This window comes from Arachis stenosperma, chromosome 9 (assembly GCF_014773155.1).
Source record: "Arachis stenosperma cultivar V10309 chromosome 9, arast.V10309.gnm1.PFL2, whole genome shotgun sequence".
In the NCBI taxonomy this organism is placed as follows: Eukaryota; Viridiplantae; Streptophyta; class Magnoliopsida; order Fabales; family Fabaceae; genus Arachis; species Arachis stenosperma.
Window position 1 is genome coordinate 164,230,578 of NC_080385.1, and position 72,089 is coordinate 164,302,666.

Below are 72,089 nucleotides of genomic sequence, written 5' to 3' on the forward strand. Positions count from 1 at the left end.
ATGCCATATATTAATAATAAAAATAAATAGCTTTCTAAATATGCTATCTTAAAAAGAAATTAATTTTACTTAAACTGATTTGAAAAAAAGAGAATAAAATTAAAAAATAAAAATTAAATTAAATTTTTATACTGTATTTAATGTGAAATATACATAATTGAATTATATCAGTATTTTGTTTAATTTAGTTTAAAATAAGAAAAATTATTAAGAGCCCACCAATTTTTAGTATTTGTTGTCTTGGTCAATAAAAATATTAAATTATCTTTAACAAATAAATTTTATTAATTTATATATATAAATTCTAAAAACATAGATGTAATTTGTATTAATTTATGTTTACAAAATTTTGATAAATATAAATATAAATTATATATTTTTATGTGTAAAATATCTGTAAATATTGGTATAAATTATTACTAGTAAAAAATAATAATATTTATATAACATTGCTCTTAAAATAAAATTATTTAAATATTTTTATTAATTAAAAAATGAAAACAAAATAAATCTTAATCCCTCTACTTATCATTATCAAAAGAGAAAAGGACAAATAAGTCCCTAACCTTTTAACCCACGGACATTTTGGTCTCTGACCATTGGAAAATACTTTTAAATCTCTGACCTTCAAACAAATTAGACGGATGAGTCCCTCCTTCCAAATGCCTCCGTCAGATTCAACGAAAAAGTCTGACGTGACTCCGTTCTGATGACTTGGCATCATAGATACACACGTGGACTGATGAGTCAACAGGATAGTTTCAAAAATTGGACAAATAAGTCCCTCAACCCTAAAACTACGTCGTTTTCTGTTTGGCCCTAAATGGCCCATTCTTCTTCCTCCTCCTCTTCTATAAGGACCCGCTTCGAGAAGATGATTAGAGAAGCTCAGGACCCCGTCTGCACCGCCCTTGAGGCCGCCGATGGCGGGGCCAACTTCAAGGAGGATGTTTGGTCCAGGCCCAGCGGCGGTGGCAACATCAGCAGGGTTCTCCAGGACGGGGGCCATTTGGGAGAAGGCTGGAGTTAATGTCTCCGTTGTTTACGGCATCATTCCGCCAGGAGCTTACCGCGCTGCAAAAGCTGTCGCTTCTCCTGACCAGAAGCCTGGTCCAATCCCATTCTTCATCGCTGGAATCAGCTCCGTAAGTGTTTCCCCCATTCAATTCTTTTCAATTTCAGATGGAATGGGAAATGACATCAACCTTTTTCAGGTTTTGCATCCAAAGAACCCATTTGCCCTAATCTTGCAGATTATGATTTTCCATCCTTATTTTGGAGCTGTTTCTCATACCATTATTACTACTTTTGTCTGTCATATAGCTCAAAATCTTACTTATGCCAATTTCTAGATTTTGGCTTTGTAGGATATGCTTAAACTTGGTCTAACAATCAGGTTGGGGAAGCAAATATTCAAGAAAGGCTAGATAGAGCAGTGGCAATAATAAATTAGAAGGAAGCATTCCTAGAAGGAGTGATAAAGCATTTTCAAAGATACAGATCAGACCATTGTCCAATCCTAATCGATGTTCATGGGGAGAGCTTAAAAAGGAAGAGGCCATATATTTGGGGAGCAAAGCATTGCAAGAATGGAGAAAAGAGAAATTTGGGGAGCTTCCGAAACAAATAAAGGAAAACAAGAAGTCATATGACAACTTACATCTCACTCACAAATTGAAGAAACAATTCTGAATTTGAAAAGGGCACAGGCAGGCTTAGACGAACTCTTCTATCAAGAAGAGATTAAATGGGCCCAAAGATCTCGTGCGAACTTGTTGAAAGTGGAGAACAAGAACACTCGATTTTTTCATCAGCATGCATCTCAATAAAGAAGGAATAAAACTGAAAGAAAATCACTGACGACGAAGGAAATCTCTATAAAAAAGACGAGAAACAGAGTATATGGTTCTCCCTCTTCCACATCGAATGCACACCGGAACCTTCTCAGTCTGGATGGTGGTTTTTTTAGAGGGAGAAACAGAGTATTCTTGCGTTTGATCTTTGGTCTTCCTTAGGGTTTAATGTAATTCTGTAAAAGCTCTATAGGTGTAATAGGCATTGTACACAAGGAAAGGGATGAGAGTGTATATAAGAGGTAGCACACAAAATGACGTCGTTTTGAGTGACAGGGACTTATGTGTCCCTTTTTCAAAAGCTCCATCCCACTAACGTGCCACGTGGGAATGCCGTTAAGCCAGGTAAGCGGAGGGATTGATCCGTCTAATTTTTAGGGATGTCCGGGACTTAAAAGTATTTTCCAATGGTCAGGGACGAAAATGTCCGCGGATTAAAAGGTCAGGAACTAATTTGTCCTTTTCTCTTATCAAAATTATCATCATCAGAAAGTTTTAAACAATCTCCAATAAAGTCAACTTAATTAGCAATCATGCACAAACTCTATTCTCTTTTTTCACAACTAGAAATTCAATGCATATTAATGAATCAAATATCCAAATGTTGAACCAAAAATAAAAAAAATTCATAAACTTCCAAGCCATTGTAATCCATGAGAAGGCAAGAACAAATACGATATAGAAGAGATTCCAATACTAACATTAAGGAGCTTGGGATAAAAAACAACAACTACTTCCAGCAATAATATGACAGCACATGCACAATCAAGGAACATGAAATAACCATTAGAAATTACAGTTTCATAAATTTCGGTAATACCCAATAAAAATCACAATGGTCACGCATAAGATTAATAATTAAGCACACAAAGCAAGAAGCATAAGAGGGCGAAAAACTTAAGAAGCTGGGAAGGAAAGAAAGAAAACAGAGAGAGAGAGAACCAAGGAAGAAGAAGGAGGAGGAAGAGGAAAGAGATTAAACGGGAAGGGACGGGGAGATGTCGGCAGTGACAGAGGGATGAGACATTACCACTACACCTAAGTTCTGGAGAAGAGAGAGAGAGAGAGAGAGAGAGAGAGAGAGAGAGAGAGAACAAAAGAGGGCATTGCGGTTGGAGGAAGGAGGAGAAGAAGGAAGCGGTAACGGTCGTTGCTGAACGTAGAAACTAGGAAGGGAATATGGGAAAAAGGGTAGAATGAAAATTTAAAAAGTTTAATAAGGGTATTTTAAAAAAAATATTATTAAAATTTTGGTATTTGTTTTTAGAAATTTTAATTTTTAATTTTTTTATTTTTTAAAAATATTGAAAGAATTAAAATTTTAAATTTTTAGATTAAAATTTTAGTTTTAATTTATCACCACCAAATATAATACTAAATCTTAACTTTTCTGTTCTAGTTGATCTTTAGAAATAAACATTGCTTTTGTAACAACTAACTAAATATCATTTTCTTTTATTATATGATGAATGTACAAATTAAACTCATATTTTAATTATATAATATAGTAGTATTTTGAGACAAAAGTGTCATGTTAATAGGATTTTGGTGCTCTGTTAGAGTTTGGGTGCTCTGTTTCCGGATTTTGGTGGCTATTAAGAATTTTTTTTTAGATTTGATCGTTGTTCAGTACTCATCAATCGGCTCTCTCTCTTTGATTGCATTGTGTTGTCAATATGCAAAATAGAAGGGATAACCGGCAATAGAGAAACGAGGATAGTGGTGAAGAGAATGATGGACCTATCTGTTTGGAGGAGGGAGATATCTCTAAGAGAGTCAACGCCTGTTCTAAAAGCCTTGTTGAAGGATTTTTTACTGACAAAACCTTCTTGGTAGGGACGCTAGACAGTGCCCTTAAAACCATATGAGGGGATTCGACTGGATTCAGGGTAGCTAACAATGGGAGATCATCAATACCACTTTTCTTCGATCATGAAGGGGAGGCTGCGAGAATAGAAGGGGATCTCCATAGTTGTTTAAGGACTATGTTCTGCATTTTAAAAAAATTGACTGACTGGGAGAGTGCCACAGAGAGCCGAATTAGACTCATTCCAATGCAGGTGCAGTTTTGGAGTTTGCCCAAAAAATGTAAGACATTAGAAGTGGATAACTGACTAAGTGGAAAGCTCAGAAGACTCTAGACATTAGTTTCTTCAATGTCAGGGGGAAGGAATAAAGAATCATCAAGACAAGGGTAGAAATTAATAGCGACAGAAAATTCAAAGACAATCTACGAGTCATTAGACCGGATCAAAGGAACACTGGAAGTAGGGCAGATGTATGAACACCTTGGAAAATTCTGCACTTATTGTGCTCATATAGGGCACGAGGCAAAGACATGTAATAAGTTGTTTAAAGACTCAGCCAATGAATGTGTGCATCAAGACCAGATTGAAGAGTGGTTGAGGGTAGATCAGATAGAAAAGATGGTGGATACATTTAGGACTCATGATGGTGAAACCCCTGCTAGGTCCGCAGCAAAATCAATAAGGAATAGAAAGAAACTAACCCCAACATAGCTGATTAATAGTTTTTCTAGTCTCAACATGAAAGAAAATGACAGTAGAAGAAATGATAAAGTAGAGGACAAGAAAAACAAGGTAAAAGACACTAGTAGAATCATTCCTGAGGAGGAGTGGAGGTCTATGGAGTATCATGGTAACCGTGTTATTCTAGGGGAACTAAATTTGCAATTAAATACTGAATAACCGGTGAGCGTATTATAGTACCGATGAAGATCTTTGCGAGAGGTTCATGCCTAAAGAGTATGGCTAGACAGGGGAGAGAGAACTATAGCCTTGTTAGTGGAACCAAGAGAAGATCTGAAGGGAAGGAGATGGAAGAAGGCTGGAAGAGAATCTGCCTAGATGAAATGCAAAACTGAGACACTGAGGTGGAGGGTGTTAGCCATCAATTGGCACCCACAAGCCCATAAAGATACTTACATGAAATTGTCGGGATTTGGGAAGACCCATAACAATCCATAACCTTAAAGGGATCAACAAATTCCACTCCCCCGAGATTGGTTTTCTTTGTGAGATCAAAACTCAATCTCGAATGGTGGAAAGAAAGTTAAAGTCGTGTGGTTTCTCTAAATTTTTCCTGGTTGACCCGACAGGAAGAGTTGGTGGACTAGCATTATGTTGAATGAGACTTTGACATTGATGGGGTTCATATGAGCTGTAATGATCAGGTGGGGCAGCGACAATTTAAGGACATTACAACCATTATACAACAATTGGGAGGTAAAGTGGTGATTTTTTGCGATTTTAATTCCATCACTAACCAATCTGAAATAGTTGGAGGTGGACTTAAATCTTCCCAATCAATCTCAACTTTCAATTACTTCATTGGGAATAACAGGTTAGCGGATTTGGGCATGCAAGGTAAACAATTTACATGGAGTAATAAAAGAAGAGCGGAAGAGCTATTGATAGAGAGGTTGGACAGATTTATGGCCATTGAACAGTGGCTAGCCAGCTGCCCACACGTAACTATGTTGACATTATTAGAAGTTGGATCAGACCATGCACCACTTATTCTCGAAACTAATCCAACTAATGAACAATCGAAAAGGAGATTTCAGTTTCAAGAAAGATGGTGTGTTGTGGAAGATGTTCGAAAAATAGTTCAAAAATCTTGGAGGATTGAGATTGAAGGGTCTCCCATGTATAAGCTGGCCTAGAAGCTAAAGTACTGTAGACACCAAATTGTGGCATGGCAACGTTCAAGAAAATCCAATTCCAGGAAAGTTATGGCAGAAATTGAAGGCCAATTGGAGGAGCTAAGAGCTGCAGGCATAACTGGCAAGGAGGAGATCTCAGAATTCGAGAATCGATTAGAAGTGGCTTACTTGCAAGAAGAACATTATTGGAAGGAGAAATCTGGAGTTAAATGGCTAAAAGAAGGCAATAAAAACACTCATTTCTTCCACCAAAAAGTCAAGACTAGAAGCTAGAGAAATAAGATTTGGAGCCTAATTGGAAGGAATGGAGAGACGGTAACAACTAATTCGGCCATTGCATCCGTGGCTGAGGATTACTACAGAGACATCTTTGCTTCCTCCTTTCAGGCCAACCCAGAACCATTCCTAACTGATTTTGAGCCAAAGGTTACAGCTACCACGAACCGGAGACTACAAAGATCAGTCTCTATGGAAGAAGTTAGGTGAGCGGCTTTCAGCATCCACCCCTAGAGTGCTCTAGGGGAACATAGAATGACAGCAAAGTTTTATCAACTCTTTTGGAAAATAGTAGGAAGTAATGTGTTCAAAGCAGTTAATAGCTTCTTTGGCGGAGGGCGCATACTGAAAGGTTTCAACCACACAAATATTTGCCTCATTCCAAAAATCCCTGATGCGAATATCATGAATCAGGTGAGACCTATTAGCTTGTCTATAGTGTTTTATAAAATTATTTCAAAAATCCTAGTGCACCGGCTACAAGGTTGTATGAATGGCTTAATTATCCCTAATCATAGTGCCTTTCTTAAGGGAAAACTTATCTCTGATAATATCTTGATTCCACACGAATGCATGCACTATTTAAAAAACAAAAAAGATTGGTCTTCAGGCTGAAATGGCTATCAAGTTAGATATGAGTAAAGCTTATGATCGAGTGGAATGACACTTTCTATGGTTCATCTTGGAGAAGCTTGGTTTTCGAGCTAGATGGACTAATTGGATCCGAGAACTAGTCACAACTATTTTTTATTCAGCTGTTGTGGAAGGTCAACCTTATGATTTTTTTAAACCAACTAGAGAAAGGAGATCCTCTATCCTCGTATCTATTTCTTTTTTGTGCAAAGGGTCTTGCCTTTTTGCTACACAAAGCGGAACAAAACAGGTAGATTCAAGGACTACAAATTAGTAGGCGATGCCCCACTATCAACCACCTCCACTTTGCTGATGACTCCATTCTTTTCTGCAAAGCCTCGGATGAATCTTTTGATAGCATTCTAGGCATATTAACTGACTACGAGAGCTTTAGTGGAAAAAATGTTAACATGGATAAATAATTAATTTTCTTCAGCAATAGCACCCCTGAAACAGTCAGAAATTCTCTGGCAACTTGGCTAAATATAACTCATATTGGTGCACAAGATAAGTACTTGGGGCTTCCTTCTATTATCAATAAATCTAAAAAAGCTACTTTCAACTCAATCAAAGAAAGGGTACAAAAGAATCTTATGGAATGGAAACTTAACGTGCTATCTAACGCAGGAAAACATATTCTCATCAAAGCAGTAAGTGAAGTTGTTCCTATCTATACACTTTCCTGTTTTCGTCTTCCAGACACTCTACTATCAAAAATTCATAGTATATTCTCTCAATTTTGGTGGAGTCAAAAGGGGACAGAAAAGCGTATGAATTGGGTGAGCTGGGACAAGATGACACAGAGTAAAAAAGAGGGTGGCCTTGGGGTGAAGGACTTATGTGTCAAGAACCTAGCTCTATTGAGAAAATAATTTTGGAGATTAGCTACGCAACCTAATTCCCTACTGAGCAGAATGTTAAAGGACATATATTTCAAATATGGAAACGCATTAACTACAGAGGTTGGAATTTTACCTTCATGGGGCTGGCACAGTATCCTGGAAGGGCGCAGAGTTGTAGAGAAAGACTTGAACTGGAAAGTAGGATCTGGGAGCAGAATTAAAGTTTTTGGGACCCCTGGCTACCACCTTCTTTTCCTTTCTGGGTGAAGAAGATAAATTGCAATGGTGTCTCAACAAGACAAACAGCTATGATGTCGCATCAAACTATAACGTTGCTTACCAATTTTACCATGTTGTAATTGACCATTACCCAGACGTAATGCGGAACCCCTATCTCTGGTCTCAAATCTAGAAACTTGCAATCCCCAAAAAATCTAATTGTTTCTCTGGAAGGTGTGCCATGAAGCCCTCCCATTAATGCTGAACCTCAATGCCAGGTTTACTTCTTTAAACCCAGAATGTGTCCGTTGCTGCAATGACCGTGAATCAATTAATAATTGTCTGCTTACTTGTGCAGAGGCGAGAAGCGTTTGGGAGAAAAGCTCTTTGGCCAAATTCCTCCCTTTTCAACCATACAGTCATTTCCATCAATAGTGACTGAGATTGAAGGTAAACGTTGCGCAATAGAGCGACAAAGAGGACAAGCTCAACTTCACAGCTATTATCTGCTGGCATAATTAAATTGCTAAATTTTTGGGTGTTTGAGAGAATGAAGGTGACACCAGAAAAAGCTTGGAGGCAGCTTCGAGATCTTCCACTCCTTCAAACAAAATAGCAGAACCTTACAACCCTAATTTATCGGCTCTTTCTTTTTTGTCTAAAAAGTTTATGTTTAATTATTCATCACTTAGTTGATTTTATTGGATATCCCATTTTCTTTGTTGCTTTCGCCTGAATTTTGGTCTGCTTGTATTCCTTTCATTGTTGGAATAAAATAAATGTCTTTGGTAAAAAAGATAATAAGTATTTTGAGGAAAGAATATATTTTTTTCATATAATTTTTAAAATTTTAAATATATTTTAATTATAGGGTAAAGTATTAAATTGGTCCTCTACGTTTGGACGTAATCCTGTTTTAGTCCTTAAGGTTTAAAGTGTTCTATTTGAATCCAAAAAAGTTTTATTTAACTTTAATGTAGTCCTACCGTGATGTCAAAGTTAAATAATTAACGAAATGTTCTACATGACAGCAGTACAAGAACAAGGTCGATAATTTGGAGAACAAGTATAAGCTCTAAAGGCACAAAATCAACCGTGGATGCATCAATACATTTATTTATCATTCTTCTTAATTTTATAGAAAATATTTCAATTAAATTATAAGAAAAATGATAAATAAATGTTGATGCATCCACGGTTGATTTTGTGCCTCTGGAGCTTGTACTTGTTCTCTAAATTATCGACCTTGTTCTTCAAATTATCAACCTTGTTCTTGTATTGCTGTCATGTAGGACATTCCGTTAATTATTTAACTTTGATCTCACAGTGGGACTACATTGAAACTAAATAAAATATTTTTGGATTCAAATATACCACTTTAAATTTTAAAGACTAAAACAGAATTATGCCCAAATGTAGAGAACCAATTTACTACTTTACCTTTAATTATATTCTTAGAAGTTAATATCATTATTGGAGATGCTAATTAACATGGTAATTATACGTTAAAGTATCACTTACCCTCGACAACTTAGACTAACATATTAATGACACATTAGTATAGAATTGATATGTAATTTATTGTTCATATTTAGGGTATAAACAAAAATGAGTTAATAGTCAAAATCGTCAATGAAAGATATTTTGATATTTATTTTCGTCTTCAAAAGATAAAATTAATCAAATTCGTTTTCGAAAGATAACCACCCTAGTCGCGTTAGTCCTTCTGTCATCTCCTGCGCTGAGGTGGCTAACGCTCGCTGACATGGCCTGTTAACTGCTAGCGTGGCACTCGCTTAGTGTACCTTCTTGTTGCTGATAAGATAAGTTTATTAGATCAATTTAAATCAGTCTCGGAGTCCATAAACTCTAATTCCAAATTCAAAAGAATCGAACCTCACCTCCATAACAAATCCCATATTCCCAGGTAAGAGATTCATAAATTTAAGTAAGAAACTAAGCAATGACGAAGCATATGTAGGCATGAATGGGAATGCCAAGAAAGAGATGGCTGCTAATGTTAGTGGTATTTTTGTCTCTTACGACTACTATGGTTTTCTTTATCAGACCCAACAACTCCGTTTCCTGCACCACTACTATCGCCGCCGACAACAACCACTTCGTAGACCAAGACAATCAAATTCGCTCCTCTCTCCAACTCGGAAACGCTCCCTCTCCCCTTGATTTCATGAAGTCCAAGCTCGTTCTTATGGTTTCCCACAAACTCTCCCTTTTAGATATGTTCTTCGTCTCTTTCATTTTTTCTCTTACGCCATTAAATTCAAGAAAGAAAAGAATGTTATTATTTTTGTCTGTGTTATTATAGATAAAAATAAATTGTCATATAGCCAGAAAAAAATATAAAATACGAGTAAATCACATACTGCCGATTAAAACAGAAAATAATATAGCAGATTTGTACACTAAATTTTTATCAACAAAGACCTTCCTCTGTCTCAACTTTAAGCTGGACATGATTGACATCCATGTTCCAACCTGAAAGGGGTATTAGAATATATAGATATAAAAGTAGTCATAGTGTGAACTCTATCTCATCATTATACATAAATAGGCTCATGTATATTTAAGTGGGTAAGTTTTGAGTTTTCAATTTCATGTGTTTTTTTTTTTCTCTTCATGAAAAAGTCTAATACATAATAAACGAGATATTTATCTTGTTTATACTCTAAAAGAGACATGTAAAATGATATAAAAACATAAATATTTTTTAAATTATACATATTGATTTATATATATAAAAAATATATCCCTTCACATGAGGGCGGATTTACTAATTAAAAGTTCACATGTTTAGTTAAAAACGAAGTTAGAATTATACAAGTAGTGTAGTATCTAAAACCAAAATGTACAGCATAATAAGAATATAAGATCTACTACCATTTCTTCAACTTTTTCACATAAATTAATCTCTTCAAATTTTGAGTGCTCTAAAAGGGTTTAACATTATGAAATGAATGCTTTCCATAATTATATTTCATTTAAGAGGAAAGACGTTATAACGTTGAATTTTCAATATTCAGTCGGTTTCGTGCACATTACCACAAGTCATAGTTGGCATAATAATTGTCATGAATTGCCTCCAACTTAAAAGCTTCAGCCTTGTACTAAGACTAGAGAGCCTTCCTCACCCCCTTCTTTAAATACACCCCTTTTTCCGGTTTAATACAAATTGCTCAAGAGTATATAATTTTCTCTTTTTAAAACGATATGTTTTAACGTCTTCATTGCAATAAGTGCTAAATACAAAAAGAGAAGTTGAAATTAAATGAGAAAACATAATACATATAGACTATAGGTAGGGTTCCCTCCAATCTATATTTCTTCTCTTATTTAATTGCCATGTTACTACTATAAAAAATTGTACACATACAATATGAAAATAATCCATATAGATAGCAGGTCCCCTATTCTGAATGCTTGTTCATTATAAACTAACAAATATTCAATTTAACCTTACCATGCTTAGCTTTCTCTCTACAAATGAAATTTAATGAGAATAAATGATAAGGGAAAGAAGATCATAATGGAATTAATTATATATTGAGGAACATAAGAGAAAAGAGAAAGATCCAAAAGAAAAAGGACCACACTCAAATATGAAATATGAAGTAAATAATAGGGGATGGGAAGGGTAATGAAATCGATCATAAAAAGCTAAGAAGGTGTAGCCAAAGGTAACACAGTCTAGTTGCTTTTCATAGCGGGCCTAACATAGCTTCATAGGTCTTTTTCTTACCTATATTTAATAATATAATTTTTCTCCTTCATTCTCCTTCTTCTCTTTTGAGGATATATATCATATCTACTCACATATACTATGTTTCATTTTTCAACCTCAAAATTAAATTAATGGGAAATAAAAAGATTGAGCGGCACAAGAAGGAACCAGTTAGTTTGTGCTGTTGGAATGTCAAATCTTAGGATGTCATTCACATTCAGTTCTTGTTCATTTTGTTTTATATTTTTATTTTCTGTCTAGTTTTATTATTTTATGAAAAAATATTAATGCAACTCAGATGAGCTCAATTAAAAATTATTATTTTACATTTTATGCATGTACTTCAATTAATTTAAAAATATTTTTCTGGAAAAAAATATTTAAATATAAACTATAAAAAATATCCTTGAATTATTAAATAACAGATAAAAATACATTTTAAATTTATTACCAACAAAAATATAATTAAAATATTTTAAAATATGACAAAAATTCTCAACCATTAAATATATATTCTCAAAAATAATTTTAAAAATCTTCCTTTTATGATTTTTTTAAATATGTTTAGAATAATGAGAAATTTTTATCCTTAAAGTTTAGTAATTTTATACCAATTGAATATATTTTTGTAATTATTTTTGTCAATAACTAAAAATATTTTTTAAAAAATTATAAAAATAATTTTTGCCTATTTTTACATATACTTTTCTAATAGATATCCAAACATTCTCATAAAACTGAGTCAAATCTCAAATGTACAAGGGATTTATTAAATAAAAAAGTTTTTTATCATATGAATTATTTTTTATTTTTATATGTAAAATATTTTGAAATTATTTTTAGTATCAACAAATTAAAAATATTTTTATTTATAATTTGATCTTGAAAGGCATATTCAGTGAGTTATTCAAACTTAAACTGACAAGTTAATGAGTTCATGACTTTCTCTTTGCTTTCTTTCGAAGAAAATTTTAATTTCTAGTACGAGCTAATTGGTTCTGTGAAAAAGAGATTAAAGAATGATCACATACATGTGAAGCTTAAACTTTAGCAATAATAGTTGTATTAATCAAGTAGAATTATTAGCATAATTAATTTTACGCTATCTTCGTTATTATTTCGGTGAAGGCTATATTTATGTTTGTATGTTTATGTATATTGGATCGATAGTTTCATACTGTTTTTGCAAAACTGACCTGAGTTGATGAGTTGATTGAGTAATTAGTTTATTGGTTGTTAAATAAGTATTAGAGTTTGAATTATATTTTATACATGCATTAATTAATCAGCTAATAATAAACTTTTAAAAAATTTAAATTTGCGATACATTAATTGTTAGTCAATTGGATTAGAAAACATTGTGAGCAAGAAAAAAATTATGTTTTTGCAATCATTAAAACTTAAAAGCAAATCTAAATGCTAACCCTTCTGTTTGGTGTTCTGGAAAATATTCTATGCTCAAACATTTTAATTTTTTGAAAAATTAAGACTACTGAATTTTTTTTAACGTAACATGGAAATTAAATGAATTGAATTGAGACTACTCCATCTATATATACGTTTTTGTATATAGCCCTTGTTTTGCCTCTCAAAAAGTTAAAATTAAACTTATATTTAATAATTAGACCTCAACATATATATATATATATATATATATATATATATATATATATATATATAGCTCCTCTTTCATCTTCCTAGGATGCTACAATCCGCAATGATAATTATTCCTTAGCCCCAATACGATTTTAATTTCCCAACAGCTAAAAAGTTCAAAGCATCAAATAAAAACATCACAAGTTCCAACAAAAAATATTAAACAAAAGCATAGAATAGAGATGATTAACAATTTGGCATCCGAAAATTTCAAGTGCTGATAAGAAGGATATTAAGAGATGTTATTCACACAAAAAAACTCTTAAATAAACTTAAAATTTAACAAAAATATCAAATTTTAACTGCTCCTATTTTTGTTAACAAAAAACGCTTAGCTGACTAATTAACTAGATGACATGGCGGTTCGAATCTCGCCTTATGTATGTATCAACTTATTGGCCAGCGGCAAACCCTTAAATGAAGTTCAGTACCGCGACGGATTAGCCCTTAACCTGCTGGACTGGGAGATACCGTGGGAAACAAAAAAAAAATAGATAACATAGCACAATAAAATATTATTTGACATTTTTAATTAATTTAAAATTATATAAACTCTAATTTTTTAAATCAATTTTTCTCCTCCCTCACTCGTAGAGGCGAGCTAGTGAGTTTCAGCGTGGACCTAGTCGAACTCAACGGACATATTGGCTTTGACGTAAGAATTGACGTTGAGCTCAGAGTTAAATTCAACCTTGAGTTCTGCGGCGATGATAATGATTATATATGACCTTGCTCATTGCCGGCGCCTTCTTCTTTTTCTTTTTCTTCTTATGTCGATGCTGGCATCTTCTTCCTTAGTCTCTCTCTCTCTCTCTCTCTCTCTCTCTCTCTCTCTCTCTCTCTCTCTCTCTCTCTCTTTGTGTCTTCTTCTTCGTCTTCCACTCTCTCTTTTATTATGTTCACTCTTCTACTGTCTATCTTTTCTTTTCTGTCTTTACTCTTCAGATCTTTTTTTTAATTGCACTATGTTGTTATCATTGAACTGTGTGAATATTGTTGTTGTTATTATTGAACTGTTATTGGTAATCTTCGTCACCGTCGGTTCCTACAACCAAGCTTTGTTTATTTCTCTCTAAAGGGCTTGTAGTTCATTATACCAAAGACTTAAAATGAACTATTGAAATTGTCGAGAGAGTACCAAATGCTGACGAAGGTTACCGACTTTCGGTGGACAGCATAACGAGTCTTTAAGTAAGTGGATGAACAGCGTAATGAGTCTAAGGCTATAGAAGCATTCACCAACGTTGATAGGTAAATGCATTGCAAGCAAATAGAGCAGAGAGCTTACCGTCTATTTCTATTAGATTAAAGTTGCGAGCCTGTTGTAGTCGGTCCGTGAGTACTTGCTATATTCCTACGTTCTTGCACGGCTAGTTCTTCGAGCCCTACTTCTCCCTTCCCTCTCTTCCTGTTCATTCTACCGTCCAAAAAAAGGCTGTATGGAGTATAGCCAAGTGGTAAGGCATCAATTTTTGGTACCTGCATGCAAAGGTTCGAATCCTTTACTTCAGATTATGAACACCCGATCGAATTTTTCAAGAACGAGCTGATGACTACAGGGGAAGCTGCTGATTGCTGTCCTTGAACCCAGCCCAGGAGGAACGCATGGTTCCCTGGCGCTTCATGGGACGGGCGTTCACAGTCCTCCTCCCTCTTATCTAAACCTCCCCCGCTCCCCATATGAATTTGAACTACAATTCTCTAGATAGTTTCACTCAATTATCCTTCCTGCCTAAGCTATAGAGATGGAGGACTCCCCCACTTAAGATAAATAATAGCTCAATCTAGTGATTTCCTTCTATTTGGCCTTAAAGGCCTACAACTGCTCATTCTGTGGAATTTCATCACTAAGTAATTTATCCAATTTCATAAGTAGCTATTTTTATTTAAGGCATTAGTAAGATTTCTAGAACTAGAGAATAGGCTATGAGCTACATCGAAAGTGGAAGGGAATCCCACCTACTACTAATAGAGGTAGGCACAGAGACGGATGTACTCAGCAGGTAGTGGGGGCAACTACCCCCAGTGAGATTGAAAAATTAGTGAGTAATTCTTAGTGAAATATTTAATTTGCCCCCATTATCCAATTAATTTTGACCCCACCCTCCAAATCTCTAACCTTTCTCTTTCTCCCTTTTTTTAATTTTGTTTCTCTGCTCCAGCCTCCAACCTCCAACCTCCGCTTCTAGACTACAGCAGTCCAGCCCTCCAGAGTTACTGCCTTCTGCTGCCACTCTCCCACTCCGCCAGTTTCTCTATCGCTGTCTCATTCAGCCTTTCACCCGCGTTGGCTCCGTCTCTGCTGATTTCTCCTTGCATCGCCGCGTGCCCGCGTTTGGTTCTGCCGCTGCGTTCCCTCGGCGTCTGGTTTTGTCTTCTTCTTCTTCTTCTTCTTCTTCTTCTTCTTCTTCTTCTTCTTCCTCTTCCTCCTCCTCCTCCTCTTCCTCTTCCTCTTCCTCTTCCTCTTCCTCCTAGTCTTGGGTGCCACATCGCTGTTGGGTTCTGCCTCGTGGAGTTCAGGGTTCTGCAGTTTAGTCTGGACTCTTCACTCTTGCCTCTTGGTACATACATTCGTGATTTATGAATGATGATTGTTAATTGCTTTTTGTTAATTGCCTCTTGGGTTCTGTAGTTTAGTTATGTGATTCTATCTATGTAATTGTTACTGTTGGAATTTAGAAATCAATTTTGTTGCTGTTGGAATTGAGTTCATTAGTTGTTGCTGTTGGAATTTAGAAATCAAATTGTTGTTGTTGTTGGAATTTTGTTGCAGTTTAGTTCATTAGTTGTTGCTGTTGGAATTTAGAAATCAATTTGAATGATGCATGATTATCAATTTTGTATATATAATTTTATACTGTATTTTTTAATTTGTGTAAAATTGTAAATTATTTATATTAGTCAATCAACTTAGGTTTATAATTTTATTCTATTAGTAATGGAGAAATATTTCAAAAGAACTTCATCGTTGGAGGTTGGATCCCAAAACAATTCGTCGACTTCTTCTAATAAAAGGAGGTTTTAGAATTCAAAGTAGAGAGTCTTATAGCAGATCCAGGACAATGATCAAAGATTTTAAGTTATCATCCAAATGACAGAGACAAAGATAGGTGTGCATATTTGCAAAAAGGTCCTTATGGAAAATAAATTTTTAAATGAGTGTTTAGTCACATATATAGAAAGAGAGATATTTGATTGTATTGACAATGAAAAGATTATTCAATATTTTTAAGAAAAAGATGAACTCCAGAAGAATAGAATTTTAAATTATTTGTTACTATTTTAAATTATTATTTTACTGTTTTAATTTATTAGTTAAATAATTTGAGGAATAATCATATTTTATAATATTATAATACAATTATAAAAATTATTATTATATTATATATATTTTGTCCCCATGGACAAAATTTTCTGGATCCGTCATTGGGTAGGCATATAAGAAAAGTCCTTGAGCTATTGTCGGAAGAGCAAATGACAAGCACAATGGACCCGACCCCTTAGCCTCTTAAGGTGAATAGAATACCTTCATTCTTGAATGCCATTCTGCTACAATGTCGGTGAAGACGCTTTTCTCTGAGTCGTGTAGGGCCTGCTCAAGTTCCACACACTACAAAAAAAGGGGGTTAAAACGGCGGTTATTTTTTGCCATTATTACCAAAAATGGTGCCTCCAAAAAACGTCGTTATTCTTGGCGCCATTCTGGTTATTATGGCGATTTTCAGAAAATCGCCGTAACAACCAGTGGATAATACGGCTGCCTTTTTAGGGTTAAAATGGCGGTTTGTAACCGCCATTATTTTCACATAAAATGACGGTTTTTGAATTGTTTAAAATGGCGGCTATAACCGCCGTTTTTACCAGGATGTTATGGCATCATTTCTGTTTAAAATGGCGGTAAAAAATCGCCATTTTTACCATTATAACCGCCATTTTTACTAGGTTATAATGGAATCTTTTGTACTTAAAATGGCATTTTCAAACCGCCATTTTTACCAGGTTATAATGGCATCATTTTCGTTTAAAATGACAGTTTTTAACTGCCATTTTTACCAGCGTATAATGACATCATTTTCATTTAAAATGGGAGTTTCTAACCGTCGTTTGTACCTAATTATGATGACAATTTTATGCTTTTTAAAATAAGATTGAAACCACCAATTTAAAGTGATATTTTCGAAACTCACTTAAAAATCTCATAATAACCAAAAGGCATACCCATAAATCAAACATCATAAGATGATTTTTAATTCATACATGATCCAAAAGTCATAATCCAAGTCATAATTGAAATGTCATAATCCAAAGACAAAGTATCAAATTAACATTTTTCAATAATACGTCTTAGCATATAATCCTTAATATACGTCTTAACATATCAAGTAAGGTCATGCTTCCTTGTTGCTTGCTCCAGAAGACCTACTTTCTAACTCTTTTGGTGATGAAATCTCACTCTCCTAATCCAATCCCTACAACAAAAATATAATTATTATGAGCACAAAAAATACAAGAAAAAAGCATATATTAATAATAAGTAGATAATTATGAATTTGAATTCATCTAAAAAAATTCACATATAAGAGCAAATTAAATACGAGAAAGATTTCAAACACTCATCATACACAGTAAATTAAAAAAAATCAAAATATGAGAAAGATTTCAAACACTTTAATTAAATCCTTAATAATAATCGAGGATTACATAGTAATTCAGTAATGAAGCATTTAAATTTCCTTCATTCAATACAAACACACATACATGCTAATTAATTTTGATCTCTGAAGAAAATTCATATGCTTTATCACTGTGAGTTATTTTCATGCCCCACAAACATCAATATTGTTGAGAATTTTTTGTTACTGAGCACAAGCTAGTGCAGAAATCATGGTTTTAAATTGAAGTTACATCTATCATTGTTGTAATACTTTTTGTATCAACATTATTTCGAAGCATTACAACTGCAACCATAATTTAAAACCATGACATATATATATAACTTAATTATGGGAATATATATTGTTAGTTATTAGATGGTGTATATATATATTTAAATAGGAGGAATTGAACTACTTAGCTTCATCTTCATCAGAGCCAATGGTAATGCATTCTTTCTCATCCTCAAAACCTTCAAGAGAAGGATGAGGAGAGTGACCCTTACCAAAGGATCTAATGCAAGAAAATCCTACACTAGTTGACATTAAGAAACACATTATGACATTATCTACTAAGAAAACTAGCACAAAAATTGTAGTAACATGCGATAAGAGTTAGACCAGACAAGTACACATTTTCACAATGACACACACTTCTCACCCACATTACTATTACATCAATCAACCCTAGAAATGAAATCTGAAACACCCATGCAAAACAAAACTGATAAGCACATACCAAAAAGTAAGAAAAATAAAAATTTTGCACCAAATCACCCTTTGAATGTGTAATACCCTAACTACCAAAGCTCACGCTTCCGGCTGCGCTACTCTGATAGCTCGGACATTACGATGACTCTTATACTATTTATTACTAAAATATGAGCCTGTTTGAAACTTTAAACCGCAAATACCGTTCCCAAAAATACTTTCGTTCGATAACGTACATCCAAAGAAACCATACCACTTACAAAAACTCATAAGAGTACATCCATATATACACATATATATATAAATATATTAAAGACATTAACCATACAATTCCTATCCCTCTTATAGAATATCAAGATAAAGGCGAGGGTACAATAATTAATATCTAAAGCAATACAACATCACAACAATAACTAAATAAATTCTTCGTAACTTCTGCGCCCATATCCTGAAAGGGGAAAATGTAAGGGGTGAGAACATCATCCTCGAAAGGTTCTCAGTAGGGGTTTTTTGGGAATTACTGTAATAGATACATGAAGAAGCCTACCAGTGATTAATAACCGTCCTATGCCTCTTTTTCAAAAACAGCAGATTACAATAAAAGAAAAGTCGGAAATCTTTTCTGAAAGAGGAACCGTTCAATCTCAAACATCAAAGCATTTCAAAAAGGTTTATCTATACTGAACCAAAATAACCTTTCATATCTTATCCAAAACAAACACAAAACCGAAATCAACCATCGTCCATCTCATTCAACCACGGCCTAGCCCAAACAAACCAACCACAACCAATCCACCACAATCCAACAGAGTTCCAAATGCAAACACAAGTAGGAAGATGCAACACAAACAACGTTTATTGCAAGTAGAACAATTAGCAGTTAATCACATAGGCAAACCAAGTACAATATGCACACCCAAACAATGTCACATAGATGCATATGATCATGCCTGTCCCTAGTGGCTGATATATCATCTGTCGGTTATAGAGCCAACCCGACAAGTCCCGGTAGCTAACCATTGGACTGTCCCTCTGTCCTGCATCCCCAACTCGAGTTAAACTCATTATAAACTTGATCATAATCATGATCTATATCCATCACCCTCACTGGTGAATATTTACGGGGCGAGCTCATCCGGGTCTTTCACAGTGCCCGGCCACCCTTTGACATAGGTCAAAGAGTATCAATCTCAACCTGAGCACGTGGTGGCTAGCCCTGCTACTACCCAGGGAAACTCGTACTCCGATAGTGGAATGCAACATTCACATTTATCAATGATTCAGCATAACATGCATTCAATCTCATCCATGGATCACCATCCATCTCAGCCATCCGGCTCACGGTTCATTCCAGAACCAGCCCACATTCATATAACAGCCATTCCGGCTCACGGTTCAATCCAGACCATTCAATATGTATAAACATACACGGCCATTCCGGCTCTCAACAAACAGCACTTCCACATTCAAATCATCAAATTCATGAAATCGGCATCTAAGCCATAATCATTTTCTCAATTCATTTCACTTTGAAATCAAGTTTCGACTCTTTTTAAGCGTTGGCTTTTAGAAATCTCATTTCTCAAATCATCTCAGGCTCATAAGCCAATTTACTCAAAGTGAGTTCCCTTTTTAAAACGAGCCACCTCGGCATTCTCTTTCCAAACTTCCAACCATGGCAAGTTAAGGATTTTTCAAAGCATTCAAATCACCCATCCACAATGGGATTTTATAACAAAGTTTCTCTCGGCAGAGTCCCAATCTTTAGGGAAGGTCAACTTATATAATTCCTTAAATTCATTGAAACTCTTAAATCATAAATCCTCGGTTCAAGTAAATAAAACTGAATTTATTATAAGACCGATCATACAAAATCACAACTTCCAACCCGGTCCAAAATCAACTCATTTGAAACGGAACCGGTTCATTTGAATCAAACCATTTTCAGGTTTCTTTTTGGAACCCATTTTTCCAACTCTTCCAAATGCCTCAAACTTGATTACTCAATCAAAAGTCTAGGTTCCTTTAAAAATCACTAAAACTCCTTTTATATTGAAATCAATATTAAAACATCCTCTTTCCTTCAGGATTCAATGGTAAAATAGTTCATTTCTAAATAAGCCGAATTCAAAGTATAAGGTTCATTAAATAAATTAAGCTTGAAAACATAAATATTCTCTTAATAAGTCAAATAATACAATTTCTCAAATCCAACCCTTTTTAAATAACTTTTCAAACAAGGTTAGGATTTTGTAGAAATTTCGACAGCACCTCCCCTAAAACTTGGACTTTTGCCACCCGGTTCGGGTCCCTGCTAAACCGTTTCTCATTCCTTTTCACAGCTCAAAACCAGAAATCATTCAAAAGTAAGCTAAATCCAACAGTCGCCTCAGTGGCATATCTCAAGGAAATCATTTCAAAAATCAACTCAATATCACCGTTTTAACTCATTTCCAAAGCCTTAAAGAAACAGCTCAGTAACAAATCATTTGTCCAAACCGAATCAATTAAGTAAACCAGGCTGAATTCAAAAGTGCATTCAACTTTTCAAATCATCAAAACAATTAACTCAAATCAAATCAATCATCAGCGGATTGAACTCAGATTTCAAATTCTCAAAGAATCAACTTCAAAACATTACATTTCACAAGCCGTACAACAATTCAGCCAAACCAACATCCTAATCATTCGAGTCAGTCAAATAATACATAAGGCAGATACAATCACCAAATACACAATCTCACATCATATCCATATGTAATAATTCCAATACATAAAATAGTTTTTTGGAAAGCGCCCCTACCTCAAACGCAAATCCAAACCCAAACGTCTCACAGAGTCCTTTCCGTCTCAACTCGAAATCACCGGCAACCAAAACCTCAGCTTTTCTCACTCTTGCAGTAACCACATCAACTCTAAACGCAACATACAACAACCGAAACTCAATCTTATAGCCATTAACGCCACAAACCTCAGCGTGAAATAACAGAATACTAGCGAAAGGACTTTCAAATCGAAATGCTTACCGAACCGAAGGAGGAACGGCTGAACCGACACAGCACCAGTCTCCGAACCGGTCCGGCGGCAACCCGGCTGTCAACCCCAAGCGGCAGCGATGACCGATAGACTTTTCCGGCGATGGCAAGGGCAGCCAGAAACTCCAACGGTGCTCCCGGAAATCACAGAACCACTCCCGGCGGTCCGAAATCCCTTTCTGACAACGACAGCTCCGGCGAAGGCGGCGCCGGCGACAGACCAGAGCACCAGAAGCAGAGAGGATTCATCTTGCTTCCCTCTCGCACGTCCGTTCCACAACAGTGGCCTTTACCCCACCCATGAGCTCCTGTCTCGGCGGACAAGAGAAGCAGAAACGGAGCGTTATCGTGACTTTCCCTAGGAAGCTGGTAAGGACGACGACAGCCCTAGTAGCAGCAGTAACGGGGGTGGCTTCATCAGCAGCAACCAGGCGCGGCGACGACGCGGTGGCGACGCAGCAGAGGCACGCGACGGTGACAGGCGGTAATGGCTTCCCCTGTTCCTGCCCGATCTCCTTCTCTCTCTCTCTCTTCGTGCTCGTCGGTGGTGACACAAGTGGCGGCGACAAAACCCTTGTGGTGGTGGCGGCGGCCCAGCAAGGACGAGTTTCTCCGGCTTGTTTGCAGCAGCGCCGTTGGGGAACACAGGAACAGTGGCGGCGCCAAGTCCTTCTCCCGCCGAAGCTCCCCGTCTCTCTCTCCACGGATCCCTTCCCTTGCTTATCCCCCTTTTTTGTCAACGGCGGCGGCGACGGTGACAGTGGCGTCCACCGCGCCGCCTTTCCTCCTCCCTCAATCTGCTTCCGCTTCTCTCTTTTCCTTTGGTTTGGGAACCATGTGTGTGTGTGTGTTTGTACAGAGAGGGGCAGCAGCTGCTGCTGCTGAGTGTGAGTGAAGGGAACCGGGTCGGGTAACGGGTCATTGGGTTAGGGTTTCATTATTTTGAAAATTAGGGTTAGGGGCATTTTAGTAATCTTACTTAAAAATAGGGATAATATAGAAATTAGAAATAAATTCTAATCCAATAAAATTAATGTATAGAAATACTATTTGCTCCTCCGTTTTACAAATTATTTTCAATAAAATGCCCAAATCTAAAAATTAGAAATAATATACTTAATTTCTTCATTTTCCAAAATAGCAGTAATAATATTTAAAATATTACTCATTTAATCAAAATCATGTAAAATCCATATTATTTCATAACTACCAACTTTATAAATTTGAATATAGAAAATAATCCAACAATTGTGAAATTGGATAAAAATCATAACTTATCTCAAATTCAATAAATCAAAACTTGCCTTAATTATCTTTAATAAAATAATTTCTGAAATTAAGGCTATAAATAACTATATGATTTGAGACTTACTCATAAAAATACTTTTCAAAGGTTTTGGGTCTTACAGAATGACTCAAGAAAAAGTAGCAAACATGAAAGTAAAGACAAAAGGAGATTAAGATTGAAGAACACATACCTGAACACGAGGAATTGAGAGAAAAGAGAGAGAGAGAGAGAGAGAGAGAGAGAGAGAGAGAGATGGAGAATGTGAAGGATGAACAGATGAGAGAATGGAACGAGAGTATATGAAGATGGTATAGATTATCATATATTAGCTATAGCCTTCAAATTAGATCCATATGTTAAAATGTCTCTGCACAATTTTGGAAGTTTATTCAATAAAGCATATATAGCATGGTTAAAAAAGGAGGAGGATGTTTTGATATTGGCAGATAGAAAATTCTTAGGTGGTTCGAGAATTAATCATGATACATGTGACAAAATCATTTGCAGAATTCACATACATTTTTTATTCTCCTCTGTAATTCACATACTCTTATTCTTAACATATATTAGAGACGAGAACCATGATTTTATCACGATGCAAATCCAAGAAGCAACATTAAAATAATATATATAAAAAACCTGCAGTAAAGATTCACTCCTCCTATTCATAACCAAATTCTCCTACCAAGAGGAACGCATGAATGACTTTAGATTTGATAAACAATTGAGCAACAACACACTCTTAACTCCTTACATCACCAACCAAGCACCTAACAAATTAACTAGCTAACTGTAACCACTTTAATTAATTTCTAACAGCCGACTAAGTCATTTATAGAGTTGCAAGGGAAAAAAAGAGAAGGAAATTTAGCCATCTCAGATAAATAGAGCGCAAATATAAACAATCTAGAATAATTTTAAGAAGATAACAACGTATAGAAATTTAAACATGAAAAATCCGAACCTTAATAAGTAATCGCAAATAAGGATGTAAGCTTTGTGAAACTAAGCTATGACAGATTTTTTCTGAGATCAGAGATCAGAGAAACACCTTAATAGAAGTAAGCAATAGAAGATCTAAGTTCAGAGAGAGAGAGAGAGAGAGAGAGAGAGAGAGAGAGAGAGAGAGAGAGAGAGAGAGAGAGAGAGAGAGAGAGAGAGAGAGAGAGAGAGAGAGAGAGGGTAAAGTTATGAAAGAAGACCTGAGATCGTCGTCAACCACCCCCGCACCAACGTCAATCCAATGCTTCAACGGAAGACCCAAAAATCCCTAACAGAGCTACAAAGAAACAAAAACCCCCCAAAAATCAGCACCAAAAACAATTTTAAAATCCTAAACCAAACAAAAACAAAGAAATCGGTGCCTTCTGGAATCGAAATGCTGAGGTTTGTAGCCACCAGAGCTTTGCCTCTCACCGGAATCTTCGTCTCCACAACACTAACAGAAAAAACAAAATAAAATAGCATTTCAGTTTCGGTTTTGGCTTCTCTAACAGAATAACTGTTTCAGTTTAATTTGAGAGGGAGAGGTACCTGGAGAAATCGTAACTGGCGGAGAGAGGAGAACCCTAGAAGGAAGAACGGCATTGTCGGAAAGCTTCTTTACACGGAGGAGACAAAGGAGAAATAGCTAGAAGGGAGATGAGAGCGTCGTATGTTCAGAGAGGAGAACCCTAGAAGGAAGAACAACGTTGAATGAGCCAGGGATTGCAATTTTTTATTTTATATACGTGTGAAAATGGCAGTTCAAAACCGCCATAATCACCAGAACCGCCAAAATATACAAAGCCAATTACGGCAGCAACAAAAATTGCCATAATGTCTCGATATTATGGCGGTTCTTTAAAACCGTCTTAATATCAATGCCATTTTACCCCTTTTTTGTAGTGACAGGCGGTTGGACCTTAGATGCGAAAAACTTCTTTAATATCTTTGAATGGGTAGGAGAGGATTGCTAGGTAGCCTCCTCAGCCCTAAAAGATGATCTTATGTAGCAGCTCAATAGAAACCCAACTTTCATTTTTGGCATTTTGTAGACGTGGTTATTCCTATTTGTTTCTAAGAACAATAAATGTGGCTTCTGGTTTCGACTCCTTCCATTTTTCCCATTGCTTTTATGTAATGGACTGAAAGCCTTTGATTTTCTTTGGAATAGGGAACCCTTGCCTTTATGGATGAATTGGGTAAAATAGTAACCCCATTCCTACTGTTGTGGGAGAGAGGCACTACTCCGGGCCCGTCGAGGGAGGGGGTTCAATCCACTTGATGAATATCAAATTTCTCTCTTACTACATTACATAAATATTTAAGAATCCTATAGAAAATACTATTTGAAATAAAAAAAGAAATACAATTTTGTGAAGATTATCTGTTAGTTTATATTTTCCTTTGCAATTTATCATGTTTTTCTTTAGTGCCCGCCAAGTGTTTGTGAAAATTCTACTTGGTAATTTTGAGTAGATTTTCACACCTTGGTTAGGAAATGAGTTCCTAGGATACTAGAGTCATAATATCTGACATTTAGTGACAACTCTTAGGTAGTTAGTTGACTCTTATTTCCATTGACGCTAGCTTTTTTCTGGGTTAATTGGTAAGTTAGCTAGGACTTATGGATCAAAGTCAATTATGCTTACTTGACTTACTTCTCGATGCAAAGGGTTGATGAAGCGAGATTGACTCCTTATAGTTGCCATAGTTGTGGTTATGACGATGATAGGATTCCTTAGTTCTTATTCCCAAGTCAAGGCTCTTTTATGCATTTATAGCATTTTCACTAGTTTTGACTTTATTTCCCTTTTTGATAGCGTTAATTTTCTTTTTTAGCGTTCTTTAGTTCTTTAATCTTTCGTTTCTTGATTCAAACCCCCCTTTTTCCTCGCGACCTAGAATGTGACATCCCCAAATTACAATTCCGAGAGAGATGACTCGAGGTTGAATGACTCTCGATTGATTTTTATTTGAATTGAACTTTGATTGATGGAATTTAATTGCCGGTTTGGACTATGCTACCGACGAAGTGATTCTTGTTTGGAGAAATTCTAAACTGGCACAAATGCCATTCGTCAAGTTTTTGGCGCCGTTACCGGGAAAAATGCAAATGGTGCTATATTCTAGGTTGTTGTGAATATGTTAATAGTGCAAATAGACTTTTTGGTTGTTTGTTTGTTTGCTTTTGTTAGTAGGTTTTGTTTATAACCATTACCACAATTCACCCCCAAGAACCCCAAACACTTATTTTTCTAGTTGCCAATTTTATACACCACCTCATTACATACAAAATCAAAATTCTTACCCTCATGAGCTTAATTGTCAACTCACCTCAAGTTTCATCTTCATGTATGGATCAATCCACACAAGAAGCACTTCAAGTGCTCATGCAAGAACAAAAGGAGTTTCAGAAGAAGCAAGAGCAAGTTATGTCTACCTTAGCAGAAACTCTTGATCGGTTAGCTTTATTGCATTCATCCCACAACCAAGAGATTCTAATAGATGAACGTGAGGAACCAAGCTCAAGTGAAAAGTGTGGAATGGAGAAAGAATTGCAAAATCAAGTAGAAGATGAGAATTTACAAAGTGAAGCACAAGAGGAGGTAATTGAAGAATTGTTGGAGAGTGATCAAGTGGATTCCATTATTCAAGATTTTTTTGTCCAACTTGGTCAATCCCTTCAATGACCTTCATGAATCTCCCTCCATTAAATTTGAAGAAGATGTTGATGTGGACTTTACACAACCTCCAATATTTGACTTGAGTGATGATAAGGAAGATTTAAAGGAGGTTGAGAAAGAACTGGATTACCAAGAAGCGAAGATGCATGTAAAAGAGCAAATTGAGTGGGTTGTAATCACACCAACAAGCTTCTTAAGCCCACATCAATATGCTATTCTAGAAACGGATCTTCAACTTCAAACTCTTGGAATAGTAGATGTTGTAGAGAAAAATGTCAATTGGCAAGAAAATCAAAAGCTCATCAAAGAAGCCAATTCAACATTTCAAGTTCAAATGTGGTGCAATATTCAATCAAGTGGATTTTGAGGGGTGTGCAAGTGTTCCAATGGTGATTCAAGAGGATGTTCATCCAAGTGCGAAAATAAAAATCAACAAGAGGATGAACAAGAGACTAGAGTATGAGATCCAGGCATTGGTTTAAAGAGTCAACAACTATGGATCCTAGTTACTTACTTGGGATTGCTAAAGAGTTTGAAACACTTCATTTGGGACCCCGGAGGTCAAATCAAGAGGAAACTTGGATGGTAATTCAAAGAGGAGTGGAAGCACAAGCCATCATAACACAAGCTTCACTCAAAAATGTCTAACTTAAGGACTTTAAACCAAAGTGCTAGGTAGGAGACACCCCACCATGGTAATATCCTTCTAAATCTTTCCTTCTTTTACCTTTTATTTCTTGAATAATTGATTTTCTTGCTTAGCTTGGTTAGTGCATTTTGATGATAGTTTAGTGTTTTTAGTAGAATAATGTGTCTTTGAGGTTTTAAAAATGTTTTGGGGCTTGAAAAGCTGTTTAGGATGTCATGTTTGGTACCTTAGAAGCATAAACTTTTGTTGCAGAAACAGAATTACACATATTACACAGTTTGGCTAACACAGTTACATGTTGAGCAACTTTTTTCCATTCATGCAAATATTACACATATGAACTCAATCGCATCATTACTCAACATTGAGATCAAAGTTTGCAAAATATCACTAGTAAGAACAACAACATTACAAAAACAACCACAAACAATAATTTGATCATAAACTTTTGACTCCTAACATCCGATTCTAATTTTTCCAGCCTCCAACCTTCTGTCATCTTCTACTCATCATTATAGTTAAGACTTTCTGATTTTGCAGGCACAGCCTCTTGCCCAACATCTGCCCAAACAAACAAACCACACCATCTTTTACCAATTGTCTGCAATCAACAAATGTTTCAATAACCAAATTAGAAGTTGGGGAAGGAATGAAAAATCAGGAAAAACCAACAATTACAGCTAACATTATAATTTGGGCATCCAAAAAAGGGCTTATTTGGGTTGGAATATGTCCCAGACCACCGGAGCACAGGTCGGCAGCCACAACCACACCATTCTGGTACACGCGTAACCTTACTACGATTTTGGGTCTTCGCCCTGTATCCATTACTTGTTGACCGTATCGAGCTCCCACTGGCTTGCCCTTCACCTCCAAACATTGCTTCAGAGCTTCAATGGTGGACCAGAATTATGGGACGAAGGAGAGAAGAAGAGATACTAGTTATAATAACGATTCTTAGCTTTTAGGATTTTAATGGGACCAGGGACCACATTGGGTACAAAATTCATATTTGCCACATCAGCTAGCCGTTGCTGGCTCCAGCGTGGCATTGGAGGTGCCAGATCATCCCTCCATTTGCTGATTTGGCGCCGGAAAGGGTTGCAGGGCAACTATGGGTCCTAGAGCTGAATGTGAGGGATGTTGTTAGGGAATTTTGAAAGTAAAGGACAAGTATGGGTAACTCGCCCAATCTCAGAGACCACTTTAGGATTTTAGTCGTCCAGTTTCCAAAAGCTCACTGCCATGTGGACTCCATAACAGACAGGTTAGTTCCACGTTTGCCAGGTCAGAGTTTTCCGACGGGTCCAACGACCTGAATTCAACGGAAGGGTTAATATGTCCACATTTTATAATGATTAGGGACATGAATGTATTTTCCGTTCCTTGAGAACGAAAATGTCCACAGAAAAAAAAATCAATGACCTATTTGTCTTTTACTCAATTTTAAATACTTTACTTTAATAAATACACAACAAATACATTGAGAATCTAAATTTTACATTATTTTTTATAAATGGTTTTTTTAATTTATAATTTATCGTGTCTTAAAAATACATATTAGCTAAACCCTTATTTTAATAACTAATTTTGATTTTGGGGGTTGATTAACGTCTTGCTGGCCAGTTGGAGAAAAAGATGCCATCCTCATCCCCCGTTATTTAATGCGATAGATTGCGACAGAAAAGTGGAACTAACGGCGTTTACTTTGTCAATTTAATGTTAAATACTCAAATCGATTTCCTCCTTGTTCTTACCTTCTTTAAACACGAAGCTGCTTTAGAACTTAGAAGTATTTTAACTACATCTGTGCCGTTGACCAAAGCCACATTTTACGGTCAAATTAATTGGACATTCAAAAATTTGACTTCTAATAAGATGTGGAAACCAAAAGTAAAAAAAAGCATGTGAGCAACACTCTGTTCATTCATCTACCTTAAAACTTTAATTGCTTCGACGACAATCAACACTACCACAACCAACAATTCCGCATGGCGCCTTGTGTTCCAAGAATCCCAGGTCTGAAATTCAACACTGGCAAAATGACACACACTCTAGCACTGCAACTATACATTAAACTTAAAACATCCACTTCCAAAAAACAATTAAACAAAGAATGGATGACATGGATAATCACAATGCAAATGGCCTCAAGTTCACAATAAAACTCTCAGGGACAAAGACTCCTACTTATACAATTTGTTTACAACAGTCATCAGCAACATCGACAGGTTACGACATCCAGACACGTGTACGGTCTTGACTTTTCCTCTGTCTCCTGAGGTGTCGGGAGCCGCTCCATGTTGTATACGCTGCTACTTCCGCAGCAGAAATTGTATACATTTCTAGATACTCCTTTACTAAATGGATGCACTCTTTCAGGAATTCCCCTGCAAATGAATTGATGAATGGTGTGCTTAAGAGAGATATCCCAAGAAACATAAACCACCAACATACAATTATTAAAACAACTAAACGCCAAGATTCGATCTATTGAAAATACTAAGTAATGGAAAAACAAGGGACTATAGCTAATCTAACCTTAGATAAGGAATCCGTCTTCTCCTTACAAGTTCATAAGTAGTCTGATTTGTCAAAATAAGATAACTGCAGGGAAATCAAAACATCAGTGATTGTTATAGTCTTTAACCTGGATGCTCAACTAAACAGTGAACATGATGAAGACATTGAACCATAAAGTAAAATTAAACCTAGAGCTTGCATTTGTTTCAACTTTGTAGAGAGTAATACTGTAATAGAGCAATACATGTAAAGGAAGATAGTAACACGACATTCACTTAGCATAGTCTATATATAATTATATATATGTATGCTGTAACATACATACATAGACTATTCTAAGTGATTGCAGCGCTACTAATCTTCCGTATGTACTGCACTATTACTCCTTACAAACTATTTCTTTAAGTAAGGAAAATATATCACTTTTTTATTTTAATTAAAAAAAATCAAATAATTAATCACAATCTTAGAAGAACTTATTCCCAATATTTTAGCAGAAGCTACAGGAATAGCTTCTCGGATATAAAAATTTAGTCTTAGCTCTTTCAAATATATAAAAAATTTACAAGTTAGAGAGTCACATAGTTTTAGTCTTCATTTTGTAGAGTTAAAGATATTAAACCAAAATGAGAAGTGAGAACCACATGCAGTCATATTAAACTGGTGCACTGAAAGCAAACAGAAGCCGATGTCCCATCCCTCCACATGAAGATCAGATGCAAAAGACATCAGAAACAATTAACTATTCAACATAAAAGAGCATGGCACTTTAGAAACAGTAAGTATACATGAAGATCTAAACAAATGCAACCAATGCAAAATACAGAACTAGAAAGACAAATATTTACCTATGAAATAGAAGTAGCAGAAGTAGAAAGATAAGAGAGATTGACAAAGTGATCAACAGTACTATCATGATTGCATCCCGCCACCTGACAGCATCATAAAATCATGCTCTAATTTCAGATATAAAGGGAAAAAAATGTAGATTGCACGAGCATTGTGCTTCCTTCCGTTTGGTTTTTTGCTACTTTCTTTCTTTTTTGTGTGTGTGTTTTGGGGTGAGATGGAATCTGCATAGATAATACGTGACCCGCCCACCTCACAGTCACAAAGATTGGGCTGTCACTTACATTCTTGCTTTCCCTCTTGAACAATTTAACCAACAACAATTATTTATCATCTTCATTTTAACGAGAGTCTGTATCAGTATAAAAAAATATTACTACTAAATAAATCAGATATCATACCAAGCACTTTTAATGTGATCCTTCAAGTATGAAATATATAAGATGCCAGTCCAGAGGCACAACGCTGTCTCTTCACAAAGGTACCACCTAAAGTATTTAGACATTAAGGAGAAGGATTCATAACAAGGAAAATATAGTTACAATACTTTAACACATATATACATAAAACAACTTAATAGAAGTAACTCCTTTGCATCATGATCACATATCATTTATAACATAGAGAGCACAGCCTTAATATTCTCAAGATAGATAGTATCTTAAAGGGTAAAGTATACTTTTTGTCCTTAAAGTTTGTCAAAAGTTTCAAACATACCCCTAACTTTATTTTGTTTCAAGTTTGTCTCAAAAGTTTTCGATTTGCATTAATTATATCCCTATTAGTTAAATTTTCAAGAAGTTTAAGACTAATCCACTAATCCAGTAGTAACCACATCTCTTGCATTCAAGTAAAATTGATTGCTTAAGGAAATATTATTTTAATCCAATTAGTAGTACATATAACTCAATCTGGAGAAGAAAGCACCTATATTTCAAAATAAATAAATAAATAACGTGACAATGAAATGCTTAAGTTCACTATAGATTTCCAAATTCATCCAACACATTTCTTACTGGTCTCTCTCATAATCAGCATTAAAAAATGATTAACAAGTACATGTTGCAGCTTCATTATTGTAACAAATGCCATGACTATGAAACAGAACAAATCAACGGCACTTTACTGAAAATTTTTAGTGATTCCATTTCCAGGTCAATGATTCTTCAACTAAATATCCTTACTGATATAAATACTAATATCAATAAGCTAAAGATTTGTTAATTGTGGAAGTTCTTATCTCCATACTAGCTAGCTCAAATTAAGTGTACAATAGAAGAGCTTCAATAACGGCATGCAAATGATGAAATTACATATAATTGACTCACCAAAATCGACAATGATTGCCCTGCCCAATGCAGTTACCAAGCCAAACACAATGATGATCAAACTGAAGAACACACTTGTCACAATCATGACAGTGCTTTGATCGTGGAGGCTGGATAATGGTCATGAAAGGGAAAAAAAATATGATTGAACATCAAATCGAGTGTTACATTATTGGAACAAAAGAAAGCAACTGCAAGAGGTGAACAGTTTCTATGCAACGTAGGAAGTCCTCATGCGCAAAAAGTGATATATAAATCAAATAAAACCATTTTATATAGTGCAGCTAAGTCCACCTTTTTTCATTTGTAATGAAAAATTTGTTTACTCATTTTTGTTTTTTTGGAGCATACATTCCAGCAATGCAATAACACAAGTATTTACATAAGGTACCTTCATTTAATATGTCGTAATACATACTATATATCATTACCTGTTCCACGTTGCAGTAGCTGCATGTCCATGTTCTGCAAGACAGAGAAAACCCTAAATAATTTTGAAAACTTAATTAATAGAGCATAAAATTAAAGATTATCTAGCCAGCCCTATCTACCTGATTGTTGTTCCCATAGGATACAAGTCTGCCACTAACTTTGACCAAGTTGGTGTATTATTTCCTGAAATATTTTTTCCTGCCTGAGTTCCCTCGACAGCAACAACGAAACTCCCATTTTTGCTTGAAGCCGGTAAACTTTGCTTAAACATGACAAAATTGACAATAATAGTTAGGTGAGATCAAATACATCAATTTTCTTCGTATGTCACTACATAATAAACCTTTGAAGAGGATGAAAACAATGATAAATTACTTTGAGGCTTCTGATGTCTTTCTGTATAGGACATTTCTCTCAGTAACAGTCATCATGGCATCAAGGACATAGCTGTACACACAAATGTAGCATATGCAAAAACAAAGAAGATCAGGAAGATATAAATATAAATATAAATATCACGTTTACACATCATAATCCACATCCGCTCCATCCAACGGAAGAAAATAGTTGTGATGTTTACCCCGGAGAAGAAATAGATGTAACAAAGTATTGTATTAAAGTAACAAAGAACAGCAGCAAGTAACAAGCAGTGTACCTGACAGAAAAACCAAAAAAAGAAGAATAATAATCATAAAATAAAAAATTGGAAAAAATAAAGACACCTCAAAAGTACATCAAAGCACAGAAACAGACATTCATGCAAAACAATACGTAAATCTAGAAAATTATTAACTTCTACTAATTATTCAGACTTCCAGCACACTTCTCATATTAATTGATGGAAGTGCAGAAGGAATCTGTTGCTATCCATCGGCCATATTAGCATTAGAAAAGATGTATCAAGAACAGTCACAACTATATGCTTATTAAATGGGAAAATACTATTTGCCTCAATGATTTGCCAAAAATTCAATCTTTACAAATTCTAACACCAATTTTAACTGCTATGCATCTTGGACAAAGTATAATGCCAAGTAGTCTATCCAAAAAAAAAAAAGGGAAGTATAAGGCCTAGTAGTCCTTCTCAAATTGGAACATTTGTTGGAAGCAAACAAAGAACCATTGATAGAGGCACTACATTTACTGAAAAGCATCCTCGCTTGCATAGCTAGATATTAAATAGCCTCAAACAATGGGTAGGTCCCTGCCAAAAATGTCTTAATAGCTAATTCTCAGCCTCATATTTCTATGCATCCTTTGCTTAATTTTGCCCCCTTTCAGATCTAAAGTATAGAATACTTCCATAATAATATAATATCCATATAAATTCATTAACCCAAATGCACATTTATCACTTTGCTTTACTTTGCCAGTCACAAACTCTCGCTATGTGCAACTCATCATCAAAGCTATCCTCTCTTTCAAAGGTATCTCACTCTATTTCATTTCATTAGATGGTCTATTGAACAAATCATCAAGTACAAATAATGTTCCACTAAACCCATTAATGTTCCACTAAGTTGAAGCTTCAGTATGGTAAAAAAAAAGATGCAAAAAATAGAATACAGTGACTTAAAAGTGGGAAAAAAACATACATCGGTTCCTTCTTAGTCTTTTCTATCAAATCTCCATCAATTAAGAAGAGAACGCCAATATAAACCAAATGGACAGTCACCAAGACCAACTTCACGCACAGTGCAGACCTCCGAGCTGAAATTCAGTGACAAAATTCCAAAATGCACAAATAAATAAAAAAAATTGCATAATTTTTGTTAGGAAGACACATAAATGAAAGTCAGAACAGTTCGGCAACAGCATTCACCATTCAGCACGCAAATTCAGATAAAACAAAAACTAAGCTAATTTAAACAAAAAAGAAAAAGGAATTGCAGCAAACGCACCAGGGTCAATGAGGCATGGAAAGAATCTGAGGCAGCGATCCATGGGTTGATCCCAAGGGGAACGCATAGGGCGGCATATACCAACGATCGTCATGAGACTAAATTAAGAGCAGAGCCATGTGAGAATGAAGCGATTCGCATCAGAGAGTGCTGGTTCGGTCTTCGGTGTTGTTTGATTCCAGGGGAAAAAAATTTCTTGGTAAGAACCGATCATTCCCGAGAAAAGCAAAAGAGAGAAAATGGATAGTAGCAGTAAGAAGTGATTTTGGATGTCGGATTTCGATCTTAAATTTTTTATTTATGTTTTTTTATATTACATAGGTGTATGATGTATATCCAAGGTTGCGAGAACCGGACTGGTCAATAAACCGGTAAAGTTACTAGTTCAATGGTTTACTGGTTCGACCAAAGTTCAACAGGGGTTCAACTGGTTTACTTAAACATAAATAAAATTATTAAAAAACCTATATATAATTTTAAATATATAAATTTAATAATTTTTAACTTAATAAAATTCAAAATTTCACAATTTCACATCATAAATTATTCATAATTTAATATTAGAAGCTCACATACAACTTCAAACATCAAAATTCGTAACTAAAAACAACCAAAACACACAGTGAAAAACACATAATGTTCTACTTTTAAAAGAAACATTAACAAACAAGTTTTCAACTAATCAAAGACACAACTCATCAGATTTTCCTTATCACAGCAAAATATTGCCAAGCTGGATCAGATTTTTTTCGAGAAGAACCAGTTTGGGATTCTTAAACAGCATTGACAGCATTGTCTTGTGGCGGTTGATCACTTTATGATTGTTCCATCTTTAATATACAACAAAAACAACCATAAAAAAAAGTTAATTCAGCAAACAAATTTGACAGAATCATGAACAAAATTAACTCAAGCAAACAAAATTAACTCAGCAAATAAAATGATTCTAAGTCACAGCAAACAAAATTTAAAATCCAACTAACAAAAATCATGAACAAAATTAAGTAATTAACCAAACTAAATGATTCCTACTTCCTAGTCACAGAAGATAAGATATTCAGAACCAAAAATCATGAACAAATCAGAAATTTCAGAACCAGTAATCACAAGAATGAACAGCAAAAACTCAGGCTAGAATACACAAATAAATACTACAAAATTATTCCAAGTCACAGCAAACAAAATTCAAAATTCAGCTAACAAAAATCATGGACAAAATTAAGTAATTAACCAAAATAAATGATTCCTAGTCACAGAAGATAATATATTCAGAACCAAAAATCATGAACAAATCAGAAATTTCAGAACCAGTAATCACAAGAATGAACAGCGCAAAACTCAGGCTAGAATACACAAATAAATAAATAAATCCTACAAAATGGAGAAAAGGAGAATACCTACCTGAAGCACGAACAGAATGAACAGAGATGTCAGCGGCGAGGGAAGGTTCCAGCTATCGGATGAAGGCAGAACGAACAGAGATGTCAGGCGGCGAGGGAAGCACGAAGAAGTGCTTGACAGTGACGGAGGCACGGCGAACACGGAGAGAGCGCTCTCGAACAGAGGAGACGACGTCAAGCCCCTGCGACGGCACCGAGCTTCCAGACGCGATGTCTGTACATGCGACGGGGCTTCGGGGTTGAGGTGGTTGCGGTGGTTGACGTGGCTGTGGGGCTGCGGTGGCTGTGGCCGGCGGAGCTGGGTCAATGGGTGGGTAGGGATTGAGGAGTTGATTTTTTCTTCCAATTTCAGAGAGGAATGGGAGCTGTGGGGCATTGGCGACTTGGGGTAATGGGTAGTTGATTTAGGGGTTTTTTTGTATGTAAAACGGTGGCGTTTTGAAATTTGTAGCCAAACTGAAAACTTTCTAAAAAACCGGTCGGTTCAATCGGTTCATCGGTTAACACCGGTTCAACCGTTTCTCTAACCGTTTTTTGCAAATAGGTTTATATGGTCAATCGAACCGGTTTGATAACCAATTTTTCGATTAATCCGGTTGAACCAGATGGTCCGGTTCGATTTTCAGAACAATATGTATAGCAATCTTGTGTTGAAAGGGAATTGGGGAAAGAAAGAGAGAGGGTGCGCACTGCGCATATTTTGGGAAACTTAGCGTTGTGTTCTGTCTTCCACTCTATAGCAGCGAAGGCAAGGTGAGATTGATGAGTGAGACTGTTAGTTCAATTTTTCTTTTCTTCTCTTTTTTTTCTTTTTCGTATTGTCATTGTTATGACTGAGGGAATTAATTCAAGTGAGTTAACCCCTATGTCCAAATCATTCATGATTCAACTATCCTCCTATCTTGGAGCAGGTTAAGTATCCGTGGACAACTTGTTTAATTGTTGAGGTAAATAACTAAATATTAATTCGATATTTGAAAGATTTTAGAGTTAACAAAATTATATCGGAATAATATTATTGATAAAATAGTTTTTGAAGAATTTTAAAAATTGACAAGTGTATTTTTAGACTTGTCGAATCATTTTCTGTACGAGAAGAATACTAAATTGACTATCGAATTTTGATGATATGACATATCAAATAGCTAATTTTAATTTAAAAATTAAAAACTCTTAATTCTTTTGCCTGGTTTTTACTAAGCAGAAAAATGTGCCTCCACCTCTTCTCTCACTATTGTCTGCCACTAACCTCCACTTTCACCTCCACTTTCACCTCCAAGCTCCTCCCCTCTAACTCTTGAAATCACTGTAGAACTGTCGTCGCGTGCCTGAGACCAGTCCGAAGAGAATGTCGTCGTCACGTGTTTGACCTATTCCGAGGAGAACACCGTCTTCACGCACCTGACCTAACCAAGGAGAACATCGTTGTCACTCCTGACCCAACCCGAGGAGAACGCCATCTTCATGCGCCTAAACAGAATCATCAGAGGCAAAATCGTTGTGTCAAAGGCAGAAGCGTCACCTTCTTCGTCCCGTCAATGGATAATCGTCTTCATCATCGTCCAGCAAGATCATCAGAGGTAGAATCGTCTTCGTTGTAGTCCAGCCTCCTTTACTGCCTCTAACAAGATTGTTCTTCATTGTCGTCGTCAACCTTTTTTCGTTTGCCGCTATTCCTTTTGGTAAGCCAGCATTTTCAAATTTCATCTTTTGAATGTAAACAAAATTAAAACTATCTTGTGCTGAATTTTTATTTATGAGATTACTGAATGCTGATGAATAGAATTTGTATTCTTGGAATTGCTACTGAACTAATTTTTTATTATTCCTCAATTTTTATTTTTGGTTTTTCTTTGTGAACTTTTTTGTTTTGTTGTTTAGCTGATCTGATTGTATAATAGAAGCACAGTCATTGAGAGGATCATAAGTTGAGAAGGATATGGTTCTGATTTTTAAATTAGTAGTGGTAGTGGTGCCTAGAACAACAATAGAGGATGAAGGAGAGACCGTGGAAGGAACGAGATGAACCCTCTTGTAGAGGATTTTTTATTTAAATAAATAAAATAAATGTTTTAATTACTAAAATAAATAATTATAAAAATAATTACCGGAATTTGTTCTCTAGCCTTATCTCGTTTACAGTGTAAACGAGATAAATATGCACGTATCTCGTTTACACTGTAAACGAGATAAGGTACATGCGCGTGACACATGTATATCTCGTTTGAGTGTAAGAATCCATTACTATTGTGCACTCAGCGCGTAAGTTCGTTGTCTGAGTTGAAAAGTTTGATATTGAGCAACCTTGGTGGCACAGGGAGAAGAGAGATCGGAAGGGTGGGATGTAGGTTACTAGTACTGTTGATAATGGAGTTTTTCAGTTTCGACTATTTAGGCTCCTCGGCGACGACCATGTGCGACTCATGTTCGATATCCATGGGAGAATCATGGCAGAATAAGTGACGGAGCTTTCCGCCAATGTTGGTGATGTTGGTGGTGGTGGTTCTGTACACTCGATATTTGTGCAGGATGACCCACTTCTCACACCACCACCGATTCAGGCTGCCATACCAGTGGAAGACATAGAGGTGGGTGAAGAAGACTTCGACGAAGAGTATGTTACGGATAGCAACGATAGTGATTCTTTTGAAGATGATGATGAGGATGAGTTTGTACCGAAGATACCGGACGAGACATCGTTGCGCTATGTTCGCCCCCCCACCCCATCCACCCCCGATTCCGGCACTATCAGATGTACCAAGTTACTATCATACATTGAATCTAGACACCATGCATGAGAAATTTCCTATCTCCAACACCGGAAAAGAGGATTACAACCTAGACGGTGGGGTTGAGTTTCGGGTCACATATTCAAATGCTGAGATGCAGTAATGTAGGGTGTGAAGAACTACAGTATTCGCAGAAGTGTTGAGTACCAAGTGGTCGAATCGGACCGATTAAAGTGCCAGTGCATTGTCGTCAAGCTGCAAATGGATGTCCATGGAGTCTCTGTGTTGCTCTTCGACAGAACCTCGAATATTAGTGAGTTCAAGTTTAATTGAAGTGTACTTACTCATTTATGATTGCTATATGTTGAGTAGTTTCCAACCATGGATGTTTTATTTCATTAGGGAGGTCCGGAGGGTTGGTGGAGCGCATACTTGTCCAGCACCCACCATGTCCCAAGACTATCGACAATTGGATAGCGGCCTCATCTACAAGGTCATCCTGCCGTTGATACAGTCCAATCCATCCGTTAGCATCCCTGTCCTGTAATGTGCAGTCCGGCAGAACTATCACTTCAAATCCTCCTACAAAAAGATCTGTATGGCAAAGTAAAAGGCAATTGCACAGATATATGAAAATTGGGAGGAGTCATATAACAAGGTTCCGAAATTGCTGCAGGCACTGCAGAGTTGTTGTCTCGGAACTATTTGTGAGCTCAGGGGCATACCTTACTATGTATATATAGGTGTCCTCCAACCTCATCTCGTTTACAGTATAAACGAGATACATCCATGTTTATCTCATTTACGTTGTAAACGAGAAAATGTTGGGGAACGGATTTCGATAATAATTTTTATAATTATTTATTTCAACAATTAAAATATTTATTTTATTTATTTAAATAAAAAATTCTCTTGTAGAGGTGGGTAGCTTAGGGCAAAAGAATTGGAGAATTTTTTTTTAGTTTGTAATTGTTAAATTAATTATAAAAAATAACTCAATAATTAGCTAAAGAAACATATCATGTCATTAAAATTTGGTGGCCACCTTAGCATATTTCTCGTGGAAGATGTGCTCAGGTGAGTCAAGGGACACGCTTGCCAATTAAAATCTTTCAAAGAGCATTTTGTTGATAACATTATTCAGGTACTATTGTATCAGCACCAAAATCTTTACTTCTTAATTGTTTTTATTTTTTGGATAGAGTAGTATTTGGGTAGTTCGGATCAAATTCTAGTTTAGTCTCAACTATTTTAAACATTCTATTTTAATCTTAAAAAGTTCTAAACATATTAAATGTTGCTTTACCGTTAAATTTAACTCGAATAATTAATGAAAAAGTTTTTACATTAGTGATCATTGGTTGGTCAATTTTCTTTAGTATTGATATGAACATTGTACTGGCTCTTAAACATGTTTATTATTCGTGTCAAATTTAACTATAGGACAATATTACACCTATTTGAATTTTTGGGACTAAAATATGACGTTTAAAACATTAAGGACCAAATTAAGATTTAGCCCAAATATAAATGACTAAAATAATATTTTATTCTTTATTTTTTAAGTCTGGAGAGTATTTCTAATAATTTCTACTTATTATCTTCTACATCTTTAAATGAGTAATTACTGTTTTTTAATTATAATTTGAATTTAGTTAATATGTGCTCTTAGGACACATAATAAGACTACTATTAATAAAAAATTGTAAGTTTTTTAATAAATATAAAATAAATGCATTAGAAACTTGAATTTTATTAATTTATAATCTTAACATGTGTCTTTAAGATTGCGTTTGGAGGGAGACTGAAATTGAGAGGATTGGAAGACAAAGACAATATTTATATTATTTCAGTGTAAAATATATTCGACTAAGTTATGTCCTAATATTATATTTAGTTTAAGATAAATATAAAAATTGATGAGTAAATTTGTAATTTAAAAAGTTAAATGAAGATATTTTTAAGAATAAATGTTATTAAAGTTTTAGTCTTCGTTTTTTAAAATTTTAGTCTATTGTGTTCTTATTTTTTAGAGGTATTAAAAAATTTGAAATTTTGTATCCTCACACTAAAATTTTAGTTTTAATCTCTAATCACTATATCTCAATTTTCTAATTTCAATTATAGTTTTCGAAAACAAATACTAATACTAATTATTCTTAAATGCTAATACTAATTACATCATCATTTAAAGAAAAAAATTGATAAACTAAAAGCGTATTAAAAACGAAATCGCGATGAAAAAAAAAACAAAAACATTTAAATGTATGAATGGATAATCTGTTAACAAACTTAGCACAATAACTTTTCAAAAAGAAACATTACTATAATTTAAAAAAAAAAATAGCCATACTTAGCGCAATACTTGATTTATTTAATTGATATTTAAAAAAAATTATAGAATGCACCTACATGACAAGTGCCATGAATTGGCAAGCCTATTTTGTATGAATTTATAAAAAAATAATATAATATTCAAATAGAATGATATTATTATTTTCTATTATTAGAATAATTTTTTTTTGTTTTTTATCTATTTGTTTAAAGGACAAAATATTTTTTCATAATTCAAAAAACTCTAACCAATCTTTAATAATTTGATAAGTTGGTCTAAAAAATCTTTGTAATCGATAATATCTTGACGTGTTAGGTATAAATACTATATGAATGTCACATAGAGGCAATTTTTAAATATATTGATAATTTACCGACTCAAGTTTCAGGAACCTAGTGATCGACCTAAAGAGTAAGCACTAGTTCACTTCGGTAGAGCACTTTCAGACCAATGGACAAGTCGAAACAGCAAACAAAATCATACTGGTTGGGCTAAAACGCCGAGTACAAAATGCAAAAGGAACTTGAGCTGACAAACTCCCTCAAGTGTTGTGGGCATAGTGGACCACCCCACACTCCACAACGAGAAAATCACCCTTCCGACTTGCTTACGGAATGGAGGCAATGATTCCCATAGAAATAGATGAAGAAACACCTAGGGTCATATTCTACAACGAAGGAGTCAACCCCCAAGCGCAAAAGGAAGAACTCAACCTCTACCTAGAAGTCCGAGAAAGAGCTCGGATTAGAGGGGAAGCCTTGAAGCATAGGATGGCTCTAAGATACAACCAAAGGGTGATCAAAAGAAGCTTTGTCACCAACGACCTCATCCTGATCCGAAATGATATCGGGACGCATCAGTCAGACAAAGAAAAGTTGGCTGCAAACTGGAAAGGACCTTATAAGATAACTGAGGTCCTAGGCAAAGGTTATTATAAGGTGTTCGACCTCCAAGGGCGGGAGCTCTCGAGGTCCTGGCACGTTTGTAACCTGAAAAGATATTATAGCTAAAAGCCTTGAACTAAGGTGCACTCTTTTTCCCAATGAAAAGGGTTTTTTAATGAGGCACCAAGACAAGGGCTAGAGACACTTAAGCCTTTAGTAACTATCTCTGTAAAGGAATTTTACACATTAATAAAATTTCTAATCTATTTATCTTTTTTCAAAGTTTTCTATTTCAAACGCCTTAATTTAAGCTTGACAAACCATAAAAATCATTGCCCGACCTAAAGTGGTTAGCAAGATGAAGCGACGAGGTACAAGTTAATGTAGGAAGTTATACAAGCAACTCTTACAAAATGATCTCCAAACAAGTCGGATAAAAAACAGAGTTGCGAAACTAACTTGAAAAGAAGCTGACTACACGAAGTCGGAGCCAAGAAAGGAAATTAAGGAAATTAAAAAAAGTATTACAAATTCTGAACATTACTTAAAAGTTGAAAGAGCAACTAAAAGAAAAAGTAAAGTGTTCACAAAGCCACTAGCTATTAAAAAGTTCTAATGTTGAAAACCCACATGCCGGGTTACCATAAAAGACTGACATAAAAAAAGAGATCATGACTTTTCACCCATGAGGGGACCAAGCTTCTCTCCGGTCACAACATCTGCACCTTCAGCCGAAGAAGCCGGAGGAAGCATAGAGACCAGAACGACCAAAATTACCTCAGGAGTAGCGAAAGAGGTTTCCACCACAACTTCTTTAAATCGGGCCTCTGAAGAAGAGGTCGGGTAAACTTGGGGACCTGAAGTCTTCGGGTTGGGAAGAGGCCCCTCCTCATTAGAATCAGGGGCAGGGACTATCTTCCCATCCTCCACCACATTGTTAGTACTAAGCAAGGAGAGATCAAGGTCGGGAGCCAGGACCCTAACATGGGCCTTCAAATTCTCAAACATCTCATCCATGCCCGCAGCGGCTGACTCCTGGAAGCCAGCGAGCTCATCCTTCAATCTCTCCAGCTCTTCCTCCCGGGCCAACCTCTCCCCAAAAGTTCGGGTATAACTCTCCTGGTACTTTTTGGCCTTTTCTTCGGCCAAGGCGGCAACTGCCTCTGACTTGGTGGCTCTTTTCCGAGCTCTCTCAAAGCCGGCCTTCAGGGTTTTCTGCTTCTTTTCCAGGTCCTTTTTAATTTCACTCAGCCTCTCCACACCTTCCCGAGCTGTTACAAGGGAACTGGTGGTAACTTGAATGGGAGAGTCCCTTAGCTCTTTAGCCAGCTGGGCACAAAACCCCACAGTCCGAAGTCCACCACGTGCTAAGGTACGGATATGGTTTTGTACTGCCATGTCGTCTATACTTACAAAGTGACAAGGAATGAGGTTCTCTTCCGCCCAGGCAAGAGCATCGAAGTTCTTGTCATAGATTCTCTCCTCCCCATCCACCCTCTGCTTCTTCAGAGTGGGCTCCGTAGGAGAGGGAGTAGAATCAGAAGATATAAGTCAGGACAAAGGAGTCGGGATGTCCACTTGAGGGCCAGAGGACCTGGTTCCGGCCTCTTCCTAGGGGAAGATCGGACTGGGATCCTGGTCTCTTTCGGAAACGACCCCTCCCCGACCTCTCTCTGCTACTGAAGGTTTCGGGCCGCGACTGTCTTCTTGGTGTTTCTCAGAAACTTCATGGAAGACTTGGGAGCCATACTCTCTTCAAAGTAAAACAAAGCAACGTAAAAAAAATGGCAAGAATGAAAGTGAAAATTCAACAAGTAAACGAAGGGGGGCTACCAAGGTCGGCTTTTAGAAGGCTGGGATCTCCCAAGTATCTTTTCATGTCCAAATGGGGATCCTGGCCCCAAGTTCCCAAAATCAAATCCACAACCCCCTCTCTGTATCATCTAAATCAATTAGATCACACCTAACGATGTTAAGGGTATCTTGCCTGTATAGGGGAAAGGGGGGCTCTTGGTTCTCAGGCAGGAAGAAAGGTTGGGCATCCACAGCACTCTTGATTTTAAAAAAGTAATTTTCAAAGTCATGGAAAGAATCGTTAAAGATGGAAAAAGCCTTCCGACCTTGAACAGCTCAGAAGGATATCCACTCCGACTTCTTGGTGAAACTATATGGTTTGGTGGCCACAAAAAGATAAAAGAAAACATTCAAAGTAGGCTGAACATCTAATTCTCTACACAAGAGCTAAAACATTTTCATGAAAGTCCAGGAGTTCGGGTGCAGTTGAGAAGGGGCAAGGTTAGAAGATCATAATACCTCCATTTCAAAATCGGTAAAAGGAAGTCGGACATCAAGTCGGATAAAAAAGCAATGATAGGCATAAAAGAAAGGTTGTTCAGACTCCACTATAGGAGAAAAATAGACTCTCTCCTCAGGATTGGGTGGTTCTAGAACATAGTTCCTCTCATCCTCCCTATTCTCACAAATTCTATGGTATCTACGAAATGCCTCACAATACTTTGTCAGTAACTAGGACACAACCTAAAACAGTGCTATCTACCCAAGCTCGAAGAGCAGGGGGAACCTTAGTCGACATATTCAAGATAACTTTGCGAGACATACACGCTATACCTACAAATGAAAAGTAAAAGAAGGCTGTCACTAAACAAGACGGATGTAATTTAAAAAAAAAAAGAAGTCGGGCAAAAGCTGCTAAATCAAGATATATCCAGCCTTTTCGAAAATTTTTTCCTACCAGCAACAAAATGGTGCCCCTTCGATACAACATTAAGTACAAAGAGCACATCATTAGGGGCAGCATAGTACACAAAAGACAACAGCAACACCAAAAACAAATGAAGAGGCTTTCAAACAAAGGAAAGACTTTCAAAATCATTTTAGACGTTTCCTACTTCTATAAATGCTTCGCATCAAGCTCACAAGAAAAGTAAAAATAGATTTCCATTAAAAAGGAAAATGCAACAGCAAAATAGCAAGTCTCATACAAAGCATAAAAGAGAATTTGAGGGAAAAAAGAAAAACCAACCTCAAAGAAGACTACGAAAAGAAAGGAAGAGCACGCTTGAGAACAGCAAAAACTCGAACAATACTCACGCCAAAACAAAAATTCTTCAAGAAGCCAAGAAACGAAGCCTTGAAGAAGCAAAGGGGATTGAAAGGATTCAAAGAAGTATTTTCAAAATGATCTTTCGAAAAAACAATGAAGGAAGGAGAAGAAGAGATCGAAAGTCCCTTTATAAGGGGGAATAAATTAGAAATGACTCTCTCACACCTCTTTAAGTAAACACGGATCCCCAGGAACAGCCACCGCACATTAATCGTCTGTCATTAAAACCCCATCATCGTTCAAAATTTTAAACACGTTGGATAGACCGACGAGCCCAAACCCAATGTGCATAGCAGAGGCCACGAGATGCTTGAGCATGACCTTCAAAAAAAGACGAACTCAAGCAAGGGCACTGTTCATACCCTGACCCAATGTACAAAAGACAGGCCCAACAACACTTAAATGGCCACAAAAAAGGTGGACCTCATGATAAGTCTGACCTCTTTGAAGAGGTCGGACAACCGACTCCAAAGGGCAAAAGCCCTACTTATTCGGTGCAGACAAACTGCTTTCTAGAATCTCGGCCTCATTTAGAAGGTGAATCTTAACAAACTCCCAAGAAAAAGGGAGCGCTTATCTATCAGAAAAAATAAGATCACTTCAATAAAGGTGGTTAGCAATTCTACTATAAATATACTCGCACCCCCAGGTATAACTCACGTTCTAATCTACTAAAAACCTGCTTGAAGCCCTTGTTAACTTAAGTATCAGAGTCTCTTTCAGGTACCACCCCCAACCTCTTCACGAGGAGCTCGGACAGGCGGAACCTCGGTACAATAAGTTAGACGTTGCCACACAAAGGGATCTAGACCTAACGTTCAGACCCAAATCAACGTTTCAGGTAACCCCCGGAATACAAATTAAATTTTAAAATTCAAATTTAAATAAGATGTGCAAAGGGTAACTATTAAATTGAGATATAGAATTGGTAGATTTAAACTTTATATTATCATCATTGAAAATTTTAAATATTATTATAAAAATCTAGATATTTTTTTATCTTATTGTTCTTAAATTATATATTATACTGTGTATTTGAAGAGTTTCATTTTTTTGAAATAAGTGTGATATTATATATTTTTTTGGATACAAAGGGATAATGAAGTTGAAGTGAGTAACAAAATTAATTATATAATAAGATACAAATTTTTAAATTTGTTAGAACACTTGACAAATTTTTAGTTTCAAAATAAATTTTTACTCTGTTTTTGAATCTTTTATTTGATTTTTTATAATTTTTTTATTTTCTTAATTAATTATAATTATAATAATTCATCACAAATTTGTGTTTCTAGAGAAAATTTATCAATCATAAAATATAGAAGACTTAATCAAAAAATTAAAATATGTTAATTAATTACAAAATAAAAAATTATGAATTGTGCTTTAATTATGTTGTAAAATACAAATTAGGACTATTTAAAATTAGTTTTTTACCATTAATGTTAACTTAAATTATAATAAGGTAAAAAATAAAATTATATATAATAATTTTATTTAATTAATTATACTACCGAAATCATTCGTTATTATATCCCATTTATTTTTATTTATTGGTGATCTTTAATTGTCTATTTTAAATAAAAATTTGAATTGATTGAATTGATTTTTTTTAATTAGTAATATAATTATTGTGACATTTGCTTTGTTGAGAAATATTTTTTAATTTATTTAATCTGATTAATCATCTCTTTCTTATTTTATGCTAATTTAAGCAATTAAAGTTAATAAATTTTAGAATTCTTGCAACTTTTTATTCAAATAATGTATTTCAATTAATACATTAATACAATTTTAATATTTATATGGCATTAATAATAATAATAATCTCATTTCAATTAATACAACTATATGGTTTTAATCTCATTTATCCAAATAAAAAATAATAACGACAATAAATGAGATCACCGTTATATAAGTCATTTAATGTGAAATTACTGAATTTACGATTATAATTAATATATGTATTGCCCATAAATATATTAAGAAATAATAATTTCCTAACAATCTTCCACTTGGGCTATACATATATATTTTCCTATGATAATCACATCTTATAAATTATATGTGCACATCTGCATATTATTTCTCTGATTACTTTAATAATCTGGTCTGTCTTATATATTAGTTATGAAATTACCATAGCTTTTATCACATTAGTGTCACAACGATACCACGATGATCGCCATATTAAAATACTCAATCACATAAATCAAATTTGGATGAAAAAATTTAGAAATTACATGCAAAAATAATCTCATGCATACCTATTTCCAACTGGTCCAACTTGAATAACAATTTTATTTTATTCGGTGACAGACTCAAATGAAACTACAACAGCAACGCCCGGGCTCATAGCGACAAATGATGAGTCTGTAGAAGAAGAAGAGAAGTTAACAGACTCATAATGAGAGAGAGAAAGAGAGAGAGAGAAATTTACCTAGAGAAAAAGGACTCGGTAGGAGAAAGGTGGCAATGGATTCAACAGCGGTAACGGGATAAACAGCGATGGCGATATGAGCTGTGAAGGAAGATGGGAGCTGTGAAGAGGTAGGCGCCGATGGGCTCAGCCACGACGATGGGCTCAGCCACGACGATGACGGGAGCTATGAGATTTTTTGTGAAGAAGCAGAGAAGAAAAAGACTCTAGGTGAGGATGATTGGGTTTCTGTTGCATAGCTATAGAGTATGGACTGACGCTGTAAATCACTAAATCTGTGATGTGAGGTAAATCTTAATTCTTAAAAAGTGTTTATATGTATATATCTGGGGTGGGTATACCCTAAATTCGACCATGCCATATCTTGAGCAAAATTTGCCCCGACTTGGGTCAAGTTATTACTCTCTCCAACCGGATATGGACGGGTTGGGTACCTGCCACGTATTGATGCTTCATTTATTAAGGGTTTACCGCTAGCCAATGGATTGCTATACACACACAAGCCGAGATTCTAACTCTTAATAGTTATTTAAGCGAACGAGTAAGATGATTACTCAACAAATTCAAATTGATTAAGGCAAATACTAATTATTTTTAATATTTTAATATTAAAAATCTTAAAAGTTTAATTTTAATTATAAGTTTATAAAATATTTATAATAATAATAATTATTATATATATTTTATTTAATTTTTTAATAAATTTTTTATATAATTTTATGTATTATCTCGTACAGAGTACAAAACACACACTAGTTAATTTTAAAATTCAATTTCATCGTACAACATATTAAAATGATAATTTATTTAAAAATAAGTTATAATTTTAGATTTTTTTCTTTTGAAATCAGAATCTTTTCATTAGTTGTTCAAATTCCAATTGTTTTTTATTATAAATTTAAAAAAATCTTAGTTTCTCAAAGAAAATTAATCAAACTTTAATTTTTTAAATATATTTTTTTTGTGGTATTTAAGATGAGTTTGTCATGTCCACTAGCAAACTTCTAATTTTACATAGAATTGTCGCACTTTCGACGAACTTTATTTCGAGATAGAATTAAATTTCTTCAAATTGTTTATATATATATATATATGTCATAAAGCATAAATTTAATTTTATAAAACATATATTAAATTGCGTAATGCTATAGTATAAAACATAAATTTTTCATTTTTTTATTTATTACTTTAATATTAATAGGTGATGCATATATATATATATATAATTTTATTTTATTTTAATAACCATAAAAAAATAATTGTTTTTATTGAGATGAAGGAAAGAATGGATCGGAATTAAAATTTATAGTTACCACTATCTTTAAAAAGATTTATTTTTTTGTGAAGACTTAAAGATATTGATATACTTTTGAATGAAGAAGAAGGGTATATATATATATATATATATATATATATATATATATATATATATAATTTAATTTTATTTTAATGACCATAAGAAAATAATTGTTTTTATTGTAGATGAAGGAAAGAATGGATCGGAGTTAAAATTTATAGCTACCACTATCATAAAAAAGATTTATTTTTTTGTGAAGACTTAAAAATATTGATATACTTTTGAACGAAGAAGAAGGTTTTCTATATTGTCTTTATTTTTCTTTTATCTTTTGGTGATTGTCTTTATTTTTCTTTGTGAAAGAGGAATTTTAATTCTATCTGAAATAGAAGTTTGTCCAAAATGTGACGAATTTACACAAAACTAAAAATTTGCTGGTGTACATGACTAACCTTATAAAAATAACAAGGTTTGCCGGTAGGTACAATAAATTTATCCTAAATGCTAAATAAAAAAAATCGTGTTTCAAAAATTAAAATTCGATTAATTTTTTTTGAAAAATATTTTTTTTTAATTTATAATAATTTTTTTATTGTTAATTTCTTTTTGGTTAATGCTTTCTCACTTCCTATCCCCTACACACTCTCTCTATCTCTCTCAGACCCAGCAAAAACCGATCGAACCCTAAATTCGTTCTCCCGTCACAAAATCAGCGGAACGCAGTGTATGGTTTTTGTTCTCCCTCGCAAGCTAAGGCTATGGCTTCCGATACTGCCTCTTCTCGCTCGAGTTCCGCCGCGGATTCCTACATTGGTTGCTTGATCAGCTTGACCTCCAAGAGCGAGATCAGATACGAAGGTGTTCTCTACAATATCAACACCGATGAGTCCAGTATTGGCCTCCGAAACGGTACTTTTTCTCAAAACCCTTTCGATTTTCAGCTTAATTTGGTGTTATGTGCGTCTTAGATCTTTGAAATGATGGTAAAAAGAAAATTCGTGTTTTATCTGTTTTGAGTGAAATTCGTGTGAATTTCCTTTTTTTTTGGGTGTTCCAATGAAGAGTTGATTTTTTTATTGCAAGGTTTTATCATGTGGATTGACCTTGAGTTTGAATCTGAGCTTCGTATGGTGTTATATGGTTCTTGTCATTGTGTTTTTAGTTGGTTTGAAAGCTTTGTGGTGACTTGTCTATGTTTTAGTTTTATGAATTATTGTGCTTCTCTTGCTGTTTCGTGCAATTTTGATGTGTAAGTGTTTATAGTGTGATTGTATGTTTGATCATTGATTACATTATGGCTACTAACGATAAAAGGGTTAGTGATGCTGCTTTGTAAATGATTATCTGTTCTGGAGGGAAGAAATTGCTCTGTACTTCTGATTGTTTAGGGTTCTTTTCTTTAAAAGGTGTAAGCACTAACTAATTTTCAAAAGGTTTCCACTTTCTGTTACCATTGAGGTTTCATTTTTCTATTTATACAATGAAATTGAAAGGTTTTTACCACATCTCAGATTGTTTTCAGTGGTTTGAAGGCTTTTTGATAATCTATCTGGCTTTTTGGTTTTCTAAGTTGTCTTGCTTTCTTTATGACTTACGATTTTCATTCTCACTGGACGTTGCTTTGGCTTTTGGACATTTGGTTTGTGTTTTTGTTTGGTGCCCCACTTAATATTATGATTGTGACTTGTGAGTCTTTAGTTATGTGTTGGTCATGGTAAAAGCCTCTGAAATTCCCATCATATGGTCAGGGCAGCAGTAGGCATTATTTTGTTTTGCTGATTATAACATGTATCTGGCTCATGAAGAACATGAAGAGCGTGTCAGTTGATGTCATAAACTTGCGAATGCATAAAATTGGATGTCATTTTCAATGTTGAAGTCTATTATTTCTGTTTACGTAATTAAACAATGACAAAGGTTTCTTCATAGGTGTCTTACCGTCAAAAGCGGCTTTGGTGTACTGATTCTTTAGTCTTTGGGTTTTGTGGTGCAGTGCGATCTTTTGGAACTGAAGGAAGGAAAAAAGATGGTCCACAGATTCCTCCAAGTGACAAGGTGTACGAGTATATACTATTCCGTGGGACTGACATCAAGGTATCATATACAGATCAAATACTATTACCTTATTGAATAGCTGATGTGGTGTTGTCTATTGTGTTAATTTTCTTTTGAAAGAACTGCATGTTATTATGTGATATTTTTATCTCTAGGACTAATTAATACTACAAGAATTGGAATAATGGGTAATTGATGCAAATATTCTAGCATTTATCTTCATCCCCAATTTTATGTAGAGGTTTATTTCTAGTAATTGTCAGCAAATCACATCTTGTATACATTGAAGTAGGGAGGAAGCCCATCCGGATTTTCTTATGTCATTTTATTGAATATTCCGATGTTGTTATTACACAACATCTGCTTTATGTTACTGCATGTGGACTCTGAATGATTTATTTAAACCAGATTGGCTGAAACATCCTATAATACTTTTTGCAGGATTTACAGGTTAAATCTTCTCCACCTGTCCAGCCTACTCCACCAATAAATGCTGATCCAGCTATTATTCAGGTTGATAAAGCAACTTTTTGAATACGCAACGCATCGATTTAAAATCACATACTAACATGTGAAATTGCCTTGTAGTCTCAGTATCCTCGCCCAGTCACCACCACATCTACAAATATACCTCCAGTAACTGGATCTTTGACAGATTTTAGTTCTCAAAACACACAGCTAGGACTCCATGGATCAAATTATCAAGGACCATTACCTTTATATCAACCTGGAGGGAACATAGGATCATGGGGAGCTTCTCCAAATGCCCCAAATGCAAATGGTGGTGGACTAGCTATGCCACCAATGTATTGGCAGGGATATTATGGTGCTCCAAATGGGCTTCCTCAGTTACAACAGCAATCTTTGCTTCGACCACCACCTGGGTTATCAATGCCTTCATCTATGCAGCAGCCAATGCAGTTTCCTAATTATAGCCCTTCTTTGCCAGCTGCACCTTCAAATTTGCCAGAACTCCCATCAGCTTTGCTCCCATTGAGTACTAGTTCTGCCAATGTAACAGCTACTTCTATACCTCCATCTAATCTCCCATCAACTTTGCTCCCACTGAGTGCTAGTTCTGCTAGTGTGACAGCCACTTCTGTATTTCCATCTAATATGCCATCAACTTTGCCTCCAGCTCCTTCTACTACTCTAGCACCTGAATCTTTGACAGTATCAGTTCCAAACAAGATTGCTGCTGTTTCGCTTCCAGCAGCCCCAGTCACCACTAACCGACCATCGTTGACTCCTTTTACCAATGGAGCTCCCGATATAGGTGCTGTAGTACCACCAGTCAACAAACCTAATGCAATTTCTGGTTCAAGCTTGCCATATCAAAGTGCATCCCCATTAGCTCCTGCACTTGTTGGATCATCAAATTCTATACATATGGATGCACCAGCCCCTCCTTTGGTAACACCAGGTCAATTGTTGCAATCTGGACCAACTGTAGTATCTTCATCTCAGCCTTCACAAACTCATAAGGATGTTGAGGTGGTTCCTGCATTATCAACATTACCTCCAGAGCCATCTGTTCCAGTTTCTGCTGAAGCTCAGCCACCAATACTGCCACTGCCAGTAACATCGCGGCCTAATCAGAGGGTACTCCTCTTGCTCTCTCTTTAATTAATGAATTGATATCACATGTCAATTGGGCTTAATAGTGGCAATTATAAAATAATTGAGCACATTAAGCTATTCCTTTTCATACCTTGGTTTTTTATCGGAGAAAATTCTCTTGACATATGGTCGTGCTTTCTTCAGCCTGGGGGAGCTCCTATGCATACTCAACATGGCTACGGATACAGGGGACGTGGAAGTGGAAGTGGAAGAGGAAGAGGGACTGGGGTAATGCTCTCTTCAACACTTCTAAGTTTTATCAACTTGTTAGAAGATTTTGCAATTTTCAAGTTAGTTTCATTTGTGTTTCAGGGCAATAGGGTAGTTAACCTTTTGGTTTAAGAATTTACACTCTTCTTGTGTCGGAGTTTTTTTTTATCAGATGTTAAGCAATTTGAGTAACTCTGCCTGTTGTTGTTTTCTCACTAACTTGATTCTTTTACATTGATAACTTAGTGTAACAATCCATTTTAGGTATTGTAATCTTGGATTAATTTTTTACAGGGTTCACGCCCAGTTGCAAAATTCACTGAAGACTTTGATTTCATGGCGATGAATGAGAAGTTCAAAAAGGATGAAGTATGGGGTCATCTAGGTAAAAGCAATAAGTCCCATTCAAAAGATAGAGATGGCGAGGACGCAAGTGATGAAGATGACAGTCAATATGAAGACAACGGTGATACATCAAAAACGGATGCCAAGGTAATTCTCTTACGATTGTGTGTGTAGCTCATTGCTGTCAATTATGTCGAGAACTTAATTTTGTTGTCTTATGACTGTTTTTAATTGTTTCCACAGCCTGTTTATAACAAGGATGATTTCTTCGACACGCTTTCTTGTAATGCACTTGATCATGATTCACAAAATGGAAGGGTTAGATATTCTGAACAAATCAAGATTGATACCGAGGTAATGTGTATCTTGTCTTGACCTCATATCCATGGACAATGTTCAAATTGTTCAAATTGTTCGACTACTTTGTGTTGCAGACTTTTGGTGATTTTTCAAGGCACCGTGGTGGCTGGGGAGGCCGTGGTGGACGCTCTCGAGGTGGTGGTTATTATGGAAGGGGTTACGGTTATGGCTATGCAGGAAGAGGAAGGGGCCGCGGCATGTCTAGTCGTCCTTAGGTGGCAGCAACAGCCAGCGGTTCATTGAGTTGTGGTGGCGATGTGGATCATACTCCAAGCCAAGCCACCCACTGAAGCAGTGTTTCTTGAGGCTATGCTTCATGTATTTCCGCTCTTCCTATTTTGGCACAGAATAAGTAGGATAGTCATTTCTTGTCATCTCGCATTCTCCTTACCATCTCTTTACTCAAAGGAATCTGTCTTGGTGAAAAGGTGTCTACTCATTTTGTTTTTAGTTCATGATCAGGAAGAAACAGAAGTTTAGATTTTAGACTAGTGTCTCGTGGTGTATTGTTTATGCATGTAAGGAATAGCAAGTTTTCGATTTCAGGGATGTCTTATGTTGTATTGTTATTTGTTTGCATTGTAAATGCAAGTTTCAGTTTTTGTTATGCAAGTAGCAGATTCTAACATGGGGTGTGTGATATTTGCTGACCACTATGATTAAAATGTAGTACACAGTTATGGGAAACACTTGTACGGTCATTGCAAGTGGATTTGTGTTTTGGAAGCAGCATACCCACATAGGTTGAAAAAAATACAGCACATTCCATTCTACATTTTTATGTGGACCCTTTTAATTAACCACAAATTCAGTGAAAAAAAAAACTATCGAATCACTCAATCTGAACGCATGCCCCTTTCTTGTGTTTTTAGAAACCTGTTAGATGCAAGGACAAATCACAAATGGACAATGAGGACAAAAATCCCACCTATTAAAAAGTTGTGGGTCCTATACCCTACGATAATCGTAGTTAATATTCGTATATTATCACGTCAAATGTCCTTGCCATTTATGTATATAACTATAGGAAGAGTTTCAAGTATACTGAGAATATCAGTGTTTTAGTTGTTTTAACCGTTAATTTGAATTATAAAAAATATATATAATATATATTAATTCAAATCAATGGTTAAAATAATTGAAATACTAGTATTCTTGTATACTTAAAATTTTTCCGATAAGATATATAGTTATGGAAACTTCTCTGGTATTTCTCGAGTTTGGTATCTTGCTTAGTTGTTGTTGTTTGGTTGTCGGACAAATTTATTGGATGATATTAGAGGGAGAATTTAATACTTGAAAGTATAAAGATATCAAATCCATTAAATACATTCAAAAGGAAGGATGATTTAGAAAAAATAAAATAAGAAAAGGGTACAAGAGATCATCACTAGAACCAAGTCATTTAATGTACTAGTCACATGTCAATTTTTTTAGCATGCATAATTGCTCGCAAAAATATTTTACATACTAAAATTAAATTCTTAAAAGAATTTACAATAGCTTTTTTTTTTTATGTGAATCCCTTAAGACTAAATTTTACAAAGTAATTATTTTTCAAACCTATGTGCAAGAACGGATCTAAAAATTTTAATATGAAAGGGTTGAATTTTAGATTTTTTTTCATTCCATAAAAATAATTAGCATATAGTTATTAGAGTTAGTTTTTAAAAAGATTTATCAATATATATATATATATATATATATATATATATATATAATATAAATTCTTTTTCACAATTTTATTTTTAATATGATAGTTACATAAAAAAATACAACAATATCAATAGTATATTATAAAATTATAAAATACCAATAATTTATAGCGTTTAGTTAAAAATTATTACATATCTTATTAATTAAAATTATTTTTTTCAAAAATTTTAAAAAAATTGAAAGTAAATTATAAATTATTAATTATTTAAAAAACACAGTACCTTTATAGAATACAAGATATAATATATCTTTATAAAAAATTTTCTTTTAACAACGTAAATTTAGAAAAAAAATGAGTATTTTTTATAAAAAAAGAATATCTAAAGTACATAATGTGTTACCAAAATATAACTACGTCAGTCATTATTAATATAATAATATAAATGTTAAATATGTTAATATAAAAAAACAAATGATCTTTTTAAAATAAATAATAAAATTATTATATAAAAACTAATTTAAAAGGTAATTTTCTTTCTATGATTCCGAATTTGTTTTATTTAAAATTTTTTTAATAATATTTATATATTAGTGTTAGTGGTCGATCAATTGGATTACAAAATTTCCCATAAAAATCATATTTTTTAGCTAATTTTTTTTTCAATAAAAGACTTGAGGGTATGATATTAAATTATTTAAATAAAAAATATTAATGATTTAAACAATTAAGATATAAATTCATTATATAATAAAAAATAATACATATAAAATTATTAAATTACATAATATTTTTTATTTTTTTAAACACATATCTCATATATTTAGTTTCTTAAAATTTTGAAGAAGTGAATTCAATCAATTAGAAAACTATTCTTTAAACAAAAAAAATCATACAATCAATATCTACAATAAAAATATAGGAAATATATTAAAATTAAGATTTAAACAACTAAATCCAATCATACAGCCATCAAGTAGAATCAAGACGTGGGAAAAGTAAAATACTCTTACCATTATCTTTTTTATTTGAGTTTTTCACATTTTTATTCTAATTGTTCATTATAGAATTATTTTAAGTTGTTTAAAAAGTTCTTACTCCTCCCAACGTTTAATAAGTGAGGAGTAAAGACCAACGGCAAAAAACGGCAACAGCAAAAATAAAACTAAAGATTCTTACCTTTTTCCCTTTTTTTCATCTAACATTCAAACAACCAAAATCATTATCATATTTATTTTCATTAACGGGGGAAACCAAACAAGAAAGGAAGGGACAAGAACCATAGTAGACCAACTCCTGTTTTTAAATTTTCTCAAATTGATAATCTCTCTGGCCCAAAATTGGCCACTTGTTCCACAAAGACTCAAACTTGAGCAACAAATTCAATTTCTTTCTTTCTTATAGCTACCTTTTTGTCTCTATGTTGAAAGCTCCGTATAAGTAAGCTGAATATAAAGTTTGAAATTTTCCAAGGAATCTTCTTGCAAGGTTCAAGTTTCCAAATCTGGGTCTTGCTCATTTGTCCTCGTCTGCCTGAGTTGCGAATTCTTTGTTCCTCTCAGGGTCTTCAATTTTCTGGGGTTCTAATGGTTTGAGGCTTTTGAGAAGATAGTTATGGAGGTTGGGTGAAATGGGTGGTGGAAGGTGGTTTTGGAAATGGGTTCCCCCTTTTAATGAATGCATTGTTAGTACACTGTTATCACTTGTAGCTTCATGATTGTTAGGTTAGGGTTCCTAGTAGCTGCTTCAATTGCAGCCTTTAAAATTCAGCAGCTGAATTTGAATAACTCCAAATCAGGTATTTTGTGAGTTTTAGTGTTTTACCTGTTTATTTGTTTTGAGAATATTTTATAATTATACATACTAATCATTGTACAGAGGTTTTTACTACTTGTTTCATATTATGTTCAATCCTATAGTATAACCTTGGTCTTTATGTTGAACTCCATTATCAATATGGCACAGAACATGGCCAAGCAAGGATTAGAGAACATCAAAAAGGGGGTACGGAACATGAACAGACCACTTGTTCTACTAATGGTCTTGACCGAAACAATGTGAGTATATTAGGCTCAAGTTTTAGAACATTGATTTTTTATTTTAATGGTTATGTGGATTTCTTTTGCAAATTTTGCTTTATGGCTATAGTGAAACAGGAACTTTCTCCTGAACTTTGTGGTATGATTTGACATTGTTGCAGAGGAAGGAGGAGGAGGAGCAAGAAGAGGAGGTTAAGTTAATTAGCAATATAATCAATCAGCATAATGATTTTGAAGATGATATTCTACCTGAATTTGAACGCTTTCTATCCGGGGAGGTTGAGTTTGACGAGATTGATGAAGCGAAGAAAGACCGGGTTCATGAAAATGAAAAGGCAAACGATGCTAGTGAATTGGAAAGGATGAGGAATTTAGTCAGGGAATTGGAGGAGAGGGAAGTGAAACTTGAAGGCGAATTGCTTGAATACTATGGTTTGAAGGAGCAGGAATCAAACATTGTAGATTTACAAAGGCAGTTACAAAATAAGATGGTGGAAATAGATATGCTTAATGTAACCATTGATTCCTTGTTGGAAGAGAGGAAGAAGCTACAAGAAGAGCTCGCAGACCGAGCTTCAGCCAGGGACGAACTTGAGGTGGCTAGAAGCAAGATCAAGGAGTTGAAAAGGCAGATACAGGTTGAGGCTAACCAGACAAAAGGCCAGCTATTGTTGCTTAAACAACAAGTTTCTGGTCTACAAGCGAAAGAAGAAGAGGCTGTTAAGAATGATCCTGAGATTCAAAAGAAATTGAAGGCTGCAAATGATTTGGAGGTTGAAGTTGCGGAGCTTAAGAGAGAAAACATAGAACTTCAACATGAGAAGCGAGAACTAACCGTTAAACTAAATGCTGCTGAATCTAGAATTACAGAAATATCCAATATTACAGAGGTCAGAGTCTATCTCAATAACTGATAATTGAAATTACTAAAGTTGCAGTGTATCACAAGAATGAATATTAAACATTGAACTGCACTAGTCATTATATAATTATATAATAATTGAATGTGTCATGTTATAAGTTTTTACATTTAGCATTTGTCTACAATGCTTTGGAGTATGTTGACAAATGGGGTTAATTCAGCAGAAAATTCTTTTCAAAAGCTACATAAATATATGTTTTGTCTGTAACTACAGAATGAAATGGTAGTGAAGGCAAAAGAGGAGGTCAGTAGACTGACACATGCGAAGGAAGATCTGCAAAAGCAAGTCGAAGGACTACAGATGAATAGGTTCAGTGAAGTTGAAGAACTTGTATACCTCCGTTGGGTCAATGCATGCTTGAGATATGAACTCAGGAATCACCCTCCGCCTCTAGGAAAATTATCCGCCCGTGATCTAAACCAGAGTCTTAGCCCAAAATCACAAGAGAAGGCTAAGAAGCTACTGTTAGAATATGCCGGATCAGAACGTGGCCAAGTTGACACAGATTTCGATAGCACCTTTTCCCATTCCTCTTCACCTGGAAGTGAAGATCTTGACAATACCTCTATTGAGAGCTCTACTAGCAGCAGACACAGTAGTCTTAACAAGAAGCCTAGCTTAATCCAAAAGTTGAAAAAATGGGGTAAAAGCAAAGATGATTCAAGTACTCTTATATCACCTGCCAGATCTTTCTCAGGAGGCTCTCCAGGAAGGAGGAGTGCGAGTGATAGGCCTAGGGGTACATTGGAGTCGATGATGCTAAGAAATGCTGGTGATGATGTAGCCATCACTGCCTTTGGGCAGAAGGATCAGGAGCCTACTGTTATTCATGAGGATGTTTCATCCAGTGACTCCTTAAATTCGGTTTCAGCCTCATTCCAATTGATGTCTAAATCGGTTGAGGGTTCACTGGACGAAAGATATCCTGCATATAAAGATCGCCACAAATTGGCCTTAGCAAGGGAGAAAGAAATCAGGGAAAAGGCTGAAAAAGCAAGAATAAAGAAGTTCGGTGATGACTCAAATATGAACATAACCAAGGCTGGAGGCGAAGGGCTTATATCTTTGCCACCAAAACTTACACAAATAAAGGGGAAGACATATGTCCCTGGTAATCCAAATGATCTCTCTGAGAATGATAGGGATGTTGACAATCAAAACATTAGCAAGATGAAACTTGGACAGATTGAGAAAAGGCCTCCTAGGGTGCCTCGTCCGCCTCCTAAATCATCCGATGGTGCTCCTGTTAGAGCTAATGCAAATCCATCTAATGAAGTACCCCATGGTCCCCCTTTACCTCCTCCTCCCCCAGGAAGCCTGCCGAAAGGTGCAATGGATGGTGACAAAGTTCACCGGGCTCCCGAGCTAGTAGAATTTTATCAGACATTGATGAAACGGGAGGCAAAGAAGGATACCTCATCTTTAGTTTTGTCAACAGCTAATGCATCCGATGCAAGGAGCAACATGATTGGGGAAATTGAGAATAGATCATCATTCCTGTTAGCTGTATGCTAAAGTTTTCACTTATTTTCTCATTTTGGCAACTAGTCTGTACAAATTTTAGATTTTACTTTTTTGTTCGATTCAGGTGAAAGCTGATGTAGAAACACAAGGAGATTTTGTGATGTTCTTGGCAACTGAAGTTCGAGCTGCCTCATTCTCTAAGATTGAAGATCTTGTGGCCTTCGTGAATTGGCTTGATGAGGAGCTTTCCTTCCTGGTAAGCCTCAAAGTGTTTTTGCTCATCCATCAAAGGAAAACATGCTCCAAAAAGCATTAATTTATCGATGATGACTAGTTCACTTAATTCGCCATTTTAATTGTCTGTAAGGTTGATGAAAGAGCAGTTCTCAAGCACTTCGATTGGCCTGAAGGAAAAACAGATGCACTGAGAGAGGCTGCTTTTGAATATCAGGATCTCATGAAATTGGAGAAGCGAGTCTCCACCTTCACTAATGATCCTGAACTTCCATGTGAAGCTGCTTTGAAGAAAATGTATTCATTGCTTGAAAAGTATGCATCTTCTTCTATTACTTTGCATACTTGAATAGAAAATCAATAATCTTTATATTTTCTTGAGAAATTTCAATCTTGCATGTCTCTCACTCACAAAGAAATATAAATGACTTCCAGTTATCTGGTTTGATGCAGTAAATTCAGACTTTGCAAATCACAGGATTGAACATGAAATATGCTTGGTTTGTTTGTTTGTTTATCAACTTATTTCTTCGACCATGTTCTGTTTTTATCTCCAGAGTGGAGCAAAGCGTGTATGCACTCTTGCGGACAAGAGAGATGGCAATTTCACGATACAGGGAATTCGGAATCCCAGTAAATTGGCTATTAGATTCAGGTGTTGTTGGCAAGGTATGCCTCTAAACTGACACGAACAGTTTGTTTTTTCTTATTTCGCGCAAAGAATTCGATCCTAGTAGCCGTGTTCTCTTTCTACCAGTTAGGCTTGCAATTTTTAGAATGCTACTAGTCAATTTAGTGGTAGCACCATGCCCTGTGAGCCTGTCATGAATATGCAACATTTTCGAGATTTCCTTGTCACAGCAGTTAGTGCATTACTTGGTTTGCTGTTGTAAGTTGTAACCTTCATAATGCTTGGTTGGGTAACTCTTCCATTGCAGATCAAGCTTTCCTCTGTGCAACTTGCCAAGAAGTACATGAAATGCATAGCATCTGAACTCGATACGCTATCCGGCCCTGAGAAGGAACCAACAAGAGAGTTTTTGATTCTGCAAGGCGTACGATTCGCTTTCCGTGTACATCAGGTAGCTAAAACATAAAATATGTAATGTGAAGAAATTTGAAATTCATGGAACAAGGAACTGAATAGTTGTGTGGAACTCTCTTCAGTTTGCAGGAGGCTTTGATGCAGAAAGCATGAAGGTTTTTGAAGAACTAAGGAGCCACATTCGTTCCCAAGCAGGCACAGAAAAATAAGCATAGGGTGATCATATTTCTATACAAGAGAAACTATTTTCTTCATTTCTTAACACCAACACTTGCGTTTAGGATTCTCACTTGTTAAAACTGTACATTCATTTTTCTTGAGATTCAAGTTATAATGTCATATAATTAACACATAGTGCTACCTTATTTTTATAAAATTTATTATGTAGTCACCTTCCCCAAAGTCATTACAAATCAAGCATATCATATGTAATACCTCTTAATTTCACTGAAAACCGGTGTATATGTCATTCTTACTCTTCAATTTTTTGGACAGAAAATTGATATTAAATGCTCTCTCTCTCTCTCTCTCTCTCTCTCTCTCTCTCTCTCTCTCTCTCTCTCTCTCTCTCATATATATATATATATCAAATAGATAATACTGAACATGTATTAGATGAATGATGAAAAGAAAAAAAGTAATTTGTTGCCACATTAACATATTTTTATATAATTTTTTACAGAGGCGATATTTACAATAATTTCTATTTTTAATAAAAATATTATTATATTAAGGTGAGTCTCAATAAAGTGATGCGTTATTAATACGATTTTTATTTAAAAAAATTACTAAATAGTAAATCCTATTTTTTGTGCTCTGCATTTAAAATTTTATTTTAATTTTGTTTTTAGCGTTTGATTTTCAATTTTACTTATGACATTTTAATATGTTTTAATGATGTCTAAGTTTAGAGAAGATATGATGTGATAATTCTACATTAATGTGTCACTTACAAGTCACGTCAGCATATAATCAACACCCCAAAATTTTTATTAGGAGATACTTATCAAATTTGGTCCAACTTGATTGGTGGAACCAAAAATCTGGTCATTTAATTATCAATCTATATTGAATCATCATTTAAATTAATCAAACAATTAATTCGATCAGATATAGTCAAACTTGATAAAAACCTGTCAAAATTGGTTAAAACTGATCTAGTAAAATTCAGTAAAACCCAATTAAACTAAAAAATATTATTTTTTATAAATGATATCTTTTTATTAAATATATTACGTAAAGAAAATTAAATAACATTTACAATTTTTTTAAATTATTAATTATACTATATTTTCTATTTTTATGATTATTATTTTTATATTTTTTATAAATATTTGAAGAGTATAATAAATATAAACTAAATGATGAGTTATTAAAATTTAAAAATAATAATTAATTTAATACAAAATAAAATTAAAAAAAGATATTTATTATAAAAATATTAAATTAAATTTTATGATTAACTGGTTCAATCTGTGACTTATCGGTTGAACCAATCATTTAATGATATAGCAATTTGATTGGTTCAATTACTCTTAGTACGGTTCTAATAATTATGCATTATAGTATTAATTTTTAATTAAGGATATAATTAAAATATATTTAAAATATTAGGAATAAAATTAAAACAAATTAAACATACATAAGGATATTTTTGAACATTTTCAAATATTTAAAGAGAAAAAATATATTTTATTCAAACATAAAATATAAATATTATAATAAATTCTTAAATAACTTAAAACACTTATTTTTGGATTTGGATTCTCTAAAATTTGAATTTCACTTTAGAGAATAAAGTGTGATCTTCTACCCTCGAATAGTTTCTCTTTCATATTTATTCTTGGTTCCACCTATAAAATCAATGGTGAGAGATCACATTTTACTCTCTAAAGTAAAATTCAAACTTTAAAGGATTCAAATTTTTTATTTTTAATGATTCAGAAGAGACAGACACATATATAGATTCCTTTCTATCTTATTCATATATTGTGCCTTTGTTTCAATGTCAATTGTGAAACAGTGTGGACGTTAGTAAACTCTGTAATTTATTTAGACAAAATTTTATAATTATTATTGGCTTGATTTCGTAATATAGAAGATAGTGTGCACTTGAGTTGAGGCATATGAATTCATAGTGACACTTTTAACTTTATAATAAGTAACTTTAGGTGACATTTCATTTGCATATATACACTTGAGAGTCTCTTTGTGTGTAAATATTTATGTTGGGAATTGCAATTGCAAAATGAAGCACATTGCCTCCATCAAATGTTGACAATGCCAGTGGATCCATCGCAAGTGTTGTTATATCTAAATTTAAGAATAAGAAATAATGCAACGTAACGTTGACAAATTTAAGAAATACATATTGCTGATTAAATCAACATATTTATATGTTATTTATTATTATATGCTAAATTGAGGTTAGTCGGCAATCCCTTTTTATAAAAAGTACTTTATGAGATAAGACAGCACTTAATATTCTTTTTCTTAAAGCCTCCCTCTAGAACTAGTAGTTGGTTAGTTGGAGACATAAGTCATGTGATGTCGAACATAAATAATTATGAATTAAAATTTTCATATGTATAGATATAGATATTGCTTCATCCATAAAAACATTCAATTGTTTTAATTAGATACTCTAACAGAGTGTAAAAATTGATCTGTAAATATATAGTCCTTTAATTTGTAATTTTGTATTTTTTTTAGATAAATTATTATTTTAGCCCCAATGTATAAATCAAGTTCTAATTTTATCTCTAGTATTTAGCACGTACTATTTTTATATCTAAATGTTTTTTTCATCGATCCTATTATATACGCAAAAATTATGGTTGTGACGTTTTGAGAGGGAGATCAGGATTGGGTTTTTGTATCATTGAGATGAATCCATCATAATCATTAAATTTCATATAATGATGAAACTTCAAATGTAAAGTTTATGCAACTTTATATAATAAAATAAAATAATCGAACTTGAGTATTTCTTGAGATCGGAATGTCTCTTCCACTTTACTAATGCATCCCACTGTATATTTTGTCACTGTGAAATTAATTAAATATATATAATTTGTCACTACTGTGAAAGTAATTAAATAAGATGCTTATCTTATTTCAAGGTTTTCTTGGTTGTGAGGAAGCATAAAGAACAATTTGGTTCTTTCTAAATAAATATTCAATTTCTTTTTCTGATCATTTATGAGATATCGAGAAGTGCATGCATGTAATTCCAAGTTCTTATGAATGTTGCGAGTGGGTGGCAAAATCAGCACATGAACCTGGTAACCATATAAGACGCAATCTCCAAAATCTTGTGAAAATGATGATGTTCATCATCATCATCGTGATGCGGCTAATATATATATATATATATATATATATATATATATATATATATATATATATATATATATATATATATATAACTGCGTATATTTTAATCCTCCTCAATCAATAACCAATTTTTGAGTTTGGAATATATTTTAGTAATTTATTATGTTGTGATTCTAATTAAACAGAATAAACTAAAAAAAATTTCTTCGAAGATTTATGTGCGGACAAAATATTCTTAAAAGATCAAATCAATAAAAATGTTTCTAAAAACTTTTTAAAATTGATAAAAGTAACAAAGTTTTTTATAAATAAAAAGTAATCTTGTATTTGAAAAATAATTTCTATATTTGATTAGAGTTTGTTTTTAAATATTTAAATAATTATTTAAAAAATACATTAAAATTAGATTAAAATTTGATATCTAGACTTTCTTTTATTTTTTTTAAAAAAAGTTTGGTCATTACAAAAAAAAATTAACATAAAATTACCAAATTTTAATAATGAAAATATCTAATTCTTGTAATCATACTTAACTTGTAAAAAATTATATCAAAATATGACATTTAAATTTTCTTAAAAAAATTAAATATATATCTAATAGTTAAACAATTTTCTCATATAATTTTACATGTGGTTTACTCTTTTATATATAAACAACTTAAGTCCATACAAATAACATCCAAGGCGCCATGAGAACTATAGTTTGGAATTGTCAGAGTTTGGAAAATCCCTGACAATTCACACCCTAAAAGGGATCTGTAAATCTCACTCTCCCGAGATTGTATTCATAAGTGAAACAAAGAACTAATCTCGACAGGTGAAAGCAAAACTTCAGGTATGCAGCTACGAAAACTGACATATTGTTAACCCGGCAGGAGTGGTAGGAGGACTTGTGCTAACTTGGAAGGACAACATCAATGTTCAAATTATTAACAGAGGAGAATTCTTTGTAATAGCTGAAATTAAGGAATTCGGAAGTAGTGAGGTATGGGCGTTCATTAGTGTCCGTTTGAGTTGTTCGAAACAAATTCGATCCTTACAGTTTGAGGAGCTTACAATAATGAGTCAACACTTGGAAGGAAAGGTGGTAATAGCAGACGATTTTAATGTTATAACAAGCCAAGCAAAAAAGGAGGGTGGAGGCCAAAAATCAGCAACCACCATTGCAACATTCACTAATTTTATTGACAGCAACGAATTAGTGAATATTGGAATGGTGGGGAGGCCTTTCATGTGAACAAATCGAAGACAAGAAGAGGATTTGATGAAGAAGAGGCTTGACCGCTATTTAGTTGGGATGGGATGGAAGCTGAAGTTTTCGAATGCAGTGGTGCACAGGCTCACAGAGTCAGGCTCAGATCATGCTCCTATCTTGATGGAAACCGAACCTCAATCCTGGTATAGTAAAAGACGTTTTAAATACCAGGAACGTTGGTGTGGAGAAGAGGATGTCAATAGAATTGTTAGTGAAGTGTGGAGAATGGAAGTAGTAGGTTCAGCTATGTTCTTCTTGGCCCAAAAGTTGAAAGATTGTAGACATAGATTAGTTCAATGGCAGAAAACTCACAAAGCAAACTCCCAAAAAGAAATTGAGGACCTTCAAGCTAAACTAAAGGAATTGCGGGTGGCTGGCATATTTGAAAGAAGAGAGCTATTGACGAGAAAAATCTAGAGTCAAGTGGCTAAAAGAAGGAGATCAAAACACCAGATTCTTTCATCAGAAATTTCAATCAAGGGTGCGAAGGAACAGAATTTGGAGATTAGTTGGGAGGGACAATGAGATTACATCGAAACCGGAAGATATTGCAAATGTAGTTGAAGACTACTTTTGCGATATTTTTACTTCTTCTTGTTCGGCTGATCCGAATCCATACTTAGAGGATTTGGAGCCTAAGGTTACATTTTCCATGAATCGCAGGCTTCAAAGGCCAGTAACTAAGGACGAGGTCAAAAGAGCTACATTTAGTGTTCATGCTCAGAGTGCTCTTGGTGATGACGGATTTACAGCTAAGTTTTTTCACTTTTTCTGGGATATAGTTGGAGGTGACATTTTTAAGGCAATGAGAAGTTTCTTTCACAGTGACAGAATTCTAAAAAGTTTCAACCATACTCAAATTTGTTTGATTTCAAAGGTGCCAGATGCCAGTGACATAACTCAAGTACGACCGATTAGTTTGTCCTCAGTTATGTATAAAATTATTTCTAAAGTTATAGTGCACTGATTACAAGGTATTATGAATAAAATCATAAGCCCAAATCAAAGTGCATTTTTTAAAGGTAGAATCATTTCAGATAATATTCTAATTGCCTATGAATGTATGCACTATTTGAAAAATAAGAGAAGTGGGGCAGAGCATGAGATGGCTATTAAACTAGACATGAGCAAGGCTTATAATAGGGTTGAATGACATTTCTTATGGTATATTATGGCTAAGCTGGGCTTTGATGCTAAATGGATTAACTGGACTAAGGAATTAGTAACGACTGTTTCTTATTCTGTTATTGTGGAAGGTCAACCTTTTGGCTATTTTAGGCCAAATAGGAGCATCTGACAGGGTGGCCCCATATCTCCATATCTCTTTCTTTTTTGTGTAGAAAGATTTTTCTTCTTGCTACACAAGGCAGAGCAAAACAGATTAATTCAAGGAGTTCAAGTTAATCGGAGATGCCAAACAGTTAATTACCTTTTGTTTGTTGACGATTCAATCCTTTTTTGCAAGAGCTCACCTAACCCAAGCCAAAATATTCTAGAATTGCTAGAGATCTATGAGGGTTTCAGTGGGCAAAAAGTCAATTTGAATAAGTCGGCCATCTTTTTCAGTCACAACACCCTTCAGAACACAAGACTAGCAATTGCACAGATACTAAATATTAAACATATCAGAGCACAAGACAAATACTTGGGGGCTGCCCTCTATAGTTCAAAAATCAAAGAAAGCAACATTTGGAGCTATCAAGGATAAAGTTCAGAAGAGGATCATGGGTTAGAAAAGAAGTTTATTGTCCTCGGGTGGCAGACACACGCTATTGAGAACGGGAGGGGGGGAAGCGATTCCTATTTATACACTCTCTTGTTTCCAGCTCCCAGACACGCTGTTAACTGAGATTCATAGCATGCTCTCGCAATTTTGGTGGGATAAAAAAGACGCAGAACGAAGAATGGTTTGGATTAAATGGGACACAATGATGAGACCGAAGAAAGTTGGAGGGTTGGGGATCAAGGACCTAAGGGCGCAAAATTTGGCCTTATTAGGCAAGCAATGTTGGCGTCTTATGAAATACCCTAATTCTACTCTATCAAGAATGCTCAAAGCTAAACATTTCAGATATACAGATTTGTTACACGCAGAGATAGGAAGCATACCATCGTGGGGCTGGAGAAGTGTTCTTGAAGGGGGCAATGTGATCGAGAAATGCTTGTTATGGAAAATAGGCTCTGGTGCTAATGTCTGCATCTTTCATGACCCTGGCTCCCACCACCATTACCCTTTAATGTCCCTCAAGATGCAATCACAATCTCACCAAATCTGCAAGTGTACTACGTTAGTGTGCTACTAAATCCTGATAGAAGTTGGAACAGAAATATGATTGAGTCAATTTTTTCAATTGATATATGGAATAAAATTTTTTCAATCAAACCAACAGAGGAGGAGGATGAAGTTAATTGGTGCTGGACAAAATCTGGTATATATGAAGTTAGGTCAGCATACAAAATTGCTTATGGATTCTTTCATTCTCCTACTTCATTGAGGCCCCAGAACATACCGAACAATAGAGTATGGAATAGCATTTGGAAATTGAAATTACCTCATAAAATTAAGGTTTTTCTATGGAAGAGTCTTCACGAAAAGCTTCCGATGTTGCAATAAGTTTACAACCGATTTGTATCCACCCCTACCACTTGCCCAATATGTATATTGAAGGACGAATCAATTTCTCATGCTTTGTTCCAATGCCCCTGTCTTCAATAATCTGGAGGCTAAGCTTAATAACCCCTGACCTATGGATAACAGAAGAAGAGACCTTTTTCAATTGATGGCAACGAGTCTTATCCTGGGTAGCGGCTCAATTCGACGGTAGACAAAAGACCCTCTTCATAGCGGTGCTGTGCTAGAGCACTTGAAAAGCGAGGAATCGATGTGTTTTTTAGAAGGTAATAAACCCGGCACCAGAGATAGTGAAAGAAGCTGTGCATGAACTCATTAGCCATACCTGATGGATGCTGTTAACTTTCTTTATTCTTACTTTACTCTTTCTTAAGCTATTAGTCTTCCAGTCACAGTTGGTGATAAATGAGAATACTCAATTTTTTTGTACTTCTTTATGGAAACACCTTTATTTTATATTAATAAAATAACATTTATCTTTAGAAAAAAAAACTTAAGTCCAAATACATTAATTACCAATAAATTAATATAAAAGTGCAAGATAGATTTATTAGTCTATAAAATTGTTTCAGGGGTTACCTGAAATCGAATGATTGGACTTCGAATAGAAGGCCCAAATGTTAGAGGATGATGGTCTCAGACTTGTTCACGTATGGGAGCCGCCGTCCAAGTTGTACGTACGTGTTTGGATAGGTGGGGTGGTACTTGCAAGATACTACGATTCCTAAGTTAGCAAAGGGTTAAGCAGGTTTAGAGTATTAGAACTTAAGTATACCTGAGGGGTGTCAGTGTATTTATAGGTGATGAGTCAATAACCACCATTAGAGTAGTTCCACTATTAGTGGTGGATAACCGTCTCTTTATCTTAAGGTTGTTAGGATCTCTCTTCTAGAAATGAGTGAGAGATATAAGGAGACAGTTACTTACTTGGATAAGTGTTAATTGCCTTCTTGTGTTGATTCCGACCTCTTAAAGGAGATAAGATAAATGGCAGGAGCCAATCTTTTTAAATTGGGCCTTTTAACTTGATTTGGGTCTGATTTATATTTTGGGACAGGGTATAAATAAAAATTTTATAACATATGATTGTTTTCTCTATGTTTTCATACTTAAAAAAATACTTTTAATTAAAGGTTTATTTTTAAATGCTCTTTATTAATAAAGAATATTAAATTTTTATTAATTACATAAATTTTAACTTTTTATTTATTATATTTTTTTTCAATAATTTAAGTTTGAAATTTAAAATTTAATATTTAAGATTATAATTTAAATATTTTATTTTTTATTTATCTTTTTTAACCTTTAATATATAGCAAGTTAATTTTCAAAAAATACTACAACTTTTACTTTCTTGAAAATAATTTAGCATTCTTAAAGTGTGGGTATGTCTAAAATGAGTACAACAATTTTGTGCGTATTATATGTGCTACATCTATATAAATCATCAGATTTATTAAATAAAAATTAAAAGCTAATATAAAAGAAGAGCATTGATAGATTCTAATAAATACAGAATATTCTAGTACATGAATAAATATATTTTAATATACAATATTCTAAATGACAACATAATCTTTTATTTTAAATAAATAAATATTAAATACATAAATACAAAAATATGAGTATTTTTTATTTATTAAGATTAATTATTATGTAATAAAATTTTTATAATATTAAAAAATTATATTAAAATAATATTTTAAACCGTAACATAAAAATATAAAATAATTAAATTTTATTATTATTCGACAAATAATTAGATTATTATATTCAAAACTTATTAACTAACTATATTTTTGTTAAAAATATTATTATATAATAATTTAACTTTTTATCAAAATATTTGTGAAATTTAAAATAGTCACAATTTTTATAAAAATTAGTCGTTTATCCTTTTGCACTTCTTTTTCCTTCTTCTCACACTCCAACTTTAATTAATCACTAATTAGTATTGGCTATCCATACCGACTATTCATTATTTTGGCAATCTTAAGTTCTAAATTTTAAACTCTAAATTCGAACTTTAAATTCAAAATTTTAACCCTAAATTTTTTATTCTAAATTTTAAATTTTAAATCTTAAATTCTATACCTTAAATTAATTTTATCTTATTTTATTTTTAAATTTTTTATCTAAATTTTGGATATTTTTATTATTTTTTATTTTAAATATTTTTAGTGTTTAATTATTGTTAGTTAATTTATTAATCGAAACCGGATCCCAAAATCTTTTCTAATACAAATATTAGTTTCTATAGTTGTATTAGCCACCACACTATAGCATTTATTCATGCATAAAAGTTATTTTTTCTAATGGTAACTAATATGGAAAAAGTCAACAAATAAGACAAATTTATAAAAATGAACTTGCTATGTGAAATCCACGTTATACATATCAATAAAGTTGAAAAATTAAATTTCACAAATATTTTGAAAAAAAATTATATTATATAATAATATTTTTAACAAAAATAGTTAGTTAACAAGTTTTGAAGATAATAATCTAATTATTTGTCAAGTAATATAATATAAAATTTAATTATTTTATACTTTCATATTAGAGTTTAAAATATCATTTTAATATAATTTTTTGATATTATAAAAATTTTATTACATGCATAATAATTAATTTAATGAATAAAAAATTCTTATATTTTTTATTAATATATTTTATATTTATTTGTTTAAAAAAATTATTATTATTTAAAGTATTGTATATAAAAAATATTTATTTATGTATTGAGATATTTTATATTTATTATAGTCTATTAATATTTTTTTATATTAACTTTTGATTTTTATTTAATAAAATTTAATAATTTATATAAATATGATATATTTAATGTGCACAAAATTATTATACTCGTTTTAGACATATTTTTAAAGTGCCATCATTTCAGGATGCATTTATTCATGGCATCAAGGATTGTAAGAAACAAACAGAGACAAATGAAATACATATTAATGAGAAAGAAGCAATTGTGGGTTGTGATGACTTGTAAAGGACGATAGCCTTAGTAATAATTGTTGCCAAAAAAGAACGAAAAGAAACGGTGAAATTATAATGTTCTAAATGATGAATTAATGGATTTAGGGGAAAGATAGAAAGAAATTATTGAGACAAAAGCAAAGAGATAGATTTATGAAAACAAGAATATAATTGAAACAGATATAGGTTTAGTTTGGTAAAATTTTATAAAGAAGTATTTATTGAATAAAATATACAAATACTTTATTTTATATTTGATAAAAAATGTTTTTGTACTTATGTTGATAGCTTTAAAAAATTAGAGATACTTTTAAAAGCACTTAAGAAAAAAAATTTTAAAATTGACTTGTACTTATTAAAATTAAAAAATCTAATATAATTTCATATATTAATTAATATCTAAATTTAATTTTTACATTATTGTCTATTATAGTATTTTAAAATTTTAAAAATTAATCGCACTTGTTAATATTTGTTAATGCTTTAGCTTATTAAAGACTATTTTTAACTTAATTTATTAAACACAGATATTATAATTTTAAAAAAACTAACTTAAGCTAATTTTTATAAATTATTTTTAAAAATAAAAATTTTATCAAACTAAACTAAACTGTTGTATAATTGTTTGGTGCTTCAACCTTCAATTACAAACTTGGTACCTACCTTATTATTTTCATTTCAAAACTTTTATGATCAAAACGTTATTATTATAAAACCAAACATGCCATTACTGTTTTCTTCACTTAGTAATAATCTATTTATCTATTTATAATCTATAAAAGTTAATACTAATTTATTATACAATAAATTTTAGTTATTTTATTGTTGCTAATGATGCCACATAAACATTTTTAAACACATGACAACACATAAGAATCAGTCGATCATATTTAAAAAAATAAAAAATTTAAAAAAATATTTTATTTATTATTATTATTCAATTGAAACATAAATTATAAATTAAATTTGATAAATATATATTAAAAATATCATAATAATCATAATTATAAACACATTTTCATTATAAATATTTAAATTTCACATTATTTGATCTATTTATAAATATTATATAATGCTTTTATTAGTATTATTATACTATTTATAAAATATGTTACATACAAATTTTATTATTATTATTATTATTATTATTATTATTGTTATTATTATTATTATTGTTATTGTTGTTTTATTTCTTAATTTTTTGTAAAAATTATGAAATAAATATTTTACAAAATATTTTTAATATAAAAAACTTTAAATTTTTATATTATCTAATTAATCTTTATATAATATTAAAATATACTATATAATATAATTAATTTATATATCTTTCTACCCGCATATTTCACTCTACTTCAACATAAAAACCAAAGGCTTTTATATGAGTTGGTAGAGAGAGAGAGAGAAGGAAAAAGGGAAGGCATTATTCATGACTCATGAGTAATTCAAAATCCTACTTAACTAAAGCATGCATATATATTAACATCATTTGAAGTAAGAAATTCTGGCATAGATAGATAGATTCTATAATGTTAATGGAGGTTGAAATTAAAAAACCAATATATACTTACAAGTGTCCATTTTAATCTGGCAATAACCACCGGGGCAATGATCACGTGATCAAGTGACATATAGTATTTTTATTAATAATTCAAATGAAAAAAAAAAACAAAAAAACTATGCTTTTACACTAATCATACTCATCATATTTATATCATTATTATGCTTCAACCAAAAATAAATAAACTCTTCAAAAAAAAAAATGTGCCGTGCCGTCT

The 72,089-nt window shown here is 33.9% G+C and overlaps 3 protein-coding genes and 1 pseudogene across 8 annotated transcripts; 3 read left to right on the forward strand and 1 right to left on the reverse strand.

Moving 5' to 3' along the window:
• The first annotated feature begins 823 nt into the window (after positions 1 to 823).
• LOC130950413 (oxygen-dependent coproporphyrinogen-III oxidase, chloroplastic-like) lies at positions 824 to 1,352 on the forward strand (annotated as a pseudogene).
• Positions 1,353 to 28,456: 27,104 nt separating this feature from the next.
• LOC130948754 (protein S-acyltransferase 10-like) lies at positions 28,457 to 35,739 on the reverse strand. 5 transcript variants are annotated; one of them, XM_057877614.1, is made up of 12 exons: positions 35,341 to 35,739; positions 33,940 to 34,099; positions 33,634 to 33,748; positions 32,619 to 32,693; positions 32,414 to 32,485; positions 32,158 to 32,295; positions 32,038 to 32,071; positions 31,607 to 31,716; positions 30,680 to 30,766; positions 30,278 to 30,361; positions 29,448 to 29,513; positions 28,458 to 29,296 (listed from the first exon to the last, which is right to left on the reverse strand). In XM_057877614.1, the coding sequence occupies exons 2-12, from the start codon at positions 34,031 to 34,033 to the stop codon at positions 29,122 to 29,124; spliced, it is 1,050 nt and encodes a 349-aa protein (XP_057733597.1). In that variant the 5' UTR covers positions 34,034 to 34,099; positions 35,341 to 35,739; the 3' UTR covers positions 28,458 to 29,121. The 5 variants fall into 5 exon arrangements, with proteins under 5 accessions (XP_057733599.1, XP_057733597.1, XP_057733598.1 ...); XM_057877615.1 differs by having other exon boundaries at positions 35,337 to 35,739; XM_057877612.1 differs by having other exon boundaries at positions 28,459 to 29,296; positions 33,940 to 34,769.
• Positions 35,740 to 48,778: 13,039 nt separating this feature from the next.
• LOC130950486 (protein decapping 5-like) lies at positions 48,779 to 53,366 on the forward strand. 2 transcript variants are annotated; one of them, XM_057878997.1, is made up of 8 exons: positions 48,779 to 49,057; positions 50,142 to 50,242; positions 50,645 to 50,716; positions 50,792 to 51,805; positions 51,968 to 52,051; positions 52,328 to 52,525; positions 52,622 to 52,732; positions 52,813 to 53,366. In XM_057878997.1, exons 1-8 carry the CDS (start codon positions 48,907 to 48,909, stop codon positions 52,951 to 52,953), a joined length of 1,872 nt encoding a protein of 623 aa, XP_057734980.1. In that variant the 5' UTR covers positions 48,779 to 48,906; the 3' UTR covers positions 52,954 to 53,366. The 2 variants fall into 2 exon arrangements, with proteins under 2 accessions (XP_057734980.1, XP_057734981.1); XM_057878998.1 differs by having other exon boundaries at positions 50,798 to 51,805.
• A 2,288-nt stretch (positions 53,367 to 55,654) lies between these two features.
• Positions 55,655 to 60,607, forward strand: LOC130951114 (protein CHUP1, chloroplastic-like). The gene is made up of 9 exons (XM_057879731.1): positions 55,655 to 56,190; positions 56,358 to 56,449; positions 56,593 to 57,321; positions 57,568 to 58,860; positions 58,943 to 59,074; positions 59,186 to 59,367; positions 59,610 to 59,721; positions 59,991 to 60,134; positions 60,220 to 60,607. Exons 1-9 carry the CDS (start codon positions 56,106 to 56,108, stop codon positions 60,304 to 60,306), a joined length of 2,856 nt encoding a protein of 951 aa, XP_057735714.1. The 5' UTR covers positions 55,655 to 56,105; the 3' UTR covers positions 60,307 to 60,607.
• The last annotated feature ends 11,482 nt before the right edge of the window (positions 60,608 to 72,089 follow it).

Coding starts and splice junctions, on each gene's coding strand:
- LOC130950486 (XM_057878997.1), top strand. CDS start 48,907: ATGGCTTCCGATACTGCCTCTTCTCGCTCGAGTTCCGCCGCGGATTCC. Junction 49,058..50,141: donor CAGTATTGGCCTCCGAAACG/GTACTTTTTCTC, acceptor TTTGTGGTGCAG/TGCGATCTTTTGGAACTGAA. Junction 52,526..52,621: donor CATCAAAAACGGATGCCAAG/GTAATTCTCTTA, acceptor TTGTTTCCACAG/CCTGTTTATAACAAGGATGA.
- LOC130948754 (XM_057877614.1), bottom strand. CDS start 34,033: ATGACGATCGTTGGTATATGCCGCCCTATGCGTTCCCCTTGGGATCAA. Junction 32,072..32,157: donor CCTATGGGAACAACAATCAG/GTAGATAGGGCT, acceptor TCTGTCTTGCAG/AACATGGACATGCAGCTACT. Junction 30,362..30,679: donor GATCACATTAAAAGTGCTTG/GTATGATATCTG, acceptor TGATGCTGTCAG/GTGGCGGGATGCAATCATGA.
- LOC130951114 (XM_057879731.1), top strand. CDS start 56,106: ATGATTGTTAGGTTAGGGTTCCTAGTAGCTGCTTCAATTGCAGCCTTT. Junction 58,861..58,942: donor GATCATCATTCCTGTTAGCT/GTATGCTAAAGT, acceptor TGTTCGATTCAG/GTGAAAGCTGATGTAGAAAC. Junction 59,722..59,990: donor ATTCAGGTGTTGTTGGCAAG/GTATGCCTCTAA, acceptor CTTCCATTGCAG/ATCAAGCTTTCCTCTGTGCA.